Here is a 69,277-nt window from a genome sequence, read left to right as displayed (position 1 = left end):
CTCACTTCCTTTCTTTTTTTGAAAGCTCTGCCTCCTGTGCACTCTCCGTCCTAATAAATCAATGTCTCAAAAAATATAATAAACTAGTACTCCCTCCGTCCCTAACTATGAGGAATTTTCGTTGGATGTGACATGTCCCTAAATAAAGAAGATGTCCAGATTCATTATAGTAGGACACGTTACATTCAACCAAAATCTCTTATATTTATGAATGGAGGGAGTATTAGATAAAATATATTCTAATATTACGAATCTAAAAAGTGATTTATCTTTTTTAAGTATTAGATCTTATATTCTAAAACAAACGGAGTTAAATTAAAATAGACTATATTTAGATTTATAGTTAGAAGTTAATTTATTTTAAATGGAGAGAGTATATTCGTACAGTACATTAATTGGAGCTTGTAATGACTAGTGAGAGAAACGACAGACAGACAGCCTCTATGGAGAGCTGTGCTAATGGCAGGTTTCAGGGGAGGAGAAAGTGCCAGAATCCCTTTTTGATTTTGATTTTTTTATGGTGCTTTTGATTTGAAATGAAGATTTACTCACTTTAAAAAACCGAAGATTTTGGAACTCGTGGGGGATGGGGGTACTCATTCTGTCTACGATGAAGTTTTGAAAACTAAAATACTCCCTCCATCTGAGGCCGAGTGTAGTTCCAAATTTTTTTTTCAAACTTCTAATTTTTTCATCACATTAAAACTTTCCTGCACAAACAAACTTTTAACTTTTTCATCAAATCGTTCTAATTTCAATCAAACATTTAATTTTAGCGTGAACTAAACGCACCCTAAATATAAGTACATATGACATACACCATCACTATAAGGATATTAAGTGCACTTATATTGGGATGGAGAGAGGATAACCAAGGCATTTACTGCACTTTAATTTCTTTACAACGAACTGACGCCCAGACTTGCGCCAATTATTCATATTTTAAGCATATTTTTAAATAACAATTTGAACCGAATAGCATACTTTCTCGAAAGGATGAGCCCTGTGCAAGCTTAATAAAAAAAAATCAATTCATTCAAAATGAAAGGACGATCCACGGAGCCATGAATGTTAGAAGATCTCATGACTACGGTGCCAAGTTGTCACTTGTTTCTTTATACTTTATCTCATCGCTAATGGTCCCAAATGCTGGAGTATATTTTTGTTGCCATTTGGGACTTTTTGTAGCCGGGGTCCTATTTCTTCTTTACAGACATATTGCATGGAAACTGTCTGGAATCTTTGAGCTGATTAGTGGCATGTTAAACTCAATAATACTCTGCTCGAATCTCGGCACTGATACAGCTTTTTAGCTGGACTAAAACTGATTCTGTTAAATAAAAACAACTATTTGCTCAAATGCTCTGCTCAGTTTGAATATTACCTGTACTCTTGTGGTTGACCTGGCTGTAGAATTCGTTCTACTGGTCGTTAGTTCGAATATGGGTAGGAGTACTATTTCAAATGGGTGACTTCACAATCAAGGGTACTAGCTATAATTTCCGATGGAAGTGCAATTGTGCAAGTGCTTATGGTACAGGAACACAATCATTAACGTGGGGGCTGATTATTAACGTACTACCGTGTTTCCCCCCAATCATTCACAGCAATTAGCCAATTCTCATGTTATTATTATGCACAAACACATGTTATTCAAAATTTGGAAGGCATATTCTTTCCGTGAAAAGTAAAATATAGTTGACAAATGACAATTTATCATTATTGAATTAGTGAACGTGGCCAGCACACCTGTCTCAAACCTCTGCCGAAAACTAAGTTTGGATACTTTTCATTTTCCGTCTGATCAATTACCAGTTTTTATTTTCAAAGAAGATAGTACTAATGTATAACTAGTCGAGAATTGTTTCCTTGACATGATTGCCAGATTACGTTTTTGTGTCATTTGGCGCTCCAACCTCCCCTGTACTCTGTGTACTAAAGGCACTCGCAATGGTTATTTATAGGCTCTCTACAAGAGATCCATGTCAGCATATTTATCTACTTGGAAAAGATTAAATGAAGAGAGAGAGGAAAACTATCTACTAACCTAGAGATAGTCTATAGAGAAAAACGAGGCAATGGATTAGAGAGTTATAAATACCCATGTAGACATACTATTAAAGTAGTTTACTATTAATCTAGTTTATTGCTGAGATGTACATGTTTTATAGATAACACCTTACTTTATTATTGTGGGTGCTCTAACAGTGCCCACTAAAGCATTAGTATCAGTATAGTACTAGTTAACTTGATGGAGGCAGTAAATACTCCAATTTACTGTGCTGTCTAATGGTCCCCTGACCCAAATCACAATCGGCTAGATCATAAATTTTGCTTATCTCTTACCCTGGCCTCTAGGGAGGCTGGCTGATGGTCCTGCCATTTCACATGAACGTACCGTTCTGAATTTCTGATATCTTACCTTCACGACTTCTACTCGGTAGCAGTAGAGCGCCGCTTACAGGTCGTTCGTTACTCGTTACTCCTACCCATCAGTTGTGGGTTGTTTACTACCTAAATCAACTCTATCAAATTTTAGTCATGCTACAATTTAGCATTGCTAATATTTGGTTGGGTTGAAATATGTAGGTTTTATTTGGTTTGCTATCTTTACTAGATTTTTGTGACACAGCTTCTAGTAGGTCCAAAGTTTGGTAGTGGAGATAAGTTCTGGTCCTATTTAGATTGTTATCTTGCAAAATTTTGGTGAAGTTAAGGGCATGTTCACTTTGATACCATTTTCAACCATACTATTTTTTGGTAAATGTCTACGTTTAATTTCTTGCCAAATTTGGTCAATACATAAGAAATCCTGCCAAAATTTTGACAATATTGATAAGATTTATTTTGGCTACAATCTGAACAGCCCTTGCCTTAAAACTTGGTAGGGATGTAGGGTTCATTTTGACAACAAATGAATACTTCCTCCGTCCCAGAAAAGTTGCCGTTTTACCACCCCTGGCTTGTCCCAGAAAAAATGCCGTTCGTTCAGAGAAGTGGTGGGCCTCACTACTCCCTATGCGTGGAAGTGGACCAGAAAAAACGAAGCGTTTTTTTTTCACGACCGATCTTATCCTCTCGCGGTCTCGCCCCCATCGCTCCATCCTCTCGCCCCCATCTTGACTGGTTTGCGCTTGCCCGGAGCCACCGTGCCGATCCCCAATCTCCGTCGTCCTCCATCGCCGCCCCCCACACAATCCCCAATCTTCCCCATCGTGATCCGGTTCATCTGCCACTCCCAACCCTAATCCCCACTCTCTCCCACCTCGATCCGGTCCCTATATCCCCAATCCCTAGCCTACTCACCTCGCCTTTCCTCTCCCCTCCACAGTCGGCGTGGGCGCGTGGCAATGGTGCGGTAGGCGGGCGCCGATTCACTGCCCGTTGTGGCTTTGGAGGTCACGGCTTGACTGGCCAGAAGGGTTGCACCCAAGCGGAGGGTGGCGGAACTGGACGTCGAATCACAGCAGGCAAGTGGAGGAAGGCGAGGTGGATGTAGGCGCCATGGTGGTGGGTTGCTCGGCGCCGACAGCGTCCAGGTACTCACCGACGAGCACCGTGGTGGTGGGGTGCTCGGTGGTCGGTGCCGACGGCTTCCAGTTACTCACCGAGGAGCAGCATGCATGTGGATACTTTTCTGATGCGGAGCGACATTCAGTATGTTGTTGATTCATTTTTTTACTGCAATAGTTGCAATTGTGTGGAACATTCTGGGCTGTATTCAAATGGGAGTTGAATCTAATAATTAAGGGTAATTTAGTCATTTGTGCTGAACACTCATTTGTGTATGATTCTTTAAAACGACACCTTTTCTGGGACGGAGGAAGTATCCTCTTATCTCATCATAAGATAACTTGACCCAACGATATAGCTTCTCTCGTATCCTAACCTGTAATTTCAGATTCGAAATTTGAGTAACGGATATCCCATTTTATTCTCCATGAGCTCTGAGTAACTGATATCCTCTCCAATATTGTCTCCACGAGCTATAGTACGGGTATCCTATTTTCTCTCCCAAAATTTTCAAACGAGTCAGGCAATCAGGCAATCGATCGGGAAATATCCATCCGTTTTCACCTCTATCCAGGAGTTGGCGGTGACACTACAGTACCCACCATGAATTAGCTCATGTAGCCACTGGCATTGATTGACAGCACAAGCGCCTCTCCCAATGAGTAATTAACAAAAGAAGCACAGCTCGGTGACAACGCTATAAAAAGTTAGGGCGGAGGGAGTGAATAGCTTCAACAGGTGACGATAGAAAAATATATGAAGCAATATTTCTTTTGCTACGCTGAAAAAGATCGCCAAAATGAACTACAAAATTAAGTATCAAAATTTAAATTTTAACTGTAGCTAATAAGCCAACAAGCAGACGAGAATAAAACTTTATTGGCCATAACAAGCCGATTATAACAAATATTCAGACAAGTAGTAATAGCGTCACTGTATGCCACAAATTAGTATAGGCACGAAAGGCCTTGAAAATGAATACATCTTTTACGGTAAACAAAACGCAGATATCCAAGATTGCCAGACATTCTATGCAATATCACTGTGCCAGTACATGGTCAGACAATGGGCTAATCAAGACACCAAAATGAGAGTCAAAACTGTAACATCATGATCATTGCTATAAGTATGAATAATATCCAGTAGTGTCTGAAAGCAAGAAATCTTTGTTGATTCCTCATCTAGCTCAGATAGCATTTCCCTGTCAAGATTATACCCAAATGAAAAAGAAAACGCACATGTTAGAGAAAGGGGATTGTTAGAGGTAGAGACCTTTGACTGTCTTATTTGATTTGGAGTTGAGCAACTTGTTTGCTATCCAGCTTGAAAGGAAGGAAATCGATTCCACCCATGTAAGGTTGCAATGCTTTTGGAACTTCAACACCATTCTCCCTCTGGAAGTTCTCCAAAATACAGCAAAGGGTCCTCTCAGTGGCAGTCAATGTTGAGTTCAACATATGAACAAATTGCTTGGATTGTTCGTCATTCTGCAATTTGAACATTAAATCATTGGTAATAACAGATGAATTTTAAGATAATTTGATCCACCAGCATCCAAGTGAAATGATACCTTTTTCTGGCCATAACCTATACCAAGTCTCCTTGCTTGAAAATCTGTGCAATTTGAGCAGGACACTAATTCCCTGTAGGTTTTTGATGCAGGGAACCATGCTTCTAAATCATACTTCTTAGCTGCAGCATCATTAAGAGCACCAGACACGATGGAGACAAGTTGATACGGTAGGCCAATCTGTATAATGGACAATGAAGAAATTATTAGACATCAAAAGACAGTTCAGGATGTAACAAGGTGCTTAAGATGTACGAAGCTTCTGATCTCTACCTCCTTGTAGAAATCTTCTGAATTTTTAATCATTTCTTCATGCATCTCCCAAGATTCATTGTCATTTGGACTTGTGACACAGAATTGTTCGATCTTTTCAAATTGGTGGACTCTGAAGATACCAGCCGTGTCCCTCCCATGTGAACCAGCTTCTTTCCGGAAACAGGTGGAATATCCAGCATATCTAAATTGGCAAAATTATCATCAAACTGCTAGCGCACATCAACCAAACCAAACCAAACCCTAAATTTAGACATTACCCACCTAATTGGCAATTCAGCAGGATAAATTCGATCACCAAGATGATACGCACACAACGGTTGCTCAGATGTAGCTATGAGATACTTTTCCTCTCCATCGCCTGTTAGCTGTCAAATGGAACTACTTTTTATGAACTTGTTACATTAAAGAAAAAAACTGACATCATACCACTGAAATTACACTTGATCAGACTGAATGTATCATTTCCATGCTGCTTAACTATAGTTACTACAAATTTGTGAACATAGAACAGCAAAATAGTATATTGATGATTACCAAACATATTTTAATTCGTGAAAACATTAAAAACCACAACTACGATCCTCAATACAAATGTAATATGTATAAAACCAGAGTTTCATTTGTCTTGCCTTGTAAAGCTCTTCGTCGAATTGGGCCAACTGGGCACATTTTCCCATGGTTTCCTTTCTCATGAAAAAAGGAGTTTGCATTGGCTTGAAGCCTCGCTTTCTCAGAAAAGCAAGTCCAAAATTTATCAATGCCAAGTTCAGTAGCACACCTTCATCCTTTAAATAGTAACCCCTTCCACCTGCTACATCAACACCTGCAAAAATTGGATAGGCAGTAAGTAACCTATAAATGTGAGAGAACAGAAAAAAATGGCAACAGTGGGATTCTGTGAATAGGGATCAAAGATCCTTTTTTTAAATTTTACTCAAATAACAATTATCCATGATCTTAAATAACAACTCATTCTAAGATGTTGGGTTTTTATACTCAAACAGAAAAGGTGATTCCTTGCTAGATAGTCCCATTAAGAGAAACAAAATGGAAATCTATCTTAAGAGAAATGCATGGACAAGCAATCAATAAGCAACTATAGTGGGGAAATCTATCTTAAGAGCAATGCTGGAAATGATAATAACCAAAGAAGAACAAAACCACAAGCAACTATAATGGAATCTCAGGCAGAAACAAGTTATTCCGATAACTATCAGTGAGAAAAGAATTATGGTTTGAACTTTGAATAAACTAAAACTAAGCAACCATTTTATAATGGAAGTAACTCAAATGAGAGTAATTCTTTTAGCATATACCTTTCTCCAAAGCTACAATGTCAAGCATCTTGCAAAGATCCACGTGATTCTTCAAATTCCCTTCCATCCTCTTCTCTCCCCATGTCCGTACAATTAAATTGTTTGCCTGCAAAGAAGGAATCAATCTCTACATCTACGTAGATAATTTCAAAGGAATTCAGAGCGACTGTTTCACATTTGTACAATTGGATCCATAATTGCCATGATCATATGTACCCAACCTATCCCAAATCAATCCAATGTTGCTCATGTATTACTAAGCCATCCTAAGATACAACAGCAAAAACTTCTTAATCCACGCCACTAAAGAGTTGTACCAAACAAGTTGTTCTATTGTCTGCATTACAAACGTAAGACAAGTCGACAAGTACTTCAAAACCTGCACACCTAACAAACTAAACAGCCAAAACCGTGCTAATTAACCCTAGAACCACGAAATCTAAGCATTCCACTTTGAACGCACCTCATCATCGCTGACAGGGACGGATTCGTGCACAATGTTTCCGATCGTCACGAGTTTGGCATCCAGCGTGCCTTTGGCCTCCTGCACCTCCGTCTCCTTGGCAGCCAACCTCTTCTTAATTTCTTCCGTGCTCTGAATCAGAGCCGATGCATCCTCCTTTTTCTGCACAGCGGCATGCTAACCGTCACACGCAAATCGAAAACCCCACGACGTGCCCACAAAAGGGGATCAAATCGAAGAAGAACGTACAGCCTTGAGCTTGCCGATTTCCTTGCTGGTTTTGTTGAGCTCCTGCCGGATTTTGTCGAGCTCGAACTGCCCTGCGGCGAAGAAGTATAGCTAGGGATCAGGGACCGCGGATCTGCAAGGGTTCGATCAATCCGGGTGAGGAGAAGCCCCTCTCTTACTCTGGCGCCACTGGTCGTCGAGGGCGATGACCTCGTCGACGAGCTCGACGGAGGCGGAGCGGTTGCGCTGCGACTTGCGGATCAGCTCCGGGTCGCCGCCCTTCTCCGTGCGGAAGAGGTTGATGTCGAGCATCTTCTCGCGCCGACGGTGGGAGGAGGCGTGCGACCGGCGGCGGCAGCGGCGGTGATGAGGAGTAGAGAGGAAAGGCTAGACGAGGAGGGTTTTGCACACGGTTTTGGCTTTTATGGGCTCGGCAAACTGAAACAGCCCAACCCAGTGTCCAAAATCGCTAGGATGGGCCCAAGTTGGGCCAGCAAAATAATAATATAAATAAAGTTGCTGTATATTGTAAGATAATGAAGATGCATATCGTTATCATGCGTGAACCAAGTGGGTTTAATTGAACAGAGAACTGAAAACACAATATACTCCACTTGGTAAGAACCAGGGTGAGGCCCAATGGATAATGTATGACTCTTTTGCCAACAATTTCTTAGGCCTTGTTTGTTTTTGTTCTTGACTATTCTGCACCCAGAATCAAAAATAAACACACACACACACGCTTGAGACTAGAAGTGGATTTTCATAATCAAAATCTAATTTTCTACTAAATCCAAAAACTGGCATGTAGCTGCTTTTGTGGATTACGAGTGATGATGTTCTTAACGTATCACGTAGTAATAAATTACACAATATCGACAATCAGCTTTTAAGAATCCAGCTTCTGAAAATCACAATCTGAACAGAGGGATTGTAGAATCAAAAGCAAGATCAAACATGACGAGCATCCAGGTGGTCGTGGAAGGCTCTCAAGTCTCACCTCTCAGGTAACCTGTGAGCGTACTGGAAAAATTCAGTACTACAAGACCATACTGTAGTGATCAAGCAAGAACCAGGTCTCACATACTATTTTTGCAACACACACACACAAAGGCCTCACACACTATTTATAGAATTTCAATACTCTGGATACACCCGTTTATTTGCCACAACCGGAAAATTTGTACAAGAACTGCTATTTTTCTAAGTACTTACATTTAGGCAAGCAAATTCATACAGTGCAATTCACCAGACTGCAAGAGGACTGCAATACCTCAAAAAAAAATGCATATCATGGCCTCCCATGGCCATGTCCATATCCAATGTGATCCTGGGCATTACCATCCGTACATTAAAGTGGACAACAACAAGCACCATATCTGAATGATAGAGCCAAAACAACGATAGGATCTAAGGAATACTATCCAAAAGTAACTGTATTGAATTCTTTCCATGCCTCCTGAAAAAAAAAGGGAGATATTGTGTAAATTATTTTACAAAAATCCTGATTTTTTTCACTGTCTCGACTCTCAATGAGAACCACAAGAATCACACGAGGTGTTTTACATTGTAAGAAAATCAACTTGAAAAGGAGAAATAACACCTGCAATCCGTTTAATATCCAAATAGGTACAAGCTTAAAACTTGGCTGTTAGTGACTTTTAATGGATAGCATTTGAGATAATTCTGAGGACCACTTCTACATTAGCATAATTCCATAAGGGAAAAAACACAAAACGAAACCTCAGTAAAACAACATGATACCAGATCTGCTACAAAACTATACCATAAACTTCACAAATTTTTTGCCATCAACTCATTGTCAATCAGAAAAAAATATTTGGGATAAATCCAGAGTACCTGTAGAATGTCAAAAACCTTTTCTGCTATATACTTCTGATGCATAGCAGCTCCTCGTTGTTGCAACTTATCTGGATGAAGGCATAACAATGCCTTCTGATAGGCCTTCTTAACAGCTGCTCCTTCAATTATATCAACAAGGGGGACTGGTTTCCATCCACTCTCAGGCCATAGAACCTAAGGAAGCACGAGAAGTTAACACAAAAAAGAATAAAAGCACAGTTGTCACGATATCATACTCCAAAGTGATCAACAAAAATAGGAACAATAGAATAATTTTGAAAAGGTAGAAAAAAGAGGTAATGGATGCAAATGTGGGTTTAAAAGTTGAAATATTGCTATTAGAAACCGAGTTAGTATATGTGGGCACCCCAGGAAATATATCGTCCATTGTTCAACATGACCAACACATGTATTTGGATGAGTGGGATCCATACACGCATAAATAGCCACTCATCCTTAGTGTGTCCATAATCACGGTTGACACCTTTCATTATATTAACCACGATGCCGAGTAGTAAGAGAGATATTCGATAGAATAGATTGTCAGTCAACTTCAACCAAAGACATGCTCGTCAAACCACTCGAAGGCGGTGACCAAATGTGTTATATATCTCAGGGGACTTGACCAAACGCTACATTCCACGATCATCTCAATTACTCAAAAACTCTTACTCATGCTTAGCTAGTCCCCAGGAAAAGCGACTAACCTCACACATTCATTGCAAACAATTGATAGCATATACTTCCTCCGTTTCATAATGTAAGACTTTCTAGCATCGCCCACATTCATATAGATATAAATGAATCTAAACATATGTGTGTGTCTAGATTCATTAAAATGTATATGAATGTAGGCAATGCTAGAAAGTCTTACATTATGAAACAGAGGGAGTACTATGAAATCACATGCAAAAGATGTTCTTGCACTCACATATTGTAGTGTAGAAAGCAATGACCTAATATTTCCTTCTTTTCCCTTTGACCATTCCCAGATTTTGGATTCAGAAATCTACATTGAAATGGGCAAGAAAGTTCAGAATTGGAAAAGAAAGGTAATGGGAAAGGAGTGACAAGTTGCCACACCAATTCATGTTGTGTGCACTACCTTTATTTGCTCTTTTTCCTCATTATTACGAAGAATAAAATCTTCAGAGACATCCTCAACCTAGTTTATAAAACAAAACAAACGGATATATGCAATTATAAGGTTAGGCAGATAATGTATACAAACAAGAAACAAAGGCCAAATGACAAATAATGGAAGCAGCTTTCAGCTTTGGTCGACAAATTAACTGGGTTACAATGATCTGTTTAATGGGCAGACAATTTTCGAATTTGCTTAGACCTAGAAGCATATAATGACTTCACAAGTATGACATACCACACATTCTTCAAGATCTTCCACTGGACCTTCCGCAAGATCTGTTATCTCATCTACCTTATATTTTGTTTGGGCATCGCTTGACTCTAGTAAGCAGAACAAGAAGAAATATTGTATATGTTATTCTTGAATATTACACAAGCAACACTAGTTTCAGAAAACAAATGATGACACCAAGCATACAAAAACATGCTCTTAAAAAGGAACTTCCAGAGAAAAAAACTAGCAGAACATGAATAAACAATTCTACCGTAGTCCCATAATTTCAATGTGACTGTTGCAAATATAACTAGCAGAAAGTCACTGAATGATTAACACGAGCATCAAGAGGTTAAGAATGACATGCGTGAGATTTTAAGACTAGCAAAACATGGCAATGGTTTTACTGCTGCAGTTGTCTGAAGAAAGGAAAAGAAAATATCTTAATTCATTCAAAGGTATGCATATCTTACCATCAAAAGAGGGAGGTGTAACTTCTTTTCTTCCAAAATCTGCCTTTGAATCCATTTCATTATCCACTGTAAAAACCGGTATCTCCGTCCTGTCTTGTGCTTCGCTGATCTGGAACAAGTCAAAGATTAATCCAACAGGTGTACTCTTCTTTCTAATATAAAACCACCTATCTTGTTGAAGACAGTACTCACAAAAGAAAAACAGACTTCTAAGAAATTGATCAGTATTCAGAGAATTATCCTGGTCTAAGATCAACTTACTGGAGAGGGTACAGGAGGGAACACATTCTGCTTGTTCATATTGGCTGTTCTGACATTGTCATCGACCTCCGAATTGGATATGCTAAATTTATCTTCAGGACCACTTTTGCTTCCGTTTTTCCCACTGGATGTCCGATCTCGTTTGCTCTTCGGTGAACTCTCAGGACTAAATATTTTCATGAAGTCCTTTACTTTTCCTTTCACTCTGCTGCCACGACTTTTCTCTCCTGAAGGTGACCGAGAACTTTTAGAGCTGGGGCTAGCTCCTAATACATTGTTCTTTGCATTATTGGTGTTATGTTTTGTTCCTGCAAACAAATCACATCAGCTTCAATACATTTATTTATAGAATTGCATTAAAAACATGCAAAGAAGATTTCATAATATTCATGCAAAAAGACATGCTCTTTTCTATATGACAGTAAAATAATCTGATTGAAAAACAAAGAGATCTATCCACTCTTCTTTCCTTAACGACTGCAAATGACCCAAAAAAATATGTTTACAACAGATAGCTTTGATGTCAACGCTACCAACAATATGTTTCGATAATGACATGTGGATGTGCACAGAACTCTAAACAAAAGGACACCTGATTCTTCAGATTTATCGCCTAGCACGTAGTCATCAAAAGCTAAAGGAAGGGCTCCATCCTTGGTTTTTAAGAGTGCCCCTAACGAGACATCTTTCCCAGATTTGTAGTCTTCGTAATCAGTCTGACTCTTTGATGCTCCAGTGGCAGTTGACGTGCTATCTTCTTCATCAATTAGGTCCATACCTTGCACAATCACTTGAGGGAAACTCCTTACTCCAACAATATCACCAGCATTTTCCTGTGCAGTAGTTGGCAATACCAAAACGGCACCTTTCCCTCCCCATTTATAGAATGAAAAATGGAACTTGTTATTGGCAATGCTACTTTCCAAGCTAACAGGAGTCCCTTCGTATTCACTGTCCATAGAGCTGACATAATGGGAGGTGTCCTTCTTATCTCCACTGTTAGAGCGAAACCGGGATAAGAAGGGATAGCGATGCCATGAAAAAGGATTCTTTGTGGAATCTTGTTGGGGTGCCCCTTGGGCTAGAAAGCTGTTCATGGATGAATTAGGTGAAGTTGGAACACTGTAAGCATATGATATTCCATCATCGTTTTTGTTGGATGTATGCCGAGATGGAGAAGTAGGGACAGAACTGTCCAGGCCTCCGTTGAACTTCATGGAGAAGCTGAAACACGTAGATATGAGTAAAATCAAAACAAATGTGGAAGTAAAATGCATCATACAAAAAAAGCAAAACGTTGTGTAATCAGCAGTTGTGTGCATGTCTAAGTGGAACTAAAATTCAGAACATCTGATCAGATAATAGTAAGTAAATGTATCATTTCTCTGCATTTAAGTTTTATGATCGACAAGTAACTATTCATCATTCATGAATCATGAGTTACTTGAAAACTAGAGAGTAATCAACTTATCATTATCAAAATAGAGGAAAGGGGCACATTTGCTAAACAAAATTTGTCCTGGCTAGAGAGGATTCCATAACAAATCAATCAAAATAGAGGATAGGGGCACATTTGCTAAACAAAATTTGTCCTGGTTAGAGAGGATTCCATAACAAATCACTACAATTGTTCATATCACTTCACTGAAAAACTAGGTAGCAAGCCAGGTAGTACCTCGAATGCAGGCGGCTGGTGGAACCGGGTGAGGCCTGCGCACCAAACACATCCAGATCCCCCGCCGCGCCTCCCCGCCTAGGTGACATCGACTCGCTCCCGGCGAATATGTCCTTGTAGAATTCCTGCCCGAGCTGCCTCCTCCGGTCGGAGCTCGTGCGGTCCCCGAACACGGGCCTCTCCTCTGCCCCGCTCCTCCCCTTCGTCGCTGAGCCGAACGACGAGTCCATCGACGAGCGCCTCAGGCTGTCGTGCCCGGACGAGCGGCGGGGCGGGCCGCCGAAGACGTCGGCGAAGTCGACGTCGGACCTGCTCGGGCGCTCCGCCGCCGCCATGCCGCCCTGCCCTCGAAGCGCCGCCGCAGCGCAGCGGGAGATTGTTTCGAGCGGGCGGTCGTCGAGGAGGCGCGGACTTGTGGCGGGGAGCGGCGCTGGGAATTTCGAGTGGCTGCGGTTTTTGCGGCGTCCCAGCGCGGCCGGCTGCCTCCATCGGCGGCCCGGATTTGCTTGTCCGTTGCGGCGGCGTTCTCCGCCTCACACACAAGTAGGGTGAAAACGGTTCGGAATTTTTCCGGATTCCGGACCTGTTTTTGAAAACGGAATCAACCGGTCGGAATTTTTTCGGAATTTCTCAGAAACGGAATCAAAAACGGAAATATTTTTTCGGAAACAGAATCGAATATGATAATAGCAGTTTCCGTCGGAACTCGAAATCGGTCGGAAAAATTTCGGAAAGTTTGTCGGAATTTCCGAAGTAAAAAAAGCCCATCCAAATAGTCCATAATTCCTCCCCAAGTTCCCGCCCAACCCAAGTCCCTAGGTCCCTAACTGGCTAACCCTACAGAGGCTAGAGATGAGAGAGACAGATCGAGAGAGGCGGCGCATCCAGCCTCCAGGGGGTCGAGCACGCCACCACCGACCGCCTGGCTGCCGGCCTCGGCTAGTGGGCTCCTCGCGACCTCGCCCCCGCCGTCTCGCCGCCCTTCCTCTCTCTCGCTCCGTCCTTGCCCCCACCATTTTCGTAGCCGCCACCACCACCGACGAGGCAACGACGCCGACGCCGCCGACGCGGACGACACCGATGACGCCGGCCACTGGCCACACCGCCGACAGCCTCACCACCACTGATGCACGACGCCTCGCCTTTCAGCAGCCATTAGCCCAGCAGCAGCAGGTGTTCCTCAACCTCCACGGCTCCACCTCTATCACTCTTTGTTACTGTGTACGCTTCAAGTACTGAAATATTGATGAACTGATATGTGTTGCTGATATGTGATGATTGATGACTATGTAGTATGTACTGATGATGGAGTGAAAGCACTAATAGTTTATACCTTGTACCATAGTGTTTTGCTGTAATTTGTTTAGAATATTTGTTATGCAAATTATATGAAGTTATAGAAGAATATATTTGCTGTGGAGCTCAGTTTGAGGGGTTTTGTATTCCGATAAATTTTCGTTACCGTATCCACACCGGTTCGTTTTCGCTCCGTTTTCGTTTTCGATAATATTCGTTTCCGTTTTCGTTTCTGGGGTTTCCGATTCCGAAAAAAATATGAAAACGAAAATGATAAAGGTTGTTTTCATCTGTTTTCGTACCGTTTTCACCCCCTACACACAGGTCATTTTCGCGGCACGTGGCCGCGATCTCCTTCAGGAAAAAGAAAAAAGAGAGAGCCTAATTTCGTAACAGACCCAATCTAATCGCCGGCCTACTGCGTCACTCCTATTTGGGCCCAAAGCCCATCTCGAGAAGAAACCCTAATTCCCCTTCGTCTATATACAACCCCCACCTTCGACGACAACTCAACCGCCTTCCTCTCCTCGTCGTCCTCGACACCGCCGCGGCGGCGGCGGCCGCTCGTGTTGCTCCTCGCTATGTCTGATTTAGTTCGTCTTTCTAGATGTTGTTATTGCTCATGTAGGTAGTATTATTTCTCGTTTGTTTCAACTTTCAAGGGCTGTACATGTGGTGTTTGATCTTTCTCGATGAAGAGAGTACAAGCAGACGGGCGGTCTGAACTGATGCCATGTTGATATGTCTGCAGTTTCCATGCCTTCCATCTGGATTGGCATCCGAGGGAAACCATCACCTCTATTCGGTCTTCTTATTTCTTCTTCCTTTTATACGCAAATTGCTTTCTCCCTTGAGAATAGGTGCTCTGATGAGGATGCTTTATTATTTCTATGTCTGGACATCTGAGATCAATGTCTATGATTGTATTATGCATCATTCTGAGCTCTCAACAACTTGTTTTTTTTGTTCTATTTTTCTCTCTTCATATCATACTGGCGCTTAGCTTACTTTCTCTTCAGATTGGTTCCAAATCACTGGAGACAAAGCGGGTGCCCATATCTACACGGTTAACTTACCAACCCTTTGCAGCAGTTTGCATTGCTCTGGTGTCAAATGGTTTAATCGAAATGTTTTTCTTACAGACGTGTTTATTCAAGTTTTTTTTTCTATTTATGAATACCTGAATCACGTTTTCTTCCCGTCGGCAAGTGATGTGAACATTTATATGCTATCACTCAATGGAAATTTCCATGTGTGGACCAATAATCTCCGCTTATTATCTGATGCCTTCATGTAGTCACAAATTGTTGCTTCTTTTTTTTTTCTTTCGAATTGCCCGTGGCCTCATTTGTTGCAAATTTATGAATCTTCGTATAGGTCAAATGGTGGCAAATGATTTGAAAACAATCTTATCCTACACACTGAATCTTTGATGTGTGGACAAACATCTCCGCTTATTATCTGATGCCACTCATCATGTGTTATGTTTCCTCATCGAACTGTGCGTTGTATCTTCTTGATTTTATCTGTTGTTTGGGAGAAATAATGATGGTTGGGCACATTCCCAATTTATCAATTTGCTAAGTTTGTATATTCTCAAAACCTTGGAAAACATTTGCTATGAAAAAGTGTAAGATACGGTGACACTGGATTGGCAAAGTTTGGACTGGCTCTGAAGTTCAATATTTGCAAATTTAAGTGAAAATTGTGGACCGGAGGTAGTAGTATTGCTCTGAACTTCAGCACTGCAAATTGAAGTGAAAAAATGTGGACTGATACCGAAGCTGTTGTACATTGCTAACCTGCCCGAGAGCCAGCTAGGCTTGCAACTATTCTGTTGGTGGAGAAGCAGTTGGGCCTGCACTTATCTGGCCCAGTTATTCCACTGATCAAACTGTCATGGAATAAGTTCATCCGAGGTCCCTCAACTTAACAGCGAGATTTAGCGAGATTTGTTGAGATCTCTTAACCACAAAACCAGAAATGTGTACCTCTTAATTATGTAAAACCGTCAAAAAAAAAAAGTCTGGTTTCACTGACGTTGCATCCTAGTTAGAAAAAAATAAAAATAATAATATGGGACCCACATTTAAGTGAGAAGGAAATAGTAAGGGCCCACTTGTCAGCGTCATCCTCTTCCTCTCTCTTTCTTCTTCTCTTTTCCCTTTTCTTGCCGCAGAGGGGAGAGCTGCAGCAGTCGCCGCGGCGGCAAGCGGCCGGAGCGGCGGCGGCGGAGAGCGGAGTCGGCGGCTGCGAAGCAGGCAAGACGAGCAGCGACGGTCAAGCGTGGCTGCGAATGCCGACGGCGGACAAGCAGGCAGATGGAGCGTTGGAGAACGAAGCAGGCGGCAGGCAGCGATAGGCGAGCGCGGCTACTAGCGGCGACGGCGGGCGAGCAGGCACGCGGAGCGGCGGAGAGCGCAGCCTGCGGCGGGCGGCGGCCGCAGCCACCTGCAGGCCGTAGCTCGACCCTTCCCTGCCCATTCTCCCGCTCGCCGCCGAGCCCTCTCCCGGCGCTCCCATCGGCGCACGCGACCACACCGGGACGCTGGGGAGCCTGCAGCTGCTGATGCTGAGCGGCCTGCAGCTGCTGATGTTCAGCGGCGTCGGGCTGCGTGGGCAGCTGGAGAAGCACGGCATCCTCCCGTGTTGGACCAGCCCATGGTCGGGCAGGGCATGGTGGACAACCCCATGAATCCGGTTGGCAAGCTAGCTGCACGCAGCGTGCAAACTAATTAATGGGTGTTTCATTACGACAACAGCGGCGGCCGGAGGCAGATGAGGCAGCTGGGGACGGTGCCGCCGAAGGAGCGGACGCCGGAGGCGATGCGTCGGCTGGACAGACGCGCGTTCCGTGGCGGGTTCCGCGGCGTGTTCCGGAAGCAGGCGAAGCGGCAGCGGAGCATCGACGGCCTGCCCATCCGCCTGCTCGTCGTCGAGCCCTCTCCCGGCGCTCCCATCGGCGCACGCGTCCACCCCGGCCGCTCTCCTCCGCATCCTCTGCCGGTGTCGCGCCGAGGAGGTGCGCGGCGCCGTGGAGGCGGCATGGCTGGCGATAGCGAGTACGCCGTTCGCTTGCTAACCCGCCGTGGCTCCGGATGGGGAGAGGCGTGCGCCGGCTGCCGCTCCCGCCGTCGCAGGCGGTCGCGCCGGCCGCCTCTCTCCCCTTCTCTGGCGCCGGCCGCCTCCTCTCCCTCTCTCCCGCTTCTTCCCCGCGCGCCGCAGCTCCCGCTGCGCCGGCAACTGCGCCCGCTCCGCCGTCGGCCGCCATCTTCCCGCCTGCGCGTAAGAGCTGAGAAGTTGAGAAGAGAAGAGAAAAAGAAAAAAAAAAGAGAGATGTTGGGCCCACATCATTTTCTCACTGACATGTGGGCTCCCACATGTTTATTTAAATATTTTTTTGCTGATTAGGATGCCACATCATCAATACCAGCCATGTATACTGCCTTAGGACCCACATTAGATGGTTTGTAAAGTTGAGGGGCGAAGATTTCTGATTTTGCGGTTAAGGTTCATTAGAAAATCTCGCTGTTAAGTTGAGGGACCTCCGGTGAACTTATTACTGTCATCTTTTCGGCCACTCAACAAAGTGGCCGTACTTATACTCAGGTGGGCTGAAACTTGTTTCGGATGATGCAAGACGCCAATATTTATCAGGTGCATGAGTGCATCTCATCAACTTATTGGAGAAAAAACACCCATACCTAGAAGGGGCATATGCTTATATGAACATAAACTCTGTTGATTGCGGCTTGCATGGAAGATAGTACTCCCTCCGTTTAGAAAAAAAAAAGGCAAACTCTGGGTTTCCGTGTTCAACTTTAACTGTCCGTCTTATATGAAATATTTTTATAATTCGTATTTTTATTATGGTTAGATAATAAAATATGATTAATATTTTATGCGTGACTTGTCTTTTTAATTTTTTTATAATTTTTTTAAATAAGATGGACGGTCAAACGTTGGACACGGAAACCGGGGTTTATCTTTTTTGGGGTACAGAGGAAGTACTCCACTTGAAGGAGCATTGATTCGCACAGGACCGATCCTATGTGACACGACAGCTAACCTCGAAACTCCAGCATAGACAGGCACTCCAATAATTCAATAAAGGGAAAATTGCAAAAGACACCCCATAAGTCACTTGAAGTAGTTTGATATTTCACCCTCTATAAGTTATTTTGTTGTAAATGTCCACCCACATACTCAGTTTTGTTGTAAAAACCACCCCGATAAACACATTTAATCAAATCAATATGATTTCATAAAATGTGAGCTGTTAATATGGTCTTTACCAAAATTAAATACTTCTAGAGTATTGTTCATACTTTTTTTTTTTTGAGATTCTACAAATAAAACTGCAGAAGAGAGCTTAAACGTTGTCGCACGGAGTTTCGCTGTATGAAAAAAAAAAGTTCAATCAAATATAGAAAATAAGTCTAATGCAAACACTTGGACAACATTGACTTGGCTAGCTTAGCTTGTGATAACCGTACATCAGCGATATCAAAATGATTTGATTAAGTACGTGTATGAATTAGGGTGGTTTTTGCAACAAAACTAAGTAGGGGGTGGGTATTTGTAACAAAATGACTTGTGCGGTGGAATGTCAAATTTCAAGTGATTTATGAGGTGGTTTTTGCAATTTTCCCTTCAATAAATAATATGGTTAATTGGATTCATGCCATTAAAATTTTGCCGCTTTCAAAATATATCATTGATATTTATGTATTTGTAACGATACCATTGTTACTTATTTGAATCTCAGTGGTGCCACTAGGATACGTATTTTACGTGTATTGGACGAAAATAGCCTCATCTTCTACCTCTCTCTTCCCTTATCCTATCCACTTTCTCTGTTCATGCTCCTCTCAGACCCAAATCCCGTCGTTGGCGATGCCTTCCCGCTGCTCCTCGACTGCGCCGACGAAGTTGTTCCCGTTGAGGTCGAGCTCGGTCCACACCGGGAGCGCTGTGAAGATTGCCACCGAGCCCCAACCCCTAGATCCGCAGCTTCACGTAGGGCACCACGAGGAAACCCAGGGCAGCGAACACACTGAGGAGCACAACCGCGTCGACCACGGCCATCGGCAAGTGGTCGCAGAACGCCGTGGGTGACCCGCACGACGACGACCCGGTCCGCCTGGATCGGGAGGAGCATGCCACGGTGGAGTCCACCGCCCTGCTGTGGTGCTCGAACGCATGGAGGAACTCGATTAGGCTGCAACAATCCGCCATGGCGCCGCCGTCCCCCTCCCCCCCCCCCCCCCCCACCCTGTCGCTCGCTCGCGCCGCTGTGTTTCCTCGTCGTAACGCCATTGGCATGCCGACGCGCCCTGGCTCCACCCGGACAGCGCAGCCGCGTCGTCTTGCAGGCCAACCTTCCACTCCAGCAGCGTGTCGGCCAGCTGCTGTGGTGGCCACGGCGAGCACCAGCAATAGCAACAGTAGACGGAGGGCGTGCAGTAGGCGGAGGGCGGCGTGTCTCTGAGGAATTGGCGATATCTGGCAGCGGCGGTGGGTCAAGGGGTGGCGCCCGGCGGCAAGGAGTGCGTAGGACTCCACTTGCTACCACGTCTGCGCCACCATTTAGTCCCGCCATTCAATTCAGATGCCGTGGTGCTGTGGTGAAGAAGATGAACAATATGGACAGAGAGGAGAGGACCAAGGAAGAAGATGGGGGCAATTCTGTCCAGAAAAATTAGAAAATGTAGTTAAGGGATAAGTAGTAGCATATACCCAATAATCAAGAAATTATAATGGCATGGTTATAAATAGTTAAATACTAATGGTATATTTCAAAACAAACAAATTTTTAATGGCATGAATCCAATTAACCCATAAGGGCAACTCCAATAGAATGGACAGATGAGTGGCCAAGTTAAATTTTAACAAGTGTGGAGAAAAAATCCCCTTCAACAGCCTCTCTATCATGTTAGCTAAGCTATCTGAATGGCTAAATCGCACCCTCACTAGCTAAACTTGGAGAGTCACTCTCCTGGCTATTCGTGGGCCCCACCATTCGCCCTCCCACCCCATCTCTCTCTCCCCATCGCACCCGCAAGAAGGCAGCGACGGGAACCGCACGACGGCGACGGCACGGAAGAGCGAGGCGCCGGAGCCAACCGCGCCGGCCGCTGTCGGTGCGGCTGTCCAGCCGCGCCCGCCGCCGCCGTCCGCGACGGCTAAGAACCGCACGACGGCGATAGCATGGAGGAGCGAGGCGCCGGAGCCAACCGCGTCGGCCACCGCCGCCCGCGCCGTCCCCAGCCGCGCCGCCGCCGCCGTCCCCAGCCGTGCCCGTCGCCGCCGTCCGCCGCCCACGCCGTCCCCAGCCGTCTCGGGAGTGCTAACGGGAAGAGGTAGAGGAAGAGAAAGAAGAAGAGGAAGAGGGGGAGGAAGATGAGGAAGAATGGGTACAGGGGCTGATGCATGGGTCCCGCTATTATAGACTTAAAATAGAGAGGATGTATGAAGAAATTGCTAGAGTAAACAACGAATGTGACTTGACAAATAAGATGGAGAGTTGGACAAATAGACATTTGGAGAGTCGAACTTAAGAGACTGTTGAAGATGGAACAGCGAACTGCTGGAAATCGGGTGAAGGCGTGCTAGCCTATCAAGGCTGATGCAAATGCACCGTGGTTCTCATGCCGCAGCCTGGAATCCGGTATTGACCCCGCCTCTCGTCGTACGATCAGATCACGAACCAATGGTGAAGAGTGGAGACCCGGAAGACCTTCCCCTCTCCGACCCTATAGCACCCAGCTCTACATCCACTTGGAGAACCGCTACACGAACGCGACAAGCATGCCCGAACAAAACACAGGCAGGTCGAGACGGACAGGTCAGGGGCCGCATCCGCACGCACGCACGTACGCGCGCCTCCTGCTCCGATCAAATCCACCGCAAGGCGCAGCGTGTTGCAGGCTGCAGTCCGGCCCCGGGCCGCGTCTGACCAGAGCTAGCCGCAGCGCAGCTTGCGCTCGCTCGCTTCCGCCGGGTTGGGTGCCGAGCCAAACGTAGGCGGTCCATGTGGTTTGTGCTGTGGTCGCGCGCGCGCTGCACGGCGAAACGACGCTGCGCAGGACGCCCCGCCGTGCGGGTACACGAGCTGAGCGATCTCTGCGCGCTGCTTCAATTCGTTCGGCGAGGTTTCGTTGCTGCCTCTTTTTCTGTCCGCGGCAGAGTTTGGCGATGGCGCATCCGTACATTCATGTGGAGAAGATCTGCTCGTATGAGATCTTAGGACATGCGTAACGGAAGCTTTAAATTTCGAAATCTCCCGCACAGCTGATGCCGCCACACCTGCCGGCGACACGGAGCGGTCCGGACTCCCCGATCGCCGTGCGCCCGTGCGTTTTGCGTTAAGCGAGCCGTGGACGGCGAAGCACCCCTGAGATGGCAAAGGTAGGAAGTTGCACGATGCCACGCATGCTGACACAAAGTAATACAGTAACAGTGGGCGACCAGGGAGAGGACGTTGAATAGCGCAGACACGCTTCTCCGTGTCACTGTGTGTAGGCACAGACGCCACAGGGCGATCGGAGAGTACTGCAGCTGATGACAGTAGAAAAACAATCTTCCGAATACTGTCAAGCAGACTCTGGCCCAATTTTGTGTGTCGTGCACGAATCCAGGTACAAGCTGCATGGAAGTATGGAAACATCAGTTGCGTGGGATTCTCTGCACCACCACTCAATGACTGCTAATTGTAGAAGCAAGCAGTACTTGTGCACATGATGCTGATGCATATCAGGTGGCAGCCTCCACACGAATAGTAGCAGCAGCAGCAACGGCAACTCACTGGCCTAATGTGCTCCAGCCGCGAATTTTTAGGCAGGGGTCAAGGTTAGAAGAAAAACACTAACCCGTTGAAGGTGGAGAAGTGCAAGTACTGAAAAGTGTAAAGTTCTAAGCACAAATCTCAAAGTATCATATATGTTTAAATGATAATGTGAAGAAGCAAAGAGAAAAGAAAAAAAGAGTTAACCAGCACACAAACTTTAGAAAACAAGATAGAAATAGAGTAGTTGAACCAATTTATTAAAGTGGGCTCGTTAAGCTCATGAACTAAAAACTTAAATTGACTCTATTTATTAAAACTACGAGTTTAAGTTGATCGAGCCAAACTCAATACAAGCTCATTCGAGCCATGTGTTTCGAGGTTTTTTTTTTATTTTCTCGCCCAAACATGTAGAATGGACGTTGATACGAAAATGTGGAATATTAGTGTTTAGAATTGCTGGCCCCCAGCTCCTCCGCCTCGGTTCTCACGCGCACAATTTTTAAACTGTAAATTGTGTTTTTTAAAAAAAAAAATTCTATACGAAAGTTGCTTAAAAATCATATTGATCTATTTTTAAAAAAAAAACTTAATTAATCATACGTTAATGGACCGCTCTGTTTTCAGTACACACCGTGCGTGTTGGAACCCATCGTTCCGAACACTTGCTTTCAACACGTTAGTTCTTCGTCAACGGAGCTCGTTTACGATAGCACACTCCACACAATTGTCCTACAGATAATCCTATTATTTCAGGATGGTTGCAAAACTCCAAAGGTACCGTCAATATCACCGATCACTTCCATTCGGCCATTTCCCACCCAATGACCCAGTTCTACACCAATAAAACCCGGACCCCATTGCGCCGGTTCCCGACTTCCCGTCCAACCCACAACCTTCGTCCGCACACGTTTCCCGATATATACACAGACACGGCGAGCCATTGCGCCAATATCCGCCAACGCCACTTCCCCCGCACCTTACCGTCCACGCCACCGTCCTCCCTCCCGGACTCCCCGCAGCGTTGCCCCCTCTTCCATGGCCAAGCGTCTCTTCCACTCGTGCCGCTCCCCCTCCGTGGCGGACGCCGTGGTCACCTCCACCACTACCCTCCTCGCCACCGACCACCCACCTTTCTTCCCGGGCAGCTGCCCGCGCCGTGTTCCCCGCCGCCGACCACAGCAGCCGCCTCCGGGTGCATGTGCCGCTGGCTATGCGGCCGACGACCTCACACCGGCGCGCGGGACGCCTGCGTACCGCTGGCTTAAGAGCTCGCAGTGGCACGTCATCGAGGCCGCCGGGATCACCGACGACGACCACACGCCTCGCCTCAAGATCGACGCGCGGAGCCGGCTGCGGCGCTCTCGCCGCCGCCTGCACCGTCGGGCGGACCCCGTCAGCGGGTCGTCGGGGGACAGCGGATGGTTCACCAGCGACGAGGACTCGTACGCGAACAGCTGCGGCGTCGGCGTCGGCGGCGGCGAGGCCGAGACGCTGGTGACGTCGACCACCACGGAGTCTTCGTCCGGCGCGAGCGGGAACTGCGGCGGCAGCGGCGAGGTGGACGGCGTAGTGGTGGCCGGGAGCTTCGCGGTGGTGAAGCGCTCCGACGACCCCCGCGCCGACTTCCGCAGGTCCATGGCCGAGATGGTGGTGGGGCGCGCCATCTACGACGCCGACGGCCTCGAGCGCCTCCTGCGGTGCTTCCTGGCGCTCAACCACCAGCGCCACCGCCGCGACATCGTCGCCGCCTTCGGCGATGTGTGGGAGGCCGTCTTCTCCAACCCGACGTCGTCGCAGCGCCGCATTGTCACATCCGACTCTGCGATCTGCAAGGCTGCAGCGACCGTGTCAAACCGTCGGTAGAAAACAAACATGCATGTGATACGTATAGCAACGGACTAGGCCTATTACTGTACTAGTAGCTGTATCTAAGATGTGATTATGGAGAGGTAGTATGAGTACGTGTAGACGGATGTACATTAGTACTGTACGAGCAAATTTCTTTTTTTGGGTTCGTGTCTACGGAGCCTTTCATTTCTTCCATGCCAGTTCTTTGTGGTAGGGCAATGGATCGACGTGACTCCGATGTGATTTTTTTTTTAAACGAATAGCACGAGACGGGGTAGAGTTCTATTGATAGAGCAGAAAAAAATTAAAAGTTTACAACCCTGGAGGGTCGTAACCAGGAAAAAGGAAAAATATACCACCACCCACACACCGACAGCTCGAACACACACACCGCCAGCTCGAACACACAGGACCGGAAAAAGGCTAACACCGGACCGACCGTCGCTAAGCGTGACTCCGATGTGATGGGACGTGAAGTGGAATGCATTGGCACTGTTTCTCGATGTCAATCCATTTCACCCCTCGGAATTCTAGGCTATTGTTCTATGAAGGGGCACTGTCAAGCCATCTATAGCAAACAAATGTCATGAAAACAGAGGTGGATTTCGACCGAATTCTACAAGTTTTTTTAATTTCTTCGAAATTTCTATAACTCACACAGGAGAAACCATCTTCTCTCCCGGTTCACAAACCCTTTCCTCCCAGATAGCGAACTGGGAGGGAGAATCTGTGACTAATAGCGGTCTTTAGTCACGGTTCAGATACCCGGGACTAAATATACACCAACCGGGACTAAAAATGGTAGCCGCACGTGGGTAGGGCTATCCTCTTTAGTCCCGGTTGATACTAGTCCCGTTGTTGTTACCAAACCAAGACTAAAATTCTTTTTTCTTCTTTTTTTTCAATTGTTTTTGCTGTTTGCATATTGATTTCGCGCCAAACTCAAATTGACATTACAAACTCATCGAATCACAAATTCGAACATACTCAAATTGATATCACAAAATCACATATCGAATGCTTATCACAAATCAAATTGGCATCACATATTTACATATCAAATGTCTCACAACACAAATTCACAAAATCGTCATGTATTAGAATAGCGAAAAAAAATCGACACATCGCCAACACCCACCACCGCATCGCACGTGGCCAGCCGCCGCCGCCCGCCGCCTGCCTCCTCCCGCCGCACCTCCGCCTGCCACCGCTGACGCGGCTCCGCCCTTCTCCAGCCGCCGAGCGCCGCGCGGCCTTCCGCTGCGCCCCTCCGCACCGGCCGTCGGCCATCCGCGCCGCCGAGCCACTGCGCGCCCCTCCGCGCCGGCCGCCGCCCGCCTCGCTCGCCCTCTGCCCTAGTCCCCAAGCGCGTCTGCAATAGAAGAGAGAAAAGGGACCGGCAGTGATATGATAGAATAGAGAGAGAAAGGGAGAGGATAAGAAAAGAGAGGAGAATGATAAAGGAAGAAGTGGTTGCTAGAGGATAAGTGTTAGGGATTATATACTCTGCGGTGATTTTTAGTCCTGGTTGGTGGTTTCAACCAGGAATAAAAAGAGTAGATGGGAGTAGGGGGACGGACACGTTTTCAACCGTTACTAAAAGGGACTAAAGATCATAAAATGTCGGGGGGCTTTTCAACCGGTGCTAAAGATGATTTTTAGTCCCGGTTATTTTTGGAACTGGGACTATTGTAGTTTCTGATCGATCCATCAAAGATAAGTTCTCCAGCAGTGTCATAAAAGCACTAAAAACTTCCATAATTTTGAATATAATGAAATAATCTTAATTATTAGTAGTAACTCATTACTTGGTTTACTTGGTTGCATTTCTCATTTAGGTTATGTCGAGTAATTAATTAAGCTGTTCGTACTCGATACTTCCTCCTTCAAACGTATAACCATTTCTAGAGTTTTTATTGGGAATAAAATATCCAATATAAAAGGAAATAATAGACAATTTTGATTGGTCGAGATTAGAAGGTGGTGGAGAAATTAAATGTTGATTGCTTGAAATAGAAATTAACCGAATAAGTAATTATTTTTTATCAAAATTTACACACTAGAAGCCGGATTTTTTAATCTACAAATCCATTTACATCCATTGTCTTTCTCCTTTGAAAAAGCCTAATTCCCTTTTTTTTCTTCTTGATTGCGTCGAAGTTGCCTTACTCTTCTTGCCTTGCGGTTTGTTGGTTGTTTTTGCAAACCTCCAGCAAGTTCCTCTTCTCTCTTTTTTCTCTTCGGGTGGCAAAACAATCGGCCGAATTTTTTTTTAAGACGGGAGAAGTTTAACGTTACATATAAGTAATATAAGAAATTTTAGAGGGATGTGACACTTCCTATTACTATGAATTTAGACATGCTCCTATAATATAATTATTAGTTTTTTTTAAAAAAAAAGTTGATCAATATGATTTTTTGAGCAACTTTCATATAGAATTTTTTTAAAAAAAAACGTATTGCTTAGCAGTTTAAAAAGCATGCGTGTGGAAGAGGAGAGAGGTGAGTTGGGAAAAGAACTAGTAAAATAAACCTAGCAGCTAGTAAAATAAACTTTAAAGTTAATCTAAAAAGTGTAAAACTAAAATCAGCTTAGCCAGGCCGAGAGTTTGAGATGTTGAAATGACGAAATTCCGTTCGAAATTCGACGCAAATTAAGCGAGCGCCACGCATCCTATAGGAATCATTTAGAAATCGACCTAGAAAGGCCTGTGTATAGAAAGAAAGTGAAGCAGTTGATGTGATATGATTTGATGCGACATGCATAGTCTATAGAGATGCAATGCAAGCAATGGGCATTTGCCAGCGTCTGAAGATCTCAAAGCGTCTTTATTCACGCGCGCCCTTGACCTCCTGTGAGGATTCCCTGTTTCTCTCTCAAATTTCCAGTGCTGCTCGTTCTTGCGTGTCGGAGAGCGCATCCCGCATCATCATACATCATGGATTGAGCCAGGTATCTTTCTCCCAGCAAAAAGAAACGGACGTGCTATATTTATGACAGACATAAAATTAGCTTGATCACAGTTGGTCAATTTGACCCATGTAGATTGATTTAAAGAATGTTTGATTTGCTAAGTCTGTATTTATTCTATCTCTTTGTATTACGAACCTATTGCTCCTGTTATATATTAGTTTCCCATTGAATTTGCACTAGCATCTCTTCTATTCATATCTACTTACATATGTAATTTTGAAACTTACATTGTAATACACTAAAATTATATATGTAATTTTATGACTTACATATGTAATTTTAGAACTTACATCATAAATACACTAAAATTACATATGTAATTTAGAGACTTATAATGTAAATACATACCGACTATTTTTTGGTGAAAAATATGGCGCCATAGATATAGTTACTCTCCGAAAACACTGCGTTCGTAGTAGTAGTACTCTACAATTTCGATCGTGCTGTGCTCGCGACGAGAGATCGAGCGGCATCGAGCAGTAGTGCCGCTTCTCGGCGCGGCGGTGTTGTTTGAGCACTCGCGCGCGCATTTGGCCACGGACAATGGAGTAATTCCGCTGATAGGACGGGAAATTGGTGATCGCAGATCGAACGTGTTTAAACGAAATGCATCACCGTACTGTAATATTCAGGGTACGTACTACCATTTATACGATCAAAATCTAGAGCGTGTGTACATCGTATGGCGATTCGATCCCTTTTTAAACCCTTGTCAGCACTCAGCAGATCATATAATTCTACTCGTCGGTCGCTCTACTGAAATGCTACAGTTTAAGCCCCGCGAAAAAAAATAAGTGCTACAGTCTAAGCATTAGCTAGTCTGTCCGCACCGAATAAGATACTCTATGTACAGTACTAGTATCGGTTTTCATCGTCTGATGGAGTAGTTCGTCACGGTCCCACGCATATTCGAATTGTGGACTGTGGTGGATTATGGTTTCACCTCCTGTTGACTTTAATTGTTTCATACTGTGATTGATATTGTCCGCCGAATTCACTAACGGTTTTACTCGAAATCTTAAATTTTGAACAAGTCCGTAATACTGGTTGTGTTTAGTTTCACGCTAAAATTAGATGTTCAAAGAAACTAAAATGATGTGACGAAAAAGTTGAAAGTTTATATCTGTAGGAAAGTTCGATGTGACAAAAAAGTTAGAAGTTTGAAGAAAAAAGTTAAAATCTAAACAGGGCCACTATTCCATGATCTAATGTAATGTGCTCAAAGATAAGACATGTTTTTTACTAGCAATACATTCGTACAGTGCCATTTCTAATATGGACATACTTTTCCATCACAAGTGTTCCATCTGTCCAATTGGAGCATCGGACGGAGCCGCGGCCGGCCGGCCGGCCGGCCAGCCTTTACGTCGAGACGCAGAATCCTAAAGATGATATGCATTGCCGCACTGATAGCAATGAGGAAAGCGGCGACCTGAAGGCATTGCAAGGGACCCATATGCTTCAACATAACAGTAGACCTACCCAGCATGCATGCGCCTAGGCATTCAGATCTACTAACGGAGTAGCAGTACTCGTGTAGGAGTGAAATTTTATTATTTTCTGAATTTTAAATTTTTAAAAATAGACCAGCTCAATACTTATTTAGAAATTTGAACACTTTTACCACATCACCCTACCTAACTCGACGAAACAATATTATCACGTCACCAATAGTTGGTGTGACAGTTTTGTTTTTCTCTTGCCATATATGGATGATGTGGCGAAATAATTTTCCCACGCCAAATAAAGTGGTGTAGCAGTATTGTTTCTCCATGTCACTTTTGTTGGTGTGAACAAAAGGTTCATATTTGGAAATACGTTTTGGATGATTTAATTTTGAAAGAGATAAGTCTATTTTACATCCTCAAACTCTTATGTTTGTCTAAAATACATCTCAAACTATAAAACTGGATATTTTTACACCCCCTAACTTTTTATACCGTGTAGTTTACCCTCTGAATGGTTTTGTAACTTGGCTATGGCCAACGTGGCACTGATGTGGCAATCTACTCGGTATCAAAAATATAAAAAGATTATGTGTTCCACATGTCACTCTCTCATTCTGTCTTCTTCTCCTGCTATCTCCTTCCCCTCTCACTTTCACGCAACCAAGCCTAGGACTCGCCGGAAGCAGAGCTTGCAGAGTAGGAGCTGGACGCATCGCCCCCAATTTCCACATTCATCAGCCACCGACTTCCGTTTTTTCATCGCATAGCCCGACCTCCACCAATGCGCTCATTTCTCCTCCCTCCCTCTACTCCCCCGCCATTGAAGAGGACGACAAAGCTAGTCCCCTCGGCTGAGATCAAAGAAGACAGGGTGGGTACAAGTTCAGATAAGATAGAGGCGCGTGTACCCCTCTACGCGGTAGATGCGGCCACCGACCTGCTCGTCGATCAATGCAAGGGCCATGGCACTGCCATCGTAGCGGAAACGGATATGGACGCATGCAGGTTATCGCTAGCAAGCTCGAGCTCCCCTTTACCCTTCAAACAAACGATAAGCTCCAAATCCCCCTCCCCCTCCCGTTCCCCCTCCTATTGGCCAACACAAGCTCACGGTTCATCTCCCATTCCGGCTGCCGTCTTCACAGGGATGACTTCTAAATGTGGTTGTGCCGCTCGAGCTCTCCCTCCGACCAACTCCTCACTCTCGATCACCATGCGACGGCGACGCTCCACAAGGATGACTTCTCCCCGTGCTGGCTCCGGTGAGGTTAGATCGTGTTTCGTGAGGGATACGGTGACGACCTCCTCGATCTCTCGCTGCTCCAGCCGCCACCCTGTTGGATCCCGTTCCCTGCACCTTGTCGTGGGTATTTAACTTTTTGCCACTTTTAAGATGTGACAATTAAGGATTTGTCACTCGCAATGTATGACATGTGAGTCCAGTGGCAAATAGTTAATTATTCCCCTCGTCGTGGATGCCGATGTAGTCCCCACGAGAAGGGGGTGGGAGGATGGCGGGGACGGAACTGATGGAGGGAGGGAGCTCGCCGGCTTCGTCTGCTCCTCAGCGAACTTAGGGGGAAAGATGGGACCAATGCAGACATGGATTGCAAAACCAGTCTAAAACAACCATAGGGTGTAAAATATACGGTATTGATACTTTGATAGTTGAATACTTGCATGGTGTATTATACACAGTTTTATAGTTCACGGCATATTTTAGACGAACATAAGACTTCGGGGTGTAAATTGGACTTTTTCTTTTACAAAAAAAATTAAAAGTTTGAAAAAATTAGAAACATCAGTGGTAGACCACACCACTTGGTTGCCTACTGGCCTTGAGGGTTCTTCCCTGATTCGTGTGGAACAGAAAGTGGTTGAAGATGCAATTGTCCCTCCGAATTTTAGGAGTTCTGTGACTCTATCCTCAAAGAGGGAAAATCATCATGTGATACGGCTCGCTTGGTGAGCATCATTGATATGGGCAGCATTTTTTTACATTTTAGACCTTTTTAAAAAATTATTTTATAAATAGTTTCTTAAAAAAATTCTGAAGATATACTTTTTTTTCGACACCAACATTATTGAAGTTGTACTCCCAATATGACGGTGTCAATGGCATTAGCTTTCTTGGATGACGAGGGACTGGTGTGTCACGTTGTACCACGATGGCAATGACGTTAGCGCCGAGAAAATACTATATTTCTAGAATAAGTTTCCTCAATAATTTATTTGTAAAAAAGGTTTGTTAACATGTCTAAAATATAATTAAATATAAAAAGAACTAGTTGATATGGATGCATACCATATATGGATATGGTAGTTTAATTTCTAATTCCTTTATCCCTTAAAAAATTATCAATCCTAGTTATGAATCCAAACATAGTACGAATTGAATTTTTTAAACAGAGGGTGTTTTGTGTTTTCTTTGGGCATGTTTAGCACAACTCTTACTCCAACTCCATCTTTCCTGAAACTGGAGCTCAGCCAAACAGTTTTAGCTACACCTAAAATGGGAGCGGAGTTAGGTAGAGCTCTCTCACAAAATGAACTGAAGAGATGGAGTTAGGTTTAGACAGCTCTACAACTCTACTCCGAACCCAACTATGAAAGCAAACTTTAGGAGTTGGAGCTTTATCAAGCAAGCCCTTAGTATAGTCTAGCACACATATAGGTTGTGCTTTTCTGTTGGGGCATACTATTTCTTTGCCGTTACTAAGTCTCTATTTCTTTGCGTTACTGTCGGTACACTTTGCACTTTGTAAACTTTCTGAATAAAAAAACAAGAACGGCGAGAGAAAAGAGAACAATTGAGTTGAAGTGAGTTAAAAAATCGCTTGTTATATGTTTCTGCTTGCAGTGTCACATTAGCCAAAACAGCCTACAATACTATTTTGGGACTATGGGCCAGAAGCCCAGAAGAAAGACTGCTAAACATGGGAACATGGGCCAGAATTCGCGATCTTAAAATAATTCGGCCGAAGAAGAATGGGAACATGGGCCAGAGAAGAAAGACTGCTAAACATGGGCCACCCGCGATCTTAAAAAATTTCTGGGGCCCAAGAAGAAAGAGTGCTAAACATGAGAACATGGGCTAGATTTCGCTCAAAACATTAATGCGGTGAGCGTGGATCGAACACGCGACCTTTCAGATCTTCAGTCTGATGATGAATCGACTCGGTAATTCACATCCTATTGCGCTTGGGTGGTCTTAGATTGAAGTCTCAGTTTGATTGAAGTATCAACTCTTATCGGTAGGGTTGTTCTTCCAACACAAAGTTATCCCATTAGCAAGAAGCCAATAACGACCCCGATGAGTTCATGCACAAAATTCGATTGCATGGCTAGCTAGTCCTCATCATAAAGATCGAATGACGTCACCTCCGAAACTCCCTGCAGAGATCGGTGCCTGCCGACCTATATGCGTCATGGCAATGCTTGCTTTCCCCAAAAAGAACGGCGTGCTGGCCGGCTGCCGTTCTGGCAGCTTTCAGTGCATCCCCCACGTACGTATAGATGCGTCGTCTCTGAAATGAAACGTAACGGCTCACTTCGTTCGATCGCCTCCGTTTTTGCGATATAGTTGTATTGTTGCGCCGTCTAATCCATTTAATGCTACAAGCATGCACGAATTATACGGTGTACGGAATACAATGCACTGCGCATGCCCTTCCACGTCGTGGACATATACGTACTGATCACTCGTGGAGTTGAGGTTGATTGCCACTGTTACATCCACAGATGCATGTGAACCTGGATATATCAGCTTACACGATGAGTAACCTGCACGAACACTGAATATATAGAAAAGCTAGGAGCGATCACTGTATTAAATACAGACGTGAAAGTTAGGAGAACAGTCCTATCCTATCGACGGTAGAGTAATGAATGATCATACCGCATTATGGCCGCTGTAGATAAGCTCCGCTTGATCTGTTCAGACTAAATAAGCACGCATGATCCATCAATATCAGACAGCGAGGGGTAGCAGCTCGATATATTCCGTGCACGATTTGCACGAGCAACTTTGCCGATTCCTACTACTACTACTTCCTACCATAACACTGATCACAACAACAGTTCGCTGCATCGACCGACCGACAAGACCGATCATTCGTGCACGGACGACCGATGTACGTAGGTGGCCCAGTAATCCGTACCTGCATACACCTACAAGGTCTACTACAACCACGTGTTGCAACAGCCAACAGGAGTAAATAGCTAGCCTGCAGCTCCATGTGTTTCGTACATGGCGTGTTATGGGCGGCCACGTTTGGATCACAACTCGGAAACGAATCCTACCATACACGTACTTCCTTCGGCACCGAGTATCACGGAAAAAGACCGGGCGGCCACAGCCGGCACAAGGCCGCTCTACACGGTCCCGTACTCCCGTCTCGATCGGCAACTCGGCATCGCCATCCTTCCATCGTCGCGTGCGTCTATTCTAGATTTCTAGTATGGCTACTGTGCGTTGCAACGTGTAAATGTTATTTTAATTTTATTATTTTTTATATACATTTTAGTTAAAATGAAATCTACTACGAGAACTCGTTTGGATATATATTTTTTTAGAAAATCATGAGCTGCAATTAGGAGTCCAATCATCTCAAGTTAGCATACGAGTTTTTTAAAAAAAATTTCTTATATGATTTTTTTATGTATTTACAAAAGCAAACGAACTTAAAAACCGACTTAAATACGCATCTATATTCCCTAAAACAAACAAACTTAAAAACCGACTCATGTTCAGATGACGTAACAAAGTATCTGCAAAAATATATTTAATTTTTATAATAGTAGACATAGTAAGTAGGTATACGCGAGGGAGCGAGTTTGCCTGTAGCCGTGGACACACACCGGGTTGAGGCGGACAGGGCATTGAAACGGGGCAGATGGAGGGGGGGGGGGGCGAGGGTACGTGCCTACGTGGAACGTGGGGCTGCACCGCACGGCACCGGCATTTACTGCGAGCTCCTACGTACGCCTACTCCTCGGCCCGGCGGAGGAGACGGCATTCACTCACTCACCCCCGAGTCGGTGACGCGTTTGACCGGCCGGACGCCGCCGGGCGGGGCGCGCACACGCACGGCACAGACAGGCTGCATGTGAAGGCCGCAACAACCGCAACCGCACGCGTGGGGATAAGCCGAGAAGAGAACGGCGCCGTGGGCTAATTCCCGGGCCACGCGCGCACGCGGCCGCGTGGAAGACTCCCACCACCGTACAGTTCCGACCGCCTCGTTGGCCCCGGAAGAGAAGATGCCTCTGCTACGTGATCTCCGCGGAAAACCAGGAGGGGCGGGACGTCTCGTTGGGCACTCATCATGAGCCAAGCTCGGTGAAGTTTCACCCCCCTGAGGCGTGTAGTTGATCCTACGGCATACTACGGCAGAGGGCTCTGGGAGTCTGGGGTTTAAACTGGCGACGTAAAACGGACGGATGGACCATGGACAAATGGGCACTACAGCAGACCGTCCGCCGTGACGACTGGCGAGGACCAGATTTTACGGTCATAGCCACAAAACCTGACTGCTGACTGGTGAAAGCGTGCACATGTCTGGGACGCTGTTAAGGACTAATGAGTGCTGGAATGGAGACTGCTGCAGCGTGACCCACATGGACTTTTTACCTCGCCATGTGCACGTCCTGATGAACCATGCTCATGCATGTCCACGTTCCAAAACTCGATGCCAAGTCCCGTGTCTGAACACTCGCCTCCTGCCGTGGTTGGGCCGCACGACTTTGACCTCCCTGGCTGCCTCCGTATGTAGCATCATCGGCTGTAGAGAGGGGCCAGAAGCACGGGGATCGAACTGTTACAGAAGGCTGTTCCGGCATGCGAGTTGCAGTGAAAAACCACCACCCTCTGAAAAACAAGAGAAAATAAATACCACACGACGAACTGTGCCTGTACTATTGCTTTGCTATGTGCTAACCAGTTCACGAACGCCAAAATTCAGACAGTATCATTCATTTATCGAAAGAAAAATTACGTGGCTGCGCAGGTATACCCAAAGTTCTGTACATGCAGCCACTGAACAGGAGCAGCAAAACAAAACGACCCAAACAAGTGCACAAGAGTGGACACCATCTTATTCACCTATGCATCCTCCAGGAGGACCATGATGGTAAATCTCCTCCGGTCACCCTGTGAATTGTGATCTACGCCGAGTTTAGTTCCAAAATTTTTCTTCAAACTTTTAACTTTTTCATCACATCAAAACTTTCCTACACATAAACTTTCAACTTTTCAATCACATCATTTCAATTTCGACTAAACAAGTCACACCCCTACTCTAGCCTGCAAACTGCAGCAACCCACGATTTATAAGGCAGTCACTACTCATCACAAGTCACGAACCCCCAAGTAGTACAAAAGGCGGCCTGCCGATTGCACCAGCGGCACATGCCGGGCACTTGAATACAAACGAAAAGTCTGCGTCAGGCTCACAGAGAGGTTGAAAGCTGACCTCACAGAATCCAACAAGAACTCACAGCAGCAAAGAAAGAACTGCTACCCAAAAGGCGGCCGAATGCAAACTTTACAAACGGGACAACGTCTTGGGATTACCAATGACAATCACCCTCGATAATTATTTCATATACTAGCATTAGACGGCCATGATACTTCAAGATGTTGTAAATCTGACTGTAACGAACGCATCAGTTCATCAATCAAACTGTTACAACCTCCAATTATTATTCCGTTTGAATGTGACCTGCCGATGAAGATGCCTTGCTATAGTTGATAACTATGCAGGTCGTCAACTATGGCCATGTACTATATTGAATTTCATTAATCTAGCCATATATTGAACTGTTCAATGTCGATATCTAATTTTGAGTTAAACCCCTGAAAACAGACTATATAAAAAGAATATCCTTCTGTAATTCATTACGTAGTACTACGACATCTAGAATCTCATCGGTTGCCCACAACTTATTATATATACCCCTATGTTCTTAGAGTCTTATTGAAAACCAATATAAAAAGGAAAGTATGCTGAGAATATTTTAAATTATCTTTGAAATTAAGTTTAAAATTTAAATTTTGGCTTTAGCTTATTCTTTCGAGAACAATCAATGGGACTTTGCCTTTCGGACGATTCAATGTTCAAACCATACAGTACTTGTGCATAGAGGTACTGAGGTACAGAAGGAGCTGTAGTCCTAAAGAAGAACATGGTCAACCACTGATGGAGTCTTGCAACCAAACACCAAGAGGAACAATACATAGCTAATGACAGGCTGTGTTTAGTTCAGCGTAAAGTTTAGATTTTGGTTAAAATTGAAGATGATGTGACTGAAAAGTTATGTGTATATGACATGTTGATGTGATAGAAAATGACTGAAGTTTGGATCCAAACTTTAGATCTAAACACAGCCACAGTGAGAAAAGCTTTGGATTTAGGTACTTCAGGGTCTGCTTTGGATTTACTCCATTAGGGAAAATCTGTTGATGGTAGGACTGCCACAAAGGAATTTCATAGGGTAGGAAACTTTCCTTCACATTTTACATGAATTCTAATGAGAGGTATAAACATGCGCATGTTTAGATTTTCTTTCGAAGTTTCAATGTAAACTCTCTCTCTCTCTCTCTCATGTCTCTGTTTGGTAAATCAATACATAATCTTATATTTCCTCTACTTTTTTGGACCCTCTTATTTGTAAAAATAACACAAGAAATTTAAAGGATTTTAATCCTATAGAAAAAAATCTATAAAGGACTTTAAACAGAGGATTGAATCATATTATTTTCTTCAAAGTTCCTATGAATGGATAATCTTACGAAACATTTCAAAGAAAAGTTAGCAAAAGTTCAACCTCTTGAAAAAAAAAATTCTGAGTGTATTTCTCTCATATGGTTTCTATGTTTTTCCATAGGCTTAATTAAACGATCATTCTTGTATTTTGTATTTACATTCTTATCAATATCGCATGTGTTTTTTCAATCACGTGTGTTAAAGAAGCCCATATGAGACCTCTAGATATACTTTGTGCATATTTTTTAATTTTTATCGTTTGTTTTCTATACGATATAATAAGGTAATGTGTTCTGATCCTATTGTTTTTTTTTATTCCTGCTTCCAAAGAAGCCCATAGAGTTTTTCACAAGGATTAAGGAAATTGATGAAATTAAATATTGTTATGATTGGTTCAACTAAGAGATATAACAACTTAAAGCAATATTTTTTTTCAATTCTTCGCCTATATTCTATTCTCACCCAATCATATTCTTCTCCCGTTTAATTTTCAATTACTTTCTTATTAATATCCATGTTTAATTTTCAATTACGTTTAGTATGAGACAATTGGTGGATAAGTAAATTGTAGTATTTCGAGATAAATTTTAAATACTAAAAGTCATTATATTTTGAGTTGCCGGTAGGGCTTACAAAACCGTATGGTTATTACGGTTGTCATGTACGGTAACCTTCTCAGGCCCCCTTTGAATTAGAGGAAAAACAAAGGCAGGCCCCCTTTGAATTAGAGGAAAAATAAAGGAATTAAAATCCTACACTATTCATGCCTTTGATTCGTAGGAATGAGAAAAGGAAAAACGCAGGAAACTTTCCTTTCCGATGATTCTAGAGAAAAAACGTAGGAAATTTAACATCTACTCTAACCTCTTGGAAAACTTTCCCTGAGTCTATCTTTCTCATCTGAATCCTGCGTTTTTCCTGCGGTCCAACCAAACGGTCATTCCTGTGTTTTTTCTGTGTTTTGCAATCCTCTGTTTTACACTTGCATTCCTATAAGAATCCCGTGTTTTTATTCATCCGTTTTTTCAATCCAACGATTCAAAGGGGCCCTCAGTTTTTAAAACCATAGTATACCTCGCACTAAAAGTCATTATATTTTGAGTTGCCAGTAGGGTTTACAAAACCGTATGGTTATTGCGGTTGTCATGTACGGTAACCTTCTCTGTTATTAAAACACGGTATGCCTCGCACTAATGAGCGCGTGGTTTTCGCGATAACCCTAATGAGCGCGTGGTTTTCGCGATAACCGCCACTGTGGGGTGGCATAATCCCACCCAAAAAAAAGTTCGGTGAACCCCGGGTCGTCGGCGAGAGTAGCAGCCAGCAACTCACGAAACAGGTAATACGGGCATTTGCACGTACCTGCTGCCATTGAAGTGGTAGAATTATCAATAAGAACGACCAGGGAAGAAAATGGTACCAATCAGATGACCAGATACACACTTGAATCAAATTGGGGGAGCCTGAATGCTCATGATCACCCACTGCAAGCTCGTCCCAGCCAGCAGATTTAATTCCCGTATCCACCAAATGTACTGCTCTAGTGCTGTGTTTAAATGCAGAGGCAGTGGCAGCTACAGGACAAGAGCAAGGAGGCGAACGAGAACAAACAAATGCAAAAGACAGCACAGGAGAAGAGAGGCCGTGAACAACAAAAGAAACTCACTTGTAACTTCGTACTAAGCTAAATAAACAAAAGAACGACGTTGGTCAAAGGAAACAAACAAAAGTTGGAAGATACTGCTAAATTGCTAACTGAACCTGGCTGCTTCCACTATTTTCACCGTCTTACTTCGTGCTGCATGTGTCGAATTCACAGTGGTTTGCTACTTGGTGCTAATTGCTACCAGTTGCTAGCTAGCTAGTGCTATTACAGGATTGGTGAGCTACTCGGGTTCCTCTCCCACGGATTTGCCTGGCCGCCATGGGCGGCGCCGAAGGTCTCCGCGGCGACGGTGGCACTCCCGGCCAAGCTGACAGCGCCGCCGATGGGTTGGATGAATGTCGGGAAGCCCCTGCTTGTCGACGCGCCTGTCGGGCTCACTCCAAGCCCCAAGAAATCTAGTGTTGCCGGCTTGGCACTGAACAGTGTGGACTGACCCATCATGAGCTCCGGCAAGCTCACCGGACCGCCTGTCGCGTCGTATGGTAACCCGAGGCCGAGCCCGGAGGACAGCATTGGGGATGGCTCCGGCTGTAACCGCGGCGGCCATTCGGGCAGCGAACTCGCCGGGAGTGGCACTTGCATGGTTTCTTGGTGGTGATGGTGGTGGTGCTGTTGCTGCTGCCCTGACGACGAAGGCGGCGCCGACGATGACGATGACATGTCGAGGCCCAGGCAGCGGAGAAAGGACGAGCTAGACGAGGTGGCGCCCATCTGCGCGGCCTTCTGAAGCAACGCCGTGGCGGACATGTGCGGCGACGGGGACGGCGGTGGCGGCGGAGCGAACTGCTGCCGGTCAGCTGGTACAGGCGCCGTAAACAGCGACGACGACGCGTTGGGCGCGAGGCACAGCGCCGGAGGCTTGGCAGGCACCGCGCGCTCCTGATGGCCACCCGCTCCAACTCCGATGGGGTCCGCGTACTGCGGCGCCTGGGCCACCGACGGCGGTGCAAACATGCTGCTAAGGAGGCTTTGCGACGTCGGCGCCACGCCGCTACTGCTGCTGCTGACACAATCATTAGGAGCGGCAACCGGCGGCGGCGGAGGAGCAGTAACTGGCGGCGGCGCCGGCGCCGGCGCCGGCGTGGCGAACTGATCCAGTGCAGCATCCCGATCTGCATGCAGCGCAACGAGTGTAAGCGAATCAGGAGGCAGATTTAGATCACCCATATACTACTAGCTCGCTAGATTAATGTCAAGGTGCAACTAAAAGCAAAGCAATAACGACAGAGGCAGAAAGCAACGAGAGCTGAGCTCGCCATGATGAGGATCTTTTTCAATGTATTCATTTCATGAGCATGTCCTTTTTATCATCCGATTCAAGGTTCCAGGCTCCACAAAGGCACTCCGTTGGATTTACTATACAAAGCACCTTTCTTTCATCTTCGAAGAAACGACCAAGAACTAGCAATCCCCATGTTCTCTGCAGTTAAGGCATGTGAAAATATAGCCAGGTTTCGAGATGCGCGCGTGCGAGGAACGCACAACGAACGAACTACTGCCCCCCACCCCCCCCCCCCCCCCCCCCCAAAACTCTCGGGCATTTTTTTTAGCGCGCACATCAGATCGTGACAAAACCATCGATCCGCGAAACTTCCGCTCCCGTCTGCTTCTTCCCCCGCAAACGCCACAATCCTCCAAGAAGACAACGCAAGCATCAAGGCGGTACTGGAACTGCCTCTGCAAGTACTCTTTTGGTTTTGACCATGGGTTGGTAAAGTTGCGGATTGGATAGTAGAATTGGGGTGACCGCCATTAATTACCTCGTTGCTCCGGTTGCGCCGCGGGAGCCGGAGCTGCGGCCGGAGGAGGTGGCGGTGCTGGCGCCGGCACCGGCGCGGGTGGTGGTAGAGGCGCTTGCGGCGGCGGCGCACCGGCAGAAGCCGAGGTCCCGTCCTCGTCGGCCGGCGGCGGCGGCGCCGCGCGCGCCTTGGCGCTCTCCTCGGCCAGGGCGTCGCAGAAGGCGCGGTGGGTGATGAAGCTGTCCCTCCTGCGCGGCGGCGATTCGCCGGTCAGTATCGGCGGCTGCTCGATTAGAGGATGGAGATTGGATGGGAATCGAGAGGGAAGACGGACCGTGAGAATAAGGTGCCGCAGTCGCAGCGGTACTCGCGGGAGCCGCAGGTCTTGGTGTGCGCCTTCCAGTCGGACTGGACGGCGTACTTCTTGGAGCACTTGTCGCACTTCCACTTCTTCTCGCCGTGCTTGCGGCAGAAGTGCTTCTTGATGCCGGTGAGGTCGCCGAGCGCCCGCGACGGGTCGTGGTGCACGCACGTCGGCTCCGGGCACACGTACACCCGCTTCCGCACCTCCTTCCCGCTCCGCTGCCGCAGCTTCCACGGCAGGTTGTGCCCGCGCCGGTGCAGCTGCAGGTTCTGGTCGCGCTGGAACCCCTTGTTGCAGATCTCGCAAACGAACCTGTTCGTCGCCAGCAGCGTCTTGGGCGACAGCGCGATCACCTCCGCATCAGGATCTGCACCACCACGCGAACGAACGCTCGATCGGTCACCGTCGCCATCGATCATCTCGCCATCACGCATAACTCTAGTCAAATTAAGCAACCGGTACGGTTAACTAGTCAGTCACCTGGCATGCCGGGGAGTGCACGCTTCTTCTTGGCCGGCGGCTGCGGCTGCGGCTGCGGCGGAGGCTGCTGCTGCGCGCCCGCGCCCGCCCCGCGCTCGGCCGTCCCGGACGACGTCTCGACCTCCATCCGAGAATCTTTCTTTTGCAGAAGTTCCGTGGACGCGGGTACCACTCCCGCCGATGCTGCTGCTACTAGCGTCCAAGAAGCAAGCTGCCTCGAGCATAAAAGCTCGCGTCACGCCTTTGCAACGCAGGCCGGACGGTGGGGGCGACACCGAGCTACCGGTCACCGCGGCAACCACCGGTCGTGGACGCGGCGAGCAAACGAGGCGGCGGCGGCTGCTGCTGCTGCGTGTGGGAGAAGCCAAGGTGAGGAAGTGGCGGAGCTGGGCGGAGACCGGGAGATAAGAAAGGGAGCCAAGAGCGGTGCATTAACGACGAGTCCCGCGGGGGAGGAGGAGGGAGGGTGAGGTTACCGGCGCGACGAGAGCGACGTGGCACGATCTAAGCCGTACACGTGGTGGTGGGCGGGGATGGGCGTGGATTTGGCATCTGGCTAGTGGAGTCAAGCGGGCCGCCGATCGTGGCAGGCGCTTTGTCGTGTAGCGCGAGCGCAAATATTCTTTTGGATTTTTCCGCGTTTTATTTTAGTGCCAGGGCGCTTAATATTTGGTTTGTTGCTTTGAACGGTTGGGAAAGGAAAAGGGGAGACACTGTTTACGGAGAAGCTGATGTCTCACTCGTCTTTGATTGATTTGCCGATTTGGAATTATGATGCTTCGACTGTTTTTTTTTTCGCTGATTATATGTTGTACTGTCAGATCGAGCAACTTGTAATCCGATACCCATAAGTTAAAAGCAGTTATAGTCTAGATTAATCCATGATCCATGTCACTTCAGTTAACTCATGAGCTGACTTTTACATTCGTTTTGTTATAAACATTTTTCATTAAGAGCTGCCAGCATGCCACTTTTTATACCTGTTGAAGGCTAACAGTGCTGCAAGCTTCAGTTTTTTACAGTGCAATAAATAGCTTTTCCAAAATCTTAATACAGGATCAGGACAACATTGGGTCATTGGCGGCAACATGATTTATTACCGTACGATGGGTGTCAAGAGATTGCAGTGTTGCTGTTCTTGTTACAGCAGCGGCATCAACATGATCAGAAAAACAAAACAGAGGGAACATTGAGGACTGCACCTGTTGACGGGCAGAATACACGTCCGAGAGGAGAGCAAGTGGACCAAGTGCCAATAATTAGGACCAGCAAAGACATTGCTTACACTCAGAGTCTGAATAATGGATAAACAAGAAGTACCTGGCATTAGCCATCACGGTGCAGAACACCAGACGTCTGGATTGCCACCAAAAAAACAATCGTTGTTTGGATCGTTTGGTACAAGATTAAGTCAAAAGTCAAAGAGTTTCAGTAATTCAGTGCCTGAATATTTGGGTGGCGATGTTTTATTTCAGCTGATCAAATGAAATGGAGGGTCTAATTTAAGCATGCTTCTGTTGACCATATGCAGCACGTTTGGGTCAGGAAATGACTTCAAACCGGCTAAGCTCTCTTTTGTACATGGGTCTCTTTGTATATAGTATCATATAGGAGTATTATACTAGCTTCTTTTGCGTGCCAGAAGAGAACTCCTGAGCATCTATTATATTGTCAAAATGTATTACTCCCTCTATTTTTTTAAAAAAAAAAGTTTGAACGGCCAAAAATGAAAAAGGAAGAAATACTTTGCATCAGAAAAGTATGAACTCGGAAGAAAAAGATCTTTCGGTTCTAAACGGAAAGGGGAAAAAGGGAAAATAAGGATATGTCAAAAGGAATAGCCACCACGTCTTTAGATAGATATTTCACCTGCTTGGTTGACCACAAATTTTCATGTTTAAAAAATGAGTGCTTATAGGAGAATATGCAAGCTTTTTATTTAGCAACTAAAGAAAGCTATCCTTTTCACCAATTATTGTCGTTGGAGTAATGTATGCACTTCGTATAAGTACGTCACTTTCATCGTTAGAACCACGGGAAAAATAAAAGCAGTAAAGAAAGCGACTTACGAGAGATGCAACCTTTTATGTTAAGCTGAAAAGGCTTATCTTTAATTCTTTTTTATCCATGTTATAAGCTAGGTAACCTTTTCTTGTGGAGATCGCGTATGGACAGTTTCAGGAAAGAGTTGTAAGTTGCATTCGATCGATGACATTGGACGATTCATTCGAAAATTCAGTGGGTTATTTACTACAAAATATTCTATCGACGGAGTAGGCTAAGATATGAGCTACTCAAAAGCTTGAGTGGATGGATCAACACGGACCTAACTTTACTCGACACATACAGATCTTCTATTTAGGAATTTAGGTTCATTTTTTTGGTATATTCAAATCTATGCTAAAAATCAAGTGGAATATACATGTTTTAGAATTTTCTAACGGCATACTTTATCTGTGTGTCTGAGAGAATATGAAATGAGAATATTGAAAATATACTCAAAACAAGGTGGCAGTAGCGTATAATTAATTGAGTATTAATTATTTTAAAATTAAAAAAATAATTAATGTGACTTCTTAAAATAACATTTCTATAGATTTTTATTAAAAAAATATTATGTTTAGCCATACGGGAAATGTACGTGCGTGCTTCAAAACGAGATAAATCTACTCCAAGACGTAGTGTGTGTATGACAGATTTGTAGCCGGCTGTAGTACGGACTTCAAGACGCAGTGTGTATGACATGTGGGACCAGTTCTTGATAGTGTAGTATGTAACTATTGTATGAATGAGCTATTAGAATTGATACAGATGAATTGGAGCTAGTAGTTGGCTATACTACTAAACTTGCTCTTAAAATGTAAAAAAAGAAAAACTAAAAACACATTTAGCTTACTCCCATTATACCGGATCGGTACCATGGAAACAATTTCCGCGTTAACAATTTGGAAGCCACCTATTTGCCCTGATATCCAAGAATCCAACCGTGCAATTAGGCTTTTGAGAGAGTTTCGGTGCGATTCCACGTGTTTTCCTAGGCTGGCTTATAAAGTTGTACTCCTACTAACTATAGTCATTAGTGTACTACATCCAGACAAATGGCACGGGTCTTTCAGGATTTGATACAAAAGTAGATCGAATCGGCCTCTCCCTGAATTCTATAACTTCAGTACTCTTACCTCTAGGCCGAGTTTAGTTCTAAACTTCCAACTTTTCTATCACATCAAAATTTTTATACACACAAACTTTCAACTTTTCTATCACATCGTTTCAATTTTAACCAAACTTCTAATTTTAACATGAACTAAACACAAATCGAGTTCATTTGAAAAACGCATTGCTAGGTGCATTCTAGTAGTACCGGAGTACTACAAAGCTGGTTGAGATGACAGCGAGTGGCAATACAACAAAAAGCCGGCCTTGGCTTCTTCTTTTCTTCTCCAGGCGGCCTAAACGCATTGACCAACCCAATTGGCATCATCTGGACCAGCCGCCTCGCCAGCCAGGGCCATCAGTCTACTCCACTGCAATTCTTAATATGGTTTAGCTCACTTAACCCCTCATGGGTCCGGCCTGATTATCTTATCGTAACCTCCCTTAACCTTATCTTAACCGTTGCTGTCCAGTCGTAACACACACAATAATAGTCTACCAGTCGTTCGTGTTATTGTCAGGTACTGTTTTCTGGGGACCGCGTCCGTACCTGGCCCACATGTCACTGGCGAACAGGAAGCTCTCGCTCTCCGTGGTGCAACAAACAAACTTTGTCTTCATCTGTTTATTTTAAGTGTTTGGTTTGGGTTGCGTGTGCTTTGTTTTAGGGTGGACAGGGAAGAAGATTCTATTATAATGCGACGCAAACAACTACTCCTCTTCGATCTTGAAAAAAATACTCGGTGCTTCTCAGTTCTCATGTCACGTAAATCACGTTATACCAACCGAAAGCCGCTCAAACTGTACTGTATAGTCGCCTTCCTTCTCATCATGTTATTTTCGAGCATTGAGTATTAGGGTAAACTGTTTTATATAGCTAGTCCCATTAGCTATAGATTTGCATCTTGAAAATTTATCAGGTGTCTTCACGTTGAGGCCTTTGTAACGTTTGAACGGTCCAGCACTCCAGCTCAATCCCCGTCATCAGCCGGCGAGCGGGCTGACCACCACCGTCTACTATACGGATGTTTTTAAGTTTTTGTACGAACAATTCACCACTGGTTGCATGCAGGAGGGAGCACTGCCGAGGCATGATTAAAACCGTGCTGCCGACCTGCCGTACGTCCATTACATTCAGCCACCATTACGGCGGCAGTCAAGTGCGTTCAAGTGCATCTGCTTGTAGTACTCACTTCGTTCAAATATAAACATAATATAATATATGTGTAACATGTATGTTTAGATTCATAGTAGAAAATATCACATTTATAATATGTTGTATTTATATTGGAACGAAGGGAGTAATAAATTAGTAGTTGGCATGCACAATGTGTTTGATTGCGGTAAAATTTTCCCGTAATACACATATATGGATCTCTACGGAAAAATTGTATAAATGTTGTATAGTGCAAAATTTATAGGTAGTGTAAATATAAAAATTATCATAGAATATATAAATGGATGTTTAAGAGTTGTCCACGCCACCTAAGAGTCCTGGTTAAATCTGGAAGAAAAAAAACTTTAAGTGATGCGTATAAATCTAAGCATCCATTTGTATATACTACGGTAGTTTCAGATATGCACAGTTTTTATTACATATTTTCCTGACATCTACATCTCTACCACAGTTCTTATTATCGACATTAGTAGCCACAAATCCAACTAAAATAAGAGAATTATAATATGCTCACAATGTGCCAAGGCAGTTTATTTTAGATCTCTTCCATTATTTTTGAGATGATGGAAGTATTACTTCCGGCCATTAGGTCTCTTCCCATCTTTCCTCATGGAGCAAATTAGACCCTCCTCCTTGCTTTCAGCCTGGTAAGTACTTGTGTTATTCAAGCTCCCTGCGTGTCATTGGACGTTAAGTCCTGAAAGCTCCTATTCAGGCCGATCTGACATGAGACATCCGGGAATAATAACTCCAGGTCCATGGATCCAACAACTCAATTAACTCCAGACCACAATTCCGATCGCTTTATTACCTACTGCAAACCTTGACGAGAAATGCTCCATTACACGGTGGTGTCACCGGTCCTTCTCCGTGAGCTCGCTACCAAAAATGGTCACACTCCTCGGGCAAACTTGTACGGCAAACCAAATATAATTATTGACATATGGACCTCCGGAGTCAAAAGTAAAGTAGAATCCCGATGCACGCCGCGCGGCGCGGGAGTCCATGACAACACGTTTGCGCACGACATCGACCCCATTATCGAATCTTCAACAATTGAGTCAGTGACTATAATTGAGATGAACGTAAAATCTGGGAGGAGCTGTGGCGTTGCACAACCGTACTTGTTGGCCGCGCGAGGCCACGCACGAGTGAGGGTAGTACGTGGTGCCGTAGTCTGATGAGGCGGCCAGTGAGCCCTGTTGTTCACTTGAATTCTCTGGCCTGGGTTGTCACCTCACCGATCAAGCTAGCGCACGCGGTCGCGCGCAGAGCAGGCGGCCGTGCCGTGCCTGTGTGTCGCACTGTAGCCTGCGCCTGATGCGCGGCTAGCGGCCACTAGCGCGCGACGCGCTGCCGCTTTCCCCCCCGCGCGCATGGGGGCCGGACCCCACGAGAGCGCGGGCGCGCGCGCACGCACGGCGTCGTTGCCTGCCTAGCGTAGCCTAGCGCGGAGTGTGCGCGGCGTGGCAGGCGCGGGCGCGCATTGAACTCGTTCAGTTCAGGGGGAGGGGGCCGACCCGACGACGAGGAGGTGATTGGATTGGATGCGGGGAGTCATCGCTGCTCTGGTCCCGTGGCTGCCGCGGCGGGAGTACGGGGCTGCTATCGCATGCACATTTATGTGTTTTCACGTTGGACAAGGAAAGCGCGCAGCTTTTATCGGGGGGCCGCCGGGCCGGGGCGGGAGGAGTTAAGGGTAGTGGTAGCCGGTGGGGCGGCACCAGGTCCAGGTGGAATGGTGGGTGTGTCGGATTTCTTTCGCAGCAGCAGCTGCCCCAAGCCCCCAAGTGGGAATTAACTGCTTTTGCAAGTACCACCTCAAGCAAGGGCACAAGTCGCTGATTGCTGCTTACTCTTGCTACCCTCCTAATCCTAGCTGCAAGTCGACTCGGTTACGAGAAAGATTGCATTGCTGTGCGCTTGGAATTTGGATTACTACTAGTAGTACTTCTTTTAATCCAAACATGCAGACATTGTGTAATCTACAGTGTTGATTTTTGAGATATGCTCATGCATCGGCATTCTTCTAAGTTTTAAATCTCTAAACAAATGCAACAACTCTGGTCCTGTTCCAAACGAAAATGAACTAGGTATTTTGGAGGAAACCTAGCATAACTTCAAACATCTAAAAAAGTTTCCTACGATTTACTCTAAAATATAGCATCCTAAAACATAATAAGGCTCAACCTATTATTACGAATGTGGATACTCATATTCGATACTAAGCTGCTATATTTTGGGACAAAAAAAATTGTTTTTATGAGAAGCATCCAAACAATACAAATGAGCAATTCCTATGTCTCGATATTCCTTGGGATCATGTTGGAATGCCACCCTACCTTTGTTTTTCTACTTCTTGAATTCCACGTTCTGAAGGAGTCATCACTTTCCTCTCTAATCATTTTTTCTTAAGGCATTGTTTGGAACAAATGAAAGAGTATAAGGTAAGGTGATAATTTATTTACTTTTAAATGAAGCGAAAAGATGATCATTAACTTTATTTGTTGTGATTGAGTTCTACACACCCATTCCTTCAATCCAAGCGGTAAGAGTCTAAAACAATTCGTGTGTCCTGCATTTTTTTTTATTTTCACGTTCCTTTGTTCCAAAAGCAGGCCTGTAACCTGTTTACCCGTCAAAAAAAAAAAAGAAAGAGAAGAGAGGCCTGTGTAGTTTCCATTTTTGGGGAAAGGGCCTGTGTAACTGGGAATAAGTTCACTTTAGGTCCCTCTATTTGTTGGTCAGTCTGATTTTCGTCCCTTGACCACAAAACCGGTTACGACCCGTCCCCAACTTACAAAACCGGACAAACGAGGTCCCTCAGTAGTATGGAGGCCGGTTTTGACTGACATGGCATATACGTGGCTCATTTGACTAGGTCTTCGTCCCACGTGGTAATGACGTGGCGCTTACATGGCAATTTTATCCCCAAAAAATAATAAAAATAGTGGGACCCATATGTCAACTACACAAAAAATAATTAAAAAAGGTGGGGCCCATGTGGTCCCACATGTCAGCCTCCATCTTCTCTCTATCCCCCCTCTCTCTCCCCCCTACACTGCCAGGAGAGAAGGGTGAGCGGCAGCGGCGAGGGGGCGACGGGCGGAGCGGTGTGGCGGCTGGTGGTGGACGGAGTGACGGTGGGCGGCTGGCGGCGGGAGGAAGCGGAGCCGAGCGGCAGCGGGCGGTGGGCGGAGCGACAAGGGCAGAGAGGCCGGTGAGCCGCCGCTCCTCTTCCACCCTTCCGTCAGCCGCCCTCTCCACCGGTGCGGCGCGCGCCACAGCTCCTCTCCCTCCCACCCGTCGACTGGTGTGCGCCGCCAACCCTCTCCCGTCGGCAGCCGCGCGCCGGTCCCTGCGCGTCACTGCTCCTCTCTTGCCCTACAGCCGGTCGCCGACCCAAGCGCACCGCCATTCCTCTCCCTCCCTCCCGCCGGCCGGCGCACGCCGCCGCTCCTCTCGCGTTGGAGGTGCACGCGGCGTCCTTGGTGAGGTCGCCGCCGCTCCGTCCGCCTCTCCGCTCTGCCCGCGGCATGTCGCTGCCGCCGCGAGGACGAGGGAGAGCCGAGAGGAAGAAGAGGAAGAGCCAAGAGTGGAGAGGGAGAGGGGAGGGGAGCCGGGGAGCTCAGCTTAGGGGGGCGGCGGGAGCGGCATCATCGGCGTCGCTCCGCCCACCGCCCGCCGCCGCTGCGCCCTTGTCGCTCCGCCCACCGCCCGCTGCCGCTCCATTTCGCCTCGCTTCCTCCCGCCGCTGGCAAGTGCAGAAGAACATACAAATGGCGATTCCGTGGTCACTAGGTTACATGAACTGAATAACCTTGATACTGAATTGTGTGATCACTAGTGTTACCTTTGACGTCTCGATGTATCATTCCATTGGGTGCAGTGTTCCTGTTCAAGCACGCCAACTCGAGGGAATTCCAGCTGAGCCCTGGAGGGAACAAAGACAAGGGCGCCATTGCCGAGCAGCGGGTGTCGCTGCTGCGATCGTGGCTGCCGCTGCTCTGCCGCGGCAGCAACGGCACGAATGCGCCGGTGCTGAGCAGCATGGAGAGGACGTTGCTCCATCCACCGCCCGCCGCCGCGCTGCTTTGCTCCGTCGCCGCTCTGCCCGTCACCCCCTCGACGCCGCCGCTCGCCGTTCTCTCCTAGCAGTGTATAGGGGGAGAGATAGGGGGGATAGAGAGAAGAGGGAGGCTGTCATGTGGGACCACATGGGCCCCACCTTTTTTAATTATTTTTTTAGCTGACATATGGGTCCCACTATATTTATTTATTTTTGAGATAAAATTGTCACGTAATCGCCATGTTAATACCACGTGGGACGAAGACCTAGTCAAAGGAGCCACGTAGGCGCCACTGTCGGTGACATGGGACCGGGAGTATCATGACTTAGAGACTTGAGGCAGACACGATCACCCACGTGGCCTAACCCCCTCGGGGGGGGGGGGGGGGTCGGGCCCGAGGGTGATACGGCCGCCCTTCTCTTTGTCTCCCCGAGGGGTCGGACCGCTCCCGTCTCGGCCCCGAGGGCCGAGGCGCCCCGACCCCTTGTGGGTTTTGCGCCGCGTATATGGGGTAGGTGAGCATAGCGGGGCTCACCTAACCACATTTATTGCGGTTTGGACGAGCGCGTCACGCCGCATGTAACGCAGTGCAGCGCGCTCGTTTATCCGGTCTGTGACCAGTCACAGACCGATCAGATCGTGGGTTAGGTGGCGACAGGCGGTCTGACGCACGCCTCGCCCCATCCCGTCAGGATGAGAGCCTCCAAGCACTCGTCCCTAGCCGGAGCCGGCGTGTTAGCTCCTGGAGATGGCACGTTGGTCCCGGTCAGATATATACCAGGCTTCATCCTAACCATTACAAGCAAGACATTGTATGAAGAGGGGCGAACATGCAGATTGATAAACTGACGCGTGGTGGACAAGAATGACCGATTTGTGACCGGTCTGACACTGGTCATGTCGTCAGCAGACAGCCATGTTCCCACGTCGCGCCTGCTTCCGGCGGAAGTGGAGGTAGGTATGGGCCGTCCCATCAGAAGGTCATTCGGACGGCAACCATACAAGTCTCCGTCTGTTTATGAAAAGATAGGATAAGTCCCCACAAAAAGAGAGAGATGGTGCATGTGGTATCCCCTTGAGGTATAAAAGGAGGACCTTGCCCACTTAGAAGGGGATTTTTTTTTCGGATCCAGAACGATCAGAGAGGGAGAGAGTAAGAGCTCTCTGGTTCTCCAGCTCTTTTGTAGCTTCTTCATACATAGATCCACAAAAACACAGGAGTAGGGTATTACGCTTCTCAGCGGCCCGAACCTGTATACATCGCCCGTGTCTTGTGTGTTTCCATTCTCGCGAACCTTCCACACACAGACTAGGAGCTTAGAATCTCACCCAGGGCCCCCGGCCGAACCGGCAAAGGGGGGCCTGCGCGGTCTCCCGGTGAGGAGCCCCACGCTCCGTCAGCCACGTAGACGCTACGTCGGCCAAAACCGCCCTCCATACTGCCGAGGGACCTTGTTTGCTCGGTTTTTGTAAGTTGAGGGACGGGTCATAACCGGTTTTGCGGTCAAAGGACGAAAATTAGACAGTCCGACAAATAGAGGGACCTAAAGTGAACTTATTCCGTGTAACTAGGGTGAATTTCTAGAAGAAAAAGGCCCAACCCAGTTGATCCTGGGCCATTATCCCGTCAGATACCGTACGTCCCACGAAGAAAAGCAGCCCAGCCCGTGGAAGCCGTCTTGCTCCCCAATTCCCCGAGCTTTTCCTCCCATCTTCCCCGCAGATCAAACGCCCCCCAAAACCCTAGGCCCCCCTTCTCCTCCGACGCCGGCTACAGTCTCCGACCCCTCCGGCGCAATCGCGGAATCGGAGGCGGCGGGCGGCGCCATGGACAACGCCCTCGCGAGCGCCGCGGCGATCGCCGACCAGCGCCAGAAGATCGAGCAGTACCGCCACATCCTCTCCTCCGTCCTCTCGTTTTCCCCGCCGGACATCTCGCAGGCGAAGCGCTTCCTCGACCACAGTAACGAGCCCTCTATCTTTGCCCCTTTACCTGTTGATTCGTATGGATTTTGTTCTGGTTCGGGTGTGACGGTTGGGTTCGGTGCGGCCGCAGTGGTTTCCGACGAGGTGCCGCTCGTGGTGTCGCGGCAGCTGCTGCAGACGTTCGCCCAGGAGCTTGGGAGGTTGGAGCCAGAGGCTCAGAAGGAGGTCGCGCACTACGCGCTCACGCAGATCCAGCCTCGTGTGGTCTCCTTCGAGGAGCAGGTTGGCACCTTTGTTTATACCCTTGGTTTCAAATCGTCAATGCTAGCCATATAGTAGTTCTGAATACATATGTTTTACTGTATAGTGGGTAGAATTGGTACAAATTTTCATGGATTTTTTCCCCGGTGATGATTATAGTTTATATGTATGGTAGTGGAGCCGTAACCGTCGCTTTTGTGATATCAATTTGAGTCATGTGGCATAATGTTATTGCAAGGGCTCATGACTCCACACAGTGCATGGAGATGATGCCGCTACCTTACTTCGTTTGGACAAGTTTATCGAGGCGAGTATGGCATGGTTCATTTTTGGAATTCATTGCCTGCCAAACTCTTAGTTTTGGAGGAATGTTTGTACTTGGTAATGATGTCAGCCAATGGTTAAGCTAGAGCATGAGATGGAGTGATGATGGGTTTGGCTAATGCCACACAGCTTGCCAGCCCATTTTATTAATTTATGGAGACTAGTTGTTCCCCTGGTGGTAGTGTACATGAAGAAAAGTATTACATGACCAAGCAATGCTATGAAGTGACTGGTGTTAGTTAGGGGTCTGAATAGGAAAGAAACTTGTCTGGAATGCAATGCATGATTCTGCGCATTGCCTGGGATGGTGGGGCCTTGTGTAAATGCTTTGTATTTCTCATCTTCCTAGTGATTTTAACATATAACATATTTATAAAGACACCGTACATGTTAAATTAATGATTGTTCATTAAGCGTTGAGTTTTTACGGATGCAGAAATTGACTATGTAATGCTATGTTTGGAGCGCATCTGATTAGGATGTATCTGTGCTGTGTGTTGGAACAAATCATTTTGTATATGATAAACAGTATTTCTTTAGGTTCTTTGTCTTTTGTTCTTTTATAGCTTATAGTGATTGCTATAAGAAAGGATAGTAGTGCAATACAAATAATTGTTGCTTCCACATGATTTGTGCCCGTGTGCATGCTACAGAAATGTAATTACTCTAGGTTGCCTTTTGGTTGATAAGAGTTCTTGCATAAGTTTCAATTTATACTGTCTGAAAGCTTTCATCTTTGTCAACCACAGAACAATTCAATGCAATTGTGGATTTGTTTTACTGAAGTGGTTACTCGTGTTATTTATGCAAGATTCCTAGTTTTAGAAGATTATGAAGAGCGGCCCAATTTGACATAATGATGTAAAAAATTGTTACGAACAATGTAACAATATATACATTCATGTTTGTTGGTGTGATAATGGGTCTTCTGTATTAGTATCTTTATAATTTACCCTATGCCAATTTTGGGCATTTTTTCTTGCAAGCTTAACCAAACTTCCGAACAAACTAACTGTTACTTTTGTTTGACCTTTGTTGGTATTATGCAGAGAAATTCTGCAATATTCTTAATCTTCTATTTGGCTGTTTATGATTTGACAGGTGGTAGTGATTAGAGAGAAGCTTGCAGAACTGTATGAGTCTGAACAACAATGGTCAAAAGCTGCACAGATGCTTAGTGGGATTGACTTGGACTCAGGGATCAGGTAGAAACTGACTTACTTTTCTTTCTGAACATGTGTATGGCTTTTTCTTCAGGACATGAAGCATCTGATTCAAATTTAAATTATCAGGATGCTGGATGACACAAACAAATTATCCAAATGTGTCCAGATTGCACGACTTTATTTAGAGGTTAGCATTGTTTGTTTGCTGTTGGCTTTAATGGTACATATTTCCAGCTTACTAATTTAGTTCTTCATTTATAGGATGATGATTCTGTTAATGCTGAAGCTTTTATTAACAAAGCTTCATTTTTGGTAACAAACAGTCACCAAGAACTTCTGAACTTACAGTACAAGGTTTGTTGATGCTGGCTCAGTTCAATATTTTTGTCTACATTAAAACAGACACTTTTACTTATTTTCTTCTTTTTTTATATATATTTAAGGTATGCTACGCTAGAATTTTGGATCTGAAGAGAAGATTCTTGGAAGCTGCACTTCGATACTATGACATCTCTCAGATTGAACAACGCCAAATTGGTGACGAGTAAGATTTTCTCTACATAGTTGCAGATTTGTTTCCCTTTTCAATTCATGTGTTTCTTATCTCCATTATCTGTAGTTTGCTTGTTCTGTGGTGACTACTCTATTTCTGCACCCTTCTAGCAATACATTATATATTTTCCAATTCCCCTGCCCCCTTGCTATTAACATCTTGGATATTTCCACTTAAATTTTACAGTTGTTACATTAGCAGCTGATACTACTTATAAAAATTCCTGATGGAACACTCTGCATGTGATCTCAGAGAGATCGATGAAAATGCTTTGGAGCAAGCTCTTAGTGCTGCTGTGACATGCACAATATTGGCTGGTGCTGGTCCGCAACGATCTCGTGTTCTTGCTACATTGTACAAGGTATTTGCTTTGTTGGTTTATCATAACATTCTGGTTTGCAGTGCTTGTTATATCTACATGTCATTTATTGTCTGCAATAACTTTTTATGTATCATACTATCGTAATCATCTTTGCCCTTTCCCTGTGCCATGTTTATCAAATGGACAAATCTGAATTATCAGATGCTCTGCAGAGCTCTGTATCGATATTGATTGGTTTCTGTTATGGAGCACCATAGGTTGTGGCTTTAGCTTACTATGATATACATGCTGTGGCTTCTCTCCCTTACGCAGTGATTTGTATTCCCATTTACTGTACATCATTCTTGGTACACTCCAAAATTTATGTTTTCCGGGGAAAAAAGTATGTATATTGAAACAGAGGAATTGTCTCCGAACTCATTGGAATGTGGCATCATTATACAAAAACTTAACCCATTTGATATTGAATTACTAATATCAAGATCCTTCCAAATAGTTATTTAGGATTTTTTTTATAGTTCTGCTAAACTAATAAATATGCTAGCATCCAGTTTCAGTGGGTAGTTTATAGTTTCATACTGTTTGATGTTGACCAATCTGTAATCATGGTCATCAAATGAACCAACACCTTGTATCAACATTGTAGTAGCATGAAAATACAATTGTTTTGCATCTGATTTTTCTCATTATAGCGGTGCTTAAATTATGACTCGTGGCATGATTTTATACTGTCTTTTCCCTTTAGGATGAGAGATGCTCAAAGTTGAAGATATACCCAATACTGCAGAAGGTGCCTATCTTGATATACTCCCCTGGCATTTATATTTGGAGCATAAGCTCCCTTTATTGACAGGCCTTCTACTTCAAATGTGTAGGTCTTTCTTGAAAGGATTTTGAGGAAACCAGAAATTGAAGCATTTGCAGAGGAGCTGAGACCGCATCAAGTTAGTGAACATACTCTCTTCCAAGATAACTTGTAGTAGTAGCTTGTAATTTTATTGACTGGATTTTTCTTCTGTTCAACAGAAAGCTCTGTTACCAGATAAGTCTACTGTGCTTGACCGGGCAATGATTGAGCATAACCTCCTTAGTGCCAGTAAACTTTACACTAATATCAGGTTAGTTTTTGCATTGAAATTTTCCTGGGTCATTGTGATTTATCATTCTGATCAACTATTGATTTATTTCTGTAGCTTTGATGAGCTTGGAGCATTATTGGGCATTGACCCTAGGAAGGTTAGTATTTTGGTTAATTTTTCCTGTTGATATGATACATCATTTCATGTTTATAGAGACAGATTCACACAAAGTCCATATGACTAAGAAAAAGAAAAGAATTTGGAATATATGGGTTCTGAGTGGTACTTGCTGGAAACTAGTCAAACTGGGAAGAACCACCGAATTTCACAATTTAAAATCAAATAGGATAGTTCAAATCATCTGGCCTGTAACTGGTACCAGGAAGAACTGGCATTTTCTCTATAAATTCTTTATTTATGTTTGATTTTAAATATGAAAGTATTCAAATTGGAGTCTTACTGCAACTGATTTTGATGCTGGCAGGCTGAAAAGATAGCATCGCGAATGATTTATGAAGATAGGATGCGAGGTTCAATTGATCAGGTTTTATTCATATGACTTCCTTAATCCTTATGTTGATATTCATACTATTCCACCATTTCGAGCAGACATCTGAAATAGACTTACACTGTAACCATGTTTTACCGTTTGTGGTTTAATTCAAGTTGTTATGAGATTAACTCGCCTGGCTTATTTTACAGGTTGAAGCTGTGATACATTTTGAGGATGACACTGAAGAGCTGCAGCAGTGGGACCAACAGGTTAGTTTACCCGCACACTCGTGCTTGGCGTTTCTAGCATTAGCTTAGGCACCAGTTTTTTCTGCACAAGTATATCTCTTTCCCCATTTTCCCAACCCACTTCTTGTTTTACGTGCGCACACTTTTCAAACTGCTAAACGGTGTGATTTATACAAAAACTTTCTATATAAAAGTTGTTTTAAAAAACATATCAATCTTTTTTTTTAAAAAGTTAATACTTAATTAATTATGCAACAATACGAGCGTGCGCCGGGGAGAACACAGCCACATACATACCGCTAAACCTCGGATGTGGTTTCAGATTGCGGGACTGTGCCAAGCGCTGAACGACATTCTGGACAGCATGTCAAGCAAGGGAATGGCTATTCCTGTGTGAGCTCTTCAAGTTGCTTCGATGGTACTCGTGAGAACTGTGGTCACGGCGTCAGGCCTCACGGACATTTTGTACAGATGTTCGCAGCTGCGAGTACCAGTCATGTTTCGGAACGAATTTTGGCCACAATTAGTCGGTGATCGGTACATGTGAAGTTGTGAACTGCTGGATAGATTAAGGCAGTGGCGCCGTAATGGCATTATATCACAAACCAAAATTGATCGTGATAGCATTTTATGCCTTGTTTTCTTCTGGTATGATGATGGTTGTTGGGACAGGATACTCAGATCGAGCCCCGATCGGAGTGGGTTTAGTGTGAGTGATTGCTTAGGAGGAACGGTGAGACAGACGATTGCAAGAGCGGGTAGATTGCAGACTTGGAGCAGGGCTCTCATCCTTCTCGAGCCATTGGAGGCTAGGTACAGTGATCCTGTTTGAAGGTGCTTCGATTTCTGTCTCCAAGTCTCGGCCCAAAACAATGTAACATGAGAGGAAAGCTACGTTTATACACATTAACAGCTTACTTAACCGTTTACAGGCGGGTTCTTGGAAGGGAGGAGGCTACGATTATACACATCAACAGCTTATTTAACTCAGCTACATCACGACACAGTGGAAGAAACGAAAGTACGCACGTAGTATGCAGGCCGGCCTCTACACGAGCAAGACCAGCATTATTTACGCAGAAACTACTGTAGCTGGACGCGTTCACCTCCAAATGTCCCTCTCTGCTCACTTGCTTAGCCACTGGAGAGCCTGCCCTTGATTCCGATGAAGCGTTTTTTCAAGCTCCTGGGCAAACGAATCTGCCGCTCTCCCCAGTCTCCTTCCTCCTCTTCCCTCCTCGGTTTTGGCTCATCTCCTCTTCCATCCTCTTGCTCCTCCTCCTCTTCCTCTCTCCTCCGCTCTTCTTCTTCCTCTTCTCTCCTCTGCTCTTCTTCCTCCCTCCTCTTCTTCTCTTCCTTCTCCCTCTGCCTCCTTTCCTCCTCCTCCCGCTCTCTCCTTTCCTTCTCTTCTTCTTCCCTCCTCTTCCTCTCCTCTTCTTGTCTCCTCCTTTCTTCCTCCTCTTTCTCCCGCTGCCTCCTCTCTTCCTCCTCCCGCTCTTTCTCCCCCTTCCCTCCACCACCCTCTTCCTCCTCCTCCGCCTTCCTCTCCAGCTCCTCCGCGCAGGAGGTGCACGCCATTATCGTCGACTCGCGCTGCGACGACAGCAGCCTCCCGACGTTGGTGGAGTTGTCCTGGCCGAGCGACCGCGCCAGAATCTCCTTGCCGATCACCTGCAGGACGGAGTGCCTCCCGGCGAGGAACTGCGGGTGGTTGTGGCCCATGTCGGTGCTGAACCCGACGAACACGAACGAGTCGTTGTTGAAGGATATCTGCGCCATGGGGTGGAACCGCGGCACCACGAGCACGTCGCCTTCCTTCACCCTGAACAACGAGTTCTTGCACCGGACGCCGCCGCCGCCGTGGCCGTGATCGCCACGGCCGCCCTCCTCATCGTGGTGATGCTTCTTGCTCTCGCCGGACGGGATGCTGGGACAGACTATCTGCACCATCCCCGCGCCCTGGGTCACAACGGCGATCTCGGTCGCTCTCGGGTTCCAGTGAGGTCCCATCATGGCGCCCTGCAAATCGAAGAGACGAAACAAACATTTGGTCTCTTTCCAGGATAAAGCAAGCTGAAAATGTGGCCGCTTATGTACGACATTATTACCGTGGTCAGGTTCACCATGAACATGCCAATGTTGGATCCCCGCAAGGTCTCGAGGTCTCGGTTGGTCATCGATCTGCTCCATCCGTAGCAGTTCTCGACGTCCGGCTTGCCGGAGTAGAAGTTGAAGGCCTTGCTCTTGGACTTCTTGTCCTTGCCCTTGTGCTTGTCCTTTTGTTTGTCCTTCTTCTTCTTGTTCAGGAAGTGAGGATCTCGCACTCCCCACAGCGCGTCGGTGATTTCCTCCGTCCAATTTGACGAGTCGTCCTCGTCCTCCTCCTCTGGATTATACGGTATGATCGCCGGCGGGGTTTTGGTCGATTTGATGGATTCCACAACTTCGCGTGGAACCTTAGAAGATGAACAGCACAATGGTTTTAGATTTTCAAAAGGGTAAAACATGTGTGTAATGCATACCATGAATTACGATTTATTCTAGTAACACTTACCCCGAAGCCCGGTCGAAGGACTTCTACTTCAAATCCTTTCAACAGGTCACTGACAAAGGAATAAACTTCTGATGTCGGATGCTGCAAAACCGTTGGTTAAATTTTGTTCAGACGAAATTAAGTAGTCCACTGGCCACCAAACAATTAACTTTGAATCATGCGTGTAATCTCATTATTAAAAAAAATCATGTAAAGGTTGTTGATACTTTGATATTGATAGACGTAGTTACGTACCCTTGGGTCATCAGCGTTGATGCTGTCGCTGGTGAAGATGGCGTAAATTTGAAGGCGCTCTCTCGTGCCGCATGCGTTACTCTGAATGTAGAGGATGGTACCCTGATCGAAGTTGTAGACGTCCCCCCTCTCCACCTGAAGCGAACTTGATTCACTGTCCCCTTCTTCTATGTAAGTCACCTTGCCCCTCCCTATATCGCAGCAGCCACAGCATTAATCAAGTCACATAAACACGTTTAGTTTAAGAAAAGGACGCCATAAGTTTCATCGTCAGTGTGCTCATATGCTTGTTGATCGAAGGGAAACAGTAGCTGCCTACGTAGTAGTAGTACCCACCGCTGTGCACGTAGAACACCATGTCGGCGTGCAGCTGCACGGGGAGGAACAGCGTCCCGGGGCTCATCGTGATGAAGTGCAGCCGGTACGCGGTGCCGGCCGCGTCGGCGACATCCACGGCCGTCACCAGGCCAGCGTCGCTCGCGGCGACCACCCTCCGCCACTCCTTCTGCACGAGGTGGCCGCCACCACTCGCCTCGCCGCCGGCGCCATGCCACCACTTCTCGCGCGACGCCGTGGCCGCCGCCGACACGGCCAGGAGAAGGACGAGCCATCGAACCGTCGCCGCCGCCACCGCCATTCTCCCCCACCGCTCTGCTCGCTTTTTCTGACCGATAGATCGTCCCGCGGTGTGGGGTGCGATGCGAGGCGAAGCGGAGAGGCCTCGGCGGTCGATAATGTATAGGCAGGCGATGGGAGGCGCGCGCGCGACGTGGGGGTGGCGTGGCGTGGTGTCACCGTGCATGGGCGCGACGTGGCCTGGTGAAGACAGAGGGGTGATAGCTCGCTGGACCGATGCGGTTCGTGACGGTGCGCCGCGTGAGACCGGGTGCGCTGCGCTGGCCGCTTGGCTCCGGTGGCGCGGTGAGGTGAACTGGACCGCGCGGTGTGTGTCCTTCCCTCAATCCTCATCCTGGTGGCACTTCTCTCCTCGCCTTCTAACCGTTGGATGGATGGACCAACCGACTGGATCATCCGACACTCTCGTAGTCTTATGCCCTGCTTGAGTTGCATTACCCGACTTTGAACCGCACACGCTCCTGAGTCCTGAAGTGTTTCTGGGCCGGCTCCAGGCCTCCTGCTTGTATGCTGGTTGCTGGGCCGTAATATTTCTCTTGAACTGTTCATTGCCTTGACAAAAAGAACTTCGCCCACGTGCACGATAGTGCTTTATTAGTTCTAATCGGAGACTACTCCATCCCATATATAAATCCGTTTTAGCCTAAGGTGCATGTTTTTCTTTTATCCTCTTTAACTATTTGTATCATTGTACTCTATATAAAATATGTGACAAAACATGATCCATATTGAACATATTCAAATATTTTATTAACTTAAAAGTAATTTATTTAAATTATAGAAGTACCTTAGCTATGTAGTAGAAGTAGCTCTCTATAGCATTAGAAGTAATTACATTATGACTGAGTTGAAATAAAAATCTATCTAGAGTAAATTCACAAACAAAGTGTAGAGAAGATTTTTCAATAAATTTAAATGATAATCCAATAATATTATTTTCATCCAATAAATTTAATTTATAATAAATTATTTATTAATCAAATATTTAAAGAGTTGAATCTAAAACGTGTGTGCACCTGAGTGAGTAGGACGGAGAAAGTAGCAAATAGATCTTACCTAAAAATTAATTTTCATAATATCCACCAGGTAAATGAACAAAGCCGTTTGCTGAAAAAAAAAAGAGCAAAGGGGTGTGGCTAATGAACAAAGCCCGCCCCTCCCCTATATGGTCTCTCCTCTTCCTCCTCCCCTTCTTCTCCCTACTACAGTGCACCATAAAATTTTAAAAAAATTAAAAAAAGAAAGTTGAAAAAATTTATGTATAAAAATACTATGTATAATTTTTTTTTTGAGAATATATATAAAAAATATTTGAATTCGAATTCAAATTTGAAACGGGTATATAAACTTTTGACTTATAAACTTTGGGTCTATAAACTAATATTTGAATTCAAATTCAAATTTGAACGGGTATGTAAACTTTTGACTTATAAACTTTGGGTCTGTAAACTAATATATGAATTCAAATTCAAATTTGAACGGGTATGTAAACTTTTGACTTATAAACTTTGGGTCTATAAACTAATATTTGAATTCAAATTCAAATTTGAAACCGGTATGTAAACTTTTGACCTATAAACTTTGGGTCTATAAACTAATATTTAAATTCAAACTCAAATTTGAAACGGGTGTGTAAACTTTTGACTTATAAACTTTGGGTCTATAAACTTTTGGTGTATAAACTTTAGGTGTATAGAAATACTATATATAAAAATATTTGAATTCAAAATTTAAATTTGAATCGGATATATAAACTTTTGACTTATAAACTTTGGGTCTCTAAACTTTCGATATGTAAACTTGAGGTGTACAAACTTTAGGTGCATAAATTTACTAAAATAGGAAAGTAATTTGGTACCGAAAAAAAAACAGGTGGAGAGAGGGGGATACAAAACCTGATCGCTAGGGGCGATCGATCGCCCCTTAGCAATCTCGAAGGAGATCGGAGAACATATGTAACCGGCCGGTTCGGCTGTCTCGATATTCAACCACAGAGAAAAATCAACCTTACGGACTGTCCAGCAAGGACTAGGCAAACGTTCTTACTAATATGGCACCGTTAAGATATGACAGGCTACCTGGTTATTAAGTACGACACGGGCAAATCCGAACCTTAACTTACGTTACAAACTCCCAGATGTATCCCCGCTCTTGGAACGGAACTTCGATCGCCGAAGATAATCGATACACACCACATCGATTTTTGCCCAAGCTCCGTAGAATGAAATCAAGGTTCATCACGAGCATTTGGGGACGACCTGCGGCAGATGAAATCTTTTTTTCCTTACCGAAGCTTTTGTACTTACACGGTCACTAATTGCACACCGGAGTAGTATTATTCCTCTCTCCATACTCGTAAAGGAAGTCGTTTTAAACAACGACATGGTCTCTAAAACACAATTTTAATTTCTTGTTTTTATAAAAATATTTATTGAAAAGTGATATATATATATTTTTATAAAAGTATTTTTCAAGATAAACCTATTCATATAATTTTTACATTTTCAAACTCAACAACTTAAGAGTTACTTATGATTTATATTTTCAAAGTTTGACTCGATTTCCTACGGAGGGTATGTACTAGTAGCCCTCACTGGTCACTGCTGAGTAGATCATGTACTACTGTACTAGTAGTCCTCACTGGTTACTGGCTCACTGCTGAGTAGTCAACTCAGTGGACTTGTTCTGCCCATGGCCGTCTTCCCTTCCCACAGTACCGTTCGCGTCACGTTCATCGCCGCCGAAGAGTTTGACGGTGTCCTCCAGGCTCCTGCCTTGCGTCTCCGGCAGGAAGAAGAACATGAACACCCACCCGGCCGCAGCTATGCCGGCGTAGAGGTAGAAGCTCCCGGCGAAGGTGATGGCCTTGTAGAGCGAGATGAAGGACATGCTGACGGCGCCGCTCACGACCCGGTTCATCGCCGTGCCGAGCGCGCATCCCTGCGCGCGCAGCCGCAGCGGGAAGATCTCCGAGCTGTACACCCACGCGATCGGGCCCATCCCGATGGAGAAGGACGCCACGAACACCAGCACCATCGCGATGCTCAGACCCACCAGCGCCGTCGCCTGGCCCTCCGGGCGGTGCTCGATCATGTGCAGCGCCGAGGCCAGCGTGACGAGCGAGATCACCATCCCGCCGGCGCTGGTGAGGAGCAGCGGCCTCCGGCCGACGCGGTCGAGGAGGAACGTGGCCACGAGGATGAAGAGCGTCTTGCTGGCGCCCACCGCCACGGAGGCTCCGATGGAGTCGGAGTCGGAGTGGAGGCCCGCGTTGTCGAACACCCGCGGGCTGTACAGCACGACGGCGTCGATGCCGGAGGCTTGCTGGAAGAACTGGAGGCCGAGGCAGGCGATGAGTATGCGGCGCACGGCCGGCGTCGGGCGGAGCAGCAGGTCCCTCCAGACACCCTCGCCGTGGGAGCCCCTGCTCTTGTGGACGACGGCTACAACTTCGTCCTCGTCGGAGATCCCTTCGGGGATGCCGACCGCGTTCTTGATGTCCGCGAGCCGCTCCTCGGCCTCGGCCGGCGAGTCGGAGGTCTTCTCGAGGACACGTCGCGCGTCGCCGATGCGCCCCTGCATGACGAGCCACCGCGGCGACTCCGGCATGGCGAGGACGCCCACGGCGAGGAAGGCGGGCGGCACGGCGCCGACTAGGAACATGACGCGCCAGCCAATGTGCAGCGGGAGGCGGTAGAAGGCGAAGTTGGAGACGTAGCCGAGGAGGACGCCGGCGTTGATGAACACCTCGGGGAACGACGTGAGCAAGCCGCGGGCGGACGTCGGCGCCACCTCGGCCGTGTACACCGGCGCGATCATGAGCGCGTAGCCCACACCCACGCCGGCCACGAAGCGGCCGAGCATGACGATCGCGTAGCTCGGGGCGAGGCCCATGATGAGCGCGCCGGCGAAGAATATGACCGACGCGAGCACCATGGTGTAGCGACGGCCGATCCAGTCGGACGTCCGGCCCGCCGCGAGCGAGCCGACGAGCGAGTAGATGTTGATGATGCCGGCGAGGACCTCCACCTTCGCGTCCGAGATGTTCAGGTCCTTCTTCATGAACTTCTGCGCGCCGCTCATCACCGAGATGTCTGCTCGATCGACCAAAAACGAGATTATTGTTAGCACGCTTGCACGTTTCTCCTGGTTCTGAGCACAGGGTGTGATGTGCGGTTTTTTGCACGGACCGTAGCCGAGGAGGATGGAGTTCATGGAGGCGAGGATGGCGCAGGCGAGGGCGTACTTGTTGAGGGGGGCACGCTTCGCCGGCGCCTCGGCGGCAGGGACGTCGGAGGAGTCGTCCTTCGACATGGTGGCAGAGGCGGCGCGGGAGCTCGGATGGATCAAGTTCGTGTGGGATTACTGGCCGTACGTATGTGCGGCGCTAACTCCTGCTGCTGCGCGCCCTGTGCCACTACCTCCTCTCGCTCTTATATGAGGTCTTCGTCCGCAGATACCGAGGGACCTGTGTACCGTTGGACTAGAAATGCCGCTCGAATTGCAAACGGCCGTGTGTGTCATTGTGTCTAGGCTGTGATCGTCATTTTTGTACATGAAAAGAATACACATTAAACACACTCTTTTTTTTAAGTTTTGTTTTATTCCCTCACCTTTTTTTGAAAAATTTCCCTTGCCTGTTTTGCTTTTTAATACCAAGTGAAATATATCCAAAGAATGATTTTTATCATATTTGATACCTCTTAGTGCCTATGAATACCTTGTATACACACCATCCAGTTGAGTAGATCTAACGGCTTATAAAAGAATGGTACCAGGAGGTATTGTCTTGTTGTGACTAGCGAAGGTTAGATCGATCAAGTACAAGAGGTGGTCGAGGTGGAAGGGCAATTATCTAATTTGAGTCACAAGTTAACTCTCTCCCTATGTTCCTCTTTCTTCTCTCACCGATCAAACAATGGTGCAGCAGGCAACGGCTCTCACCGAAGTTGTCACCATGGTAGGAGAGATTGCCAAAGAAGGGGATTACGGTGGAGACGGTGCTCCAGAGCTTTCAAGCCACTTCCTATTGCAGATCCAAGCTACATGAGGATTGGCCTCTTCTGCATCAGCCCCCTTAGTGGCAAATGGAGACCAAGAGATATAGTAGAGTGGCTGCACATTTTTTTTTCGATAGTGTATAGAAATCCAGCCTCTATATTCAAATGAATATACACTGCGCATGCGAGCTCATTAGACGTCGTTGGGACTTGGGATTATGTTCCTCGGTCCATGTTTCTATGTAGACGGTGTTAGCAACAACTGCTTGAATATCCATGGCTTGGTTAGTGATAAGAGAGAACGGAGAAAGAAAGCATCCCACATATTTGTGCAAAGTGGCTCGAGCCGAGGTGTTGGAGGAATAGCCAGTTAGAGATGGGGCAAAGAAAGTTGGCTGTCTAGCACTGGTGAGCTCGAGCTTGTGTTTTACGCAGACCCACATGTCGAGCAGAGCCCCACTAGTGAGGTCCTCCCTATTGACATCGAAGTAGTAGTCATGACGAGGGACTCGACGGATACCTCCGGCAAAAGGTGATGGTGGACATTGCTAGGATGTTTCTGAAGAAAGAAATACTTGAGAGGCTGAAATTCTGAAATTATCTATTTTAATTACCCTTTTAACTTCTAAGCACTAGTACCTCCTTATGAATGCTAAAAGGTCGTTATAAGTACTTTTGATATTAATACATAAAGAATATCTAACTCTTTTTTTAGAAAAAAAATACCTCTTAAGAAACGATCTTAGAGAATCAAGAACTCCAAATTCGAAGTGCACCCTTAGACTATTCATGTATATCGTCGTTTTCACATGGCCGAAGGTGTTGAATAATAGGACCCTACTTCGTCGATGCCACGTACTACCGTCACCTGCTATTCTTCGAACTAATATATTATTCTAGCGCTGAGATCATGCGGCCCCGCTATTCTTGGGGTCCAACAAGCTGCCCACTATCGGTCAGTGACTTAGTGTAGACTGCATGACACATAGCCCTATAGGTTTGTCGAACTAGAACATAGACTAAACCAATTCTATTCTCACAGGGAAAATGACAATCTTTTTTACTTACATTGGTAATTGGGGGCGATTGCTCAATTTTCGTTTTTGTTGATTTATCTCTTGGGTTGGGTTATTATCTAAAAAAAGAATCTCTTGGGTTTGGTTGTGTGTCATGCTATGCATTCTGCTTTTGCTTCTTCCGTCACCTGTTCTGGTGACTCTTCACTCCAACAATTTAAGTGTTGTCGAAAGACGAACATTTATTTTGAAATAGTGCATTGATTTTAAAATATGTCCTTATAGCATATCACTTGGGATCTATTTATAGGTTACAAGCATGGTAAATAAATCCCAAGTTATTTTTGTTCTTATATGCTCTCTACTGAGTGAAGTATGTATTAAGTAGCTCTAGCTTCCTAAGGTTTTACTTGTTCAGAGTGTTACATAATTATCCCTTTGATACGAATATTTAGAGGGACATTCTAGGCCTGTGATAGCATATTTTACCTAGGTGGCTTTCATGGGCCTTAACCGTGCCGATGCCCTTATGAAGGTATTCTTTGGCACTATCTACACATTTGTTAAATTTGTCAGATATAAATATAATATAATTCTAGTATAATTACATTGTAGCTATAAAATATAACTTGTATGCAGCTTTTCAAAATCCCACCACTGTACCACTCTATACTTGTAAAGCGGATGTCGCGAAACAAAATCCCCTCACCAGTGTGCGCACTGTTGTTTTTTTTCTTCCCCGCTTGCATGAATTTTTGAAGCAAATCTAACGGTTCAAAATTATGTGAAAATTATATTAGAGTTACATATAAGTTATATGCAAGTTTAAATGCAATTATACTTATAATATAAGGCAATTATAGTTGACGAAATTTTGAGAGAAAATTTAACTATAAATATATAGCAAAATCGCTTCCTTGTGCTTGTGGCTCCTCGGCCTTGACCTCCGCAGCTATGATGGCTCTTCGCCTAATTCATTAGGCGCTGCATTTCGCCACCCATGTGGTTTCGGTTGCTCCGCTATGCCTCACCACGCTTCGCACTCATGTGGACTTGCCTCGTGCCCTCGTCTTGTTTCACCAAGTTTTGCTGCCCCTTTGTCACTCATGTGGACTTGCTTTGCTTGGGCAATCCTAACGAAGCCTTCATGGCCTGTCTCCAACCAGAAGTTCCGGAGGCTGTGTGTTGAACATAGAAAAGTAAAACCAGTCCAACATCTGATTCCCTTTTTTTCCATGGTACACAATTTCAACATGATAACTGGCAAGCATCCATGACAGCCTGACGCCGCTATTAGACGGGTCTGACTGTCTGACTGCAATATTGATCAGCGAAAAATCATCTGGGACAGCACAGTACGTGACAGTGAGCTCGTGCAGGAGACTGGGAGCTGGTGGCGACAACCTCTCCGGGAGTGCATGCACAACGACGCGCGTATGGTTAGCTCGGTATCGCCCATCAGTTTCAGTGAAGCAGCATCCTTGACTCCCGGCGTCAATGAAAGCCACCGGCCGGCCGGAGAAATGGCATGGAAAAAATTGTTAACCTTTGTCTGTTTTCGAATAATTGATGACGACTGGCTAAGTATATTACTACTTGTTTGTTTTCGCTCGACAGTGCCTTCACGGCGATTCAATTAGATTGCGCTGATCGATCAGCTCCAGTCTTTTAGCTACGGACGAAGTAATTAAATTTATAAGTTGCAGAATCTTGCAAACACTCCATTTTGGTCTTGTCTTGCGTCAGAAATTTGACTCGCACCTACCACGTATTAGACCACAACGTCATTTAACCTGAGGTTTTTCCTAACTTCATTTGTGTACCATATCTTCCAAATTTTGCTTGTTGCTTTAGTGCACGGATCAGCTTAGGTTTAACATAACATATTTGATAGTACTTGCTAAATCTGATCTCTGAAGTGTGCTGTAATCTTTTGCATTCAGTAAACTTTACGTGAAATCAATGCAATGTTTTGAGTATTATTTTTATGATGAACTATTGGTATATTGGTTTTGATGATTTGGTAATCTATTAGTAAATTGGAATTTGTCTCTGGATGGGACCAGCCAAACCGGGCACTAACCAAGCACAGTGTTTTTGTCGCTGGATGATGTGACGGTCGGACTGGCCTGGTGACGCCGGTTGGAGCGAAGGTAAAGTTGCGGTCCGATAGACCGGTCCGACAATTCGATCGACTGACTCTAGCCTGGAGTCGGTTTCAGATTGTTTTTATGGATTTTTGTAATTGCTTTATGTTTATGACTTCTAGATTATTTCTATACGTAAGATATACTATTGTACGTGTGCTAATGTTGAGCCAAGTTGGGAAAGAATTTATGCTCGGATATGGTTTCATAATTTATTTATATGTAGGTGTTGTTTGAGGCCTCGGGAGAAAATTGTCACTGATGAATCGAGAGTTAACTTGGGAGAAGTCGATATCCGGATAATCAAGGAGATCACGTGGGATACTAAGACTCGAGAATAATGTACGCGGTGCTAAAGATTCCATACGACATACGTGAGGGATTGTGTGCGCATGAGAAGCGGAGTTAAATCGGGAAGAGGTCCAAATTTAAGAAGATTGGAGTTTGAATTGTAATAGGATAAGTTGGTACATGTGCGGGTGAGTTTCCAAGGGGATTAGGAATATTTATCCATTTTGAATTCATGGCTTTGTGCAACCACATCAGGATATAAATAAATGAGAGGTATAGGCTATCGGTATCGATTTTTGTAGAGAATAGTTTTATGAGAAAATTAGAGTCTTAGCCTGGATTTTTATTCGAGTTTGAAAGTTAAGAGAGAAGTGTTATAGTTGCACTTTGTAAAGACAATTAGAAGCAATAAGATTGATCTACTTTCAATAAGTTCTTTGATTTGTGTTATTTTGGGTTATGATGGTCGGACCAAAGGGCAGGCGTATAAGGTTTCGGACCAACAGAGGGTCGGAGGCAAGACGGTTGGACCGGTAGTAGAACAGTAGTCGCACCAATGCACTGTTGCCGATTAGATCAAGCTTACGAAAAAGTTTTGTTTTTTGGTGCCCATACCAGTCACCACTCTGTAATATGAATGGTTTTTGTGTTAGATACTACACTTTATACTTGCGGGTCCTTCCAAAAAATAGTTAAGGGTTAGCCCTAAAAGTTGCTCAATAAAAATGCATTTCCTCTTTATTTTTTTCTGGAAGAACTACAGATTACTTGGAAAAAAGGAAGGATGTTTGGAGCTCTTACCCGTGGATAATTTCATAAAATAATGGATACTAAACACTTAAGTTCAAACATAAAACTTCTCTTTACGGGGATAGCTCCACATTTCCAGTGCAACCGTATGTTTCCTGACAGAAAACGATGCCGAAAATAAGTACAGTAATCATACAGATAGATGCAAAAAAGCAATGGTTAAAGCTTGCATGCTAGTGCTAGTGATCATCTTAGGTTGTTATACGATGTGACGAGGATATCAGTCGCTTGCGTCCTGCTTGAGTAACTGAGATGTTCATGTGGATATCCTTCCCCATTGCGTATAAAGATGAAAGCTGATTGGGAAACGGAGGAAAACGGCCACCGCACGAGCTACGCTGCTAGCTAGTGCAGCCGGGGTAAAAGAAGAAAAAGAACGGTATAGATCGCCCATCCACTAGTGGAAAGTATTTTCTACACCTAGGTGCCATGGTATCTAGGTGTATGCATGCAATTTAAAAAGTTATATAAAAATTTTATAAAATTTAATAAGATAGATTATGATAATATAAGATATTATATCAACACAAGTCTAAATTCGATCAACATATGAAGAAATAAAAATAACAAATTTTATCTGCGTTGTACATATACTATTTACTATCTGATTTTATTATTTTTGTTTCTATAGTTGTAGATCAAATTTAGTCATGCATGCTCGTGTATAGACTTATATCATCACAATCGATGCTATTAAATTTTTTTAATTTTTTCTATAACTATTTAAGTCGCATATAAATGATGCGTTATGGCACCTAGGTATAGAAAATCCTTATCCCCATCCACTAGTTGGAGTTTATTGACTAAATACGCTGGCCCGTCTATTCGTCGCTGGAATCTTTCGCGACAACGTCCCTTCTGAGAAGAAATATGGAGAGTGATCACAGGAAGGCAAGAGGAGATGATTGCACGCACGTAGGCCTTGTTCAATTGGGCCTGAATACCAAGAAGAGAACCACGAAACTGGCGTATCGACGTGTACGGACTTCCATCCTCACATCACCATTTCTAAACTGATACAATATAAATGGATCATATGGTATCAGTCTATCAGAGATGGGAGTAATATACTCTAGATAACGATGGTCGTCGGCTGGCCGCATACCCGCAAAGCAAATACCATTCGGTTATCTCACAAAACTGACAAAATTTGCTGCAGGAATATGAATATTAGTATGTTCTCTACCGGTGGACACAGCTAAAACATGGTTTGATCTTAGGACACCCCAAAACTTTTAATTTGCTATACGATATTGTAGTGATTATTTTATTATCTCTATTATTTTAGGGCATTTTTGTTTTCTCATTGTTTTTTTCTATTTAGCCTAAAAATTAGTAACAATAATCGCTGCGGTGTCTTGCGATGCTTTTTGTTCTCAAAGTGTTTCTCTCCATTTAGCTTTGAAATAATAATATTCCCTTGGTCCTATAATATAAGGGATTTTGACA

General features: G+C 45.5%; 6 protein-coding genes, 2 non-coding genes and 1 pseudogene across 10 annotated transcripts; 4 read left to right on the top strand and 5 right to left on the bottom strand.

Moving 5' to 3' along the window:
* Positions 1–4,373: 4,373 nt before the first annotated feature.
* On the bottom strand, positions 4,374–7,759 carry LOC4331954 (serine--tRNA ligase-like; annotated as a pseudogene). The gene is made up of 9 exons (XR_001544021.3): positions 7,546–7,759; positions 7,388–7,458; positions 7,139–7,300; positions 6,676–6,781; positions 5,989–6,182; positions 5,621–5,724; positions 5,357–5,540; positions 5,084–5,263; positions 4,374–5,000 (listed from the first exon to the last, which is right to left on the bottom strand). The product of XR_001544021.3 is annotated as a serine--tRNA ligase-like (transcript).
* Positions 7,760–8,455: 696 nt separating this feature from the next.
* LOC4331953 (J domain-containing protein required for chloroplast accumulation response 1) lies at positions 8,456–13,513 on the bottom strand. The gene is made up of 9 exons (XM_015776779.3): positions 12,999–13,513; positions 11,916–12,547; positions 11,324–11,631; positions 11,063–11,171; positions 10,611–10,696; positions 10,335–10,394; positions 10,161–10,238; positions 9,227–9,403; positions 8,456–8,825 (listed from the first exon to the last, which is right to left on the bottom strand). Exons 1-9 carry the CDS (start codon positions 13,331–13,333, stop codon positions 8,787–8,789), a joined length of 1,824 nt encoding a protein of 607 aa, XP_015632265.1. The 5' UTR covers positions 13,334–13,513; the 3' UTR covers positions 8,456–8,786.
* Positions 13,514–15,494: 1,981 nt separating this feature from the next.
* LOC112938379 (small nucleolar RNA R16) lies at positions 15,495–15,585 on the top strand. The gene has a single exon (XR_003241578.1). It is a non-coding gene; the product is annotated as a small nucleolar RNA R16 (small nucleolar RNA).
* A 93-nt stretch (positions 15,586–15,678) lies between these two features.
* On the top strand, positions 15,679–15,766 carry LOC112938377 (small nucleolar RNA R16). Its single transcript, XR_003241576.1, has one exon. It is a non-coding gene; the product is annotated as a small nucleolar RNA R16 (small nucleolar RNA).
* A 7,169-nt stretch (positions 15,767–22,935) lies between these two features.
* On the top strand, positions 22,936–24,126 carry LOC4331951 (transcription repressor OFP8). The gene has a single exon (XM_015774649.3). The coding sequence runs from the start codon at positions 23,119–23,121 to the stop codon at positions 23,944–23,946; it is 828 nt and encodes a 275-aa protein (XP_015630135.1). The 5' UTR covers positions 22,936–23,118; the 3' UTR covers positions 23,947–24,126.
* A 13,638-nt stretch (positions 24,127–37,764) lies between these two features.
* On the bottom strand, positions 37,765–40,814 carry LOC4331949 (zinc finger protein GAI-ASSOCIATED FACTOR 1). The gene is made up of 4 exons (XM_015777170.3): positions 40,369–40,814; positions 39,859–40,255; positions 39,546–39,772; positions 37,765–38,897 (listed from the first exon to the last, which is right to left on the bottom strand). The coding sequence occupies exons 1-4, from the start codon at positions 40,493–40,495 to the stop codon at positions 37,990–37,992; spliced, it is 1,659 nt and encodes a 552-aa protein (XP_015632656.1). The 5' UTR covers positions 40,496–40,814; the 3' UTR covers positions 37,765–37,989.
* Positions 40,815–50,487: 9,673 nt separating this feature from the next.
* On the top strand, positions 50,488–55,766 carry LOC4331948 (COP9 signalosome complex subunit 4). 2 transcript variants are annotated; one of them, XM_015777282.3, is made up of 14 exons: positions 50,488–50,731; positions 50,825–50,976; positions 52,381–52,484; positions 52,572–52,632; positions 52,707–52,799; positions 52,889–52,989; positions 53,251–53,359; positions 54,066–54,110; positions 54,196–54,264; positions 54,347–54,438; positions 54,514–54,556; positions 54,884–54,943; positions 55,102–55,161; positions 55,463–55,766. In XM_015777282.3, the coding sequence occupies exons 1-14, from the start codon at positions 50,596–50,598 to the stop codon at positions 55,535–55,537; spliced, it is 1,200 nt and encodes a 399-aa protein (XP_015632768.1). In that variant the 5' UTR covers positions 50,488–50,595; the 3' UTR covers positions 55,538–55,766. The 2 variants fall into 2 exon arrangements, with proteins under 2 accessions (XP_015632768.1, XP_025879984.1); XM_026024199.2 differs by having other exon boundaries at positions 50,488–50,976.
* Positions 55,767–56,020: 254 nt separating this feature from the next.
* LOC4331947 (vicilin-like seed storage protein At4g36700) lies at positions 56,021–58,635 on the bottom strand. Its single transcript, XM_015777281.3, has 5 exons — positions 58,265–58,635; positions 57,929–58,119; positions 57,695–57,775; positions 57,249–57,596; positions 56,021–57,159 (listed from the first exon to the last, which is right to left on the bottom strand). The coding sequence occupies exons 1-5, from the start codon at positions 58,563–58,565 to the stop codon at positions 56,275–56,277; spliced, it is 1,806 nt and encodes a 601-aa protein (XP_015632767.2). The 5' UTR covers positions 58,566–58,635; the 3' UTR covers positions 56,021–56,274.
* A 2,356-nt stretch (positions 58,636–60,991) lies between these two features.
* LOC4331946 (polyol transporter 5) lies at positions 60,992–63,017 on the bottom strand. The gene is made up of 2 exons (XM_015773150.3): positions 62,755–63,017; positions 60,992–62,658 (listed from the first exon to the last, which is right to left on the bottom strand). The coding sequence occupies exons 1-2, from the start codon at positions 62,876–62,878 to the stop codon at positions 61,217–61,219; spliced, it is 1,566 nt and encodes a 521-aa protein (XP_015628636.1). The 5' UTR covers positions 62,879–63,017; the 3' UTR covers positions 60,992–61,216.
* Between the last annotated feature and the right edge of the window lie 6,260 nt (positions 63,018–69,277).

Source organism: Oryza sativa, chromosome 3 (assembly GCF_034140825.1).
Source record: "Oryza sativa Japonica Group chromosome 3, ASM3414082v1".
Classification (NCBI taxonomy): domain Eukaryota; kingdom Viridiplantae; phylum Streptophyta; class Magnoliopsida; order Poales; family Poaceae; genus Oryza; species Oryza sativa.
This window is presented reverse-complemented; position numbering and strand designations above follow the sequence as displayed.

Excerpts from the sequence above, each read along its gene's own strand:
- LOC4331948 (XM_026024199.2), top strand. The coding sequence starts at position 50,596 with ATGGACAACGCCCTCGCGAGCGCCGCGGCGATCGCCGACCAGCGCCAG. Across the intron at positions 52,485-52,571 it reads GACTTGGACTCAGGGATCAG|GATGCTGGATGACACAAACA; the intron begins GTAGAAACTGAC and ends TTAAATTATCAG. Across the intron at positions 54,557-54,883 it reads TGGGCATTGACCCTAGGAAG|GCTGAAAAGATAGCATCGCG; the intron begins GTTAGTATTTTG and ends TGATGCTGGCAG.
- LOC4331949 (XM_015777170.3), bottom strand. The coding sequence starts at position 40,495 with ATGGAGGTCGAGACGTCGTCCGGGACGGCCGAGCGCGGGGCGGGCGCG. Across the intron at positions 39,773-39,858 it reads TGCGGCACCTTATTCTCACG|GAGGGACAGCTTCATCACCC; the intron begins GTCCGTCTTCCC and ends GCCGCCGCGCAG. Across the intron at positions 38,898-39,545 it reads GGCGCAACCGGAGCAACGAG|ATCGGGATGCTGCACTGGAT; the intron begins GTAATTAATGGC and ends CGCTGCATGCAG.
- LOC4331946 (XM_015773150.3), bottom strand. The coding sequence starts at position 62,878 with ATGTCGAAGGACGACTCCTCCGACGTCCCTGCCGCCGAGGCGCCGGCG. Across the intron at positions 62,659-62,754 it reads CTCCATCCTCCTCGGCTACG|ACATCTCGGTGATGAGCGGC; the intron begins GTCCGTGCAAAA and ends TCGATCGAGCAG.
- LOC4331951 (XM_015774649.3), top strand. The coding sequence starts at position 23,119 with ATGGCCAAGCGTCTCTTCCACTCGTGCCGCTCCCCCTCCGTGGCGGAC.
- LOC4331953 (XM_015776779.3), bottom strand. The coding sequence starts at position 13,333 with ATGGCGGCGGCGGAGCGCCCGAGCAGGTCCGACGTCGACTTCGCCGAC. Across the intron at positions 12,548-12,998 it reads ACCAGCCGCCTGCATTCGAG|CTTCTCCATGAAGTTCAACG; the intron begins GTACTACCTGGC and ends TACGTGTTTCAG. Across the intron at positions 11,632-11,915 it reads CGATAAATCTGAAGAATCAG|GAACAAAACATAACACCAAT; the intron begins GTGTCCTTTTGT and ends ATTTGTTTGCAG.
- LOC4331947 (XM_015777281.3), bottom strand. The coding sequence starts at position 58,565 with ATGGCGGTGGCGGCGGCGACGGTTCGATGGCTCGTCCTTCTCCTGGCC. Across the intron at positions 57,597-57,694 it reads TCCTTCGACCGGGCTTCGGG|GTTCCACGCGAAGTTGTGGA; the intron begins GTAAGTGTTACT and ends TCATCTTCTAAG. Across the intron at positions 57,160-57,248 it reads TCATGGTGAACCTGACCACG|GGCGCCATGATGGGACCTCA; the intron begins GTAATAATGTCG and ends TTCGATTTGCAG.